A 72,089-nucleotide genomic window follows, 5' to 3' on the forward strand; every position below is an offset into this window, starting at 1 on the left:
GTCGATCAGACACAGCAGCGCTGATGGAATTTTTAAATACCGTGTCCAATCACTGTCCACTCTATTAGACACTCCTACCTAGTTGGTCCACCTTGTAGATGTCAGAGACGATCGCTCATCTGCAGCAGGGCGCTGTTGCCTGGATATTGTTAGTTGGTGGTTTATTCTCAGTCCAGCAGTGACAGTGAGGTATTAAAAAACTCCATCAGCATTGCGGTGTGTTATCCACTCATACCAGCACAACACACACTAACACACCACCACCATGTCAGTGTCACTGCAGTGCTGAGATCATCCACCACCAAAATAATACCTGCTCTGTGGGGGTCCTGACCATTGAAGAACAGCATGAAAGGGGGCTAACAAAGCATGCAGAGAAACAGATGAATAACAGTCAGTAATTGTAGAACTACAAATTGCTCCTATATGCTAAGCGGAGCTTATATGCTAAATGGACAGTGAGTGTAGAAACAAGGAGGTGGTTTTAATGTTATGGCCTTTCAGTGTATATATATATATACAGTGTATCACAAAAGTGAGTACACCCCTCACATTTCTGCAAATATTTCATTATATCTTTTCATGGGACAAAACTATAGACATGAAACTTGGATATAACTTAGAGTAGTCAGTGTACAGCTTGTATAGCAGTGTAGATTTACTGTCTTCTGAAAATAACTCAACACACAGCCATTAATGTCTAAATAGCTGGCAACATAAGTGAGTACACCCCACAGTGAACATGTCCAAATTGTGCCCAAATGTGTCGTTGTCCCTCCCTGGTGTCATGTGTCAAGGTCCCAGGTGTAAATGGGGAGCAGGGCTGTTAAATTTGGTGTTTTGGGTACAATTCTCTCATACTGGCCACTGGATATTCAACATGGCACCTCATGGCAAATAACTCTCTGAGGATGTGAGAAATAGAATTGTTGCTCTCCACAAAGATGGCCTGGGCTGTAAGAAGATTGCTAACACCCTGAAACTGAACTACAGCATGGTGGCCAAGGTCATACAGCGGTTTTCCAGGACAGGTTCCACTCGGAACAGGCTTCGCCAGGGTCGACCAAAGAAGTTGAGTCCACGTGTTCGGCGTCATATCCAGAGCTTGGCTTTAAAAAATAGACACGAGTGCTGCCAGCATTGCTGCAGAGGTTGAAGACGTGGGAGGTCAGCCTGTCAGTGCTCAGACCATACGCCGCACACTGCATCAACTCGGTCTGCATGGTCGTCATCCCAGAAGGAAGCTGACGCACAAGAAAGCCCGCAAACAGTTTGCTGAAGACAAGCAGTCCAAGAACATGGATTACTGGAATGCCCTGTGGTCTGACGAGACCAAGATAAACTTGTTTGGCTCAGATGGTGTCCAGCATGTGTGGCGGCGCCCTGGTGAGAAGTACCAAGACAACTGTATCTTGCCTACAGTCAAGCATGGTGGTGGTAGCATCATGGTCTTGGGCTGCATGAGTGTTGCTGGCACTGGGGAGCTGCAGTTCATTGAGGGAAACATGAATTCCAACATGTACTGTGACATTCTGAAACAGAGCATGATCCCCTCCCTTCGAAAACTGGGCCTCATGGCAGTTTTCCAACAGGATAACGACCCCGAACACAACCTCCAAGATGACAACTGCCTTGCTGAGGAAGCTGAAGGTAAAGGTGATGGACTAAACCCAATTGAGCACCTGTGGCGCATCCTCAAGTGGAAGGTGGAGGAGTTCAAGGTGTCTAACATCCACCAGCTCCGTGATGTCATCATGGAGGAGTGGAAGAGGATTCCAGTAGCAACCTGTGCAGCTCTGGTGAATTCCATGCCCAGGAGGGTTAGGGCAGTGCTGGATAATAATGGTGGTCACACAAAATATTGACACTTTGGGCACAATTTGGACATGTTCACTGTGGGGTGTACTCACTTATGTTGCCAGCTATTTAGACATTAATGGCTGTGTTTTGAGTTATTTTCAGAAGACAGTAAATCTACACTGCTATACAAGCTGTACACTGACTACTCTAAGTTATATCCAAGTTTTATTTCTATAGTGTTGTCCCATGAAAAGATCCAGTGGTGTTCAAAAAAATAGCAGTCCAATACCATTAACTTGATAAATCAAAGTTTTTAGTAGAAATGCTATTTCTACATAGCAAAAAATTTACTTGAAAGTGTAGTAGAGTATTGAAAACAAAACAAACCCAACAATTAGGACATGCATGCCGTTCATTCTGAGTAATCGAAGCATTGATTGAAAGGGGTTGTTCAAAATAATAGCAGTGAGGAGTTCAATTGGTGAAGTCATTCATTCTGCAGAAGAACGGGTGTAAATTTTGGCCCTTATTTAAGGTAGGAGGGTGGCAAATGTTGCACAGGTTGGTCAGAGCGCATTTCCTTCTGAAATACTGGGTAAAATGGGTTGTTCCAGGCATTGTTCTGATGAACAGCGTACTTTGATTAAAAAGTTGATTTTAGAGGGAAAAAACATACAGAGAAGTGCAGCAAATGATAGGCTGCTCAGCTAAAATAATCTCAAATGCCTTAAAGTGACAACCAAAACCTGAAAGACGCAGAAGGAAGCATGGAACTGCTGTTTGAATGGATCAAAGAATAGCCAGAATGGCAAATACTCAGCCAATGATCACCTCCAGAAAGATCAAGAAACATCTGAAGTTCCCAGTGAGTACAGAAGATGATTAAGTGAAGCCAATTTACCAGCAAGAACTCCTGCAAAGTCCCGTTGTTAAGAAAAAGACATGTCCTGAATGGGTTCAAATTTCCCAAAAAACACATTGACTGGTCCAAAGAGAAATGGCTCAACATTTTGTGGACTGGTAAAGGCAAAATTGTTCTTTTTGGGACTAGTGGCCATAGACAGTATGTCAGATGACCCTCGAGCACTGAATTCAAGCCAAAGTTCACTGTGAAGACAGTAAAGCATGGTGGTACAAAATGATGATATGAGGATGTTTTTCATACCATGGTGTTACGTCTATTTATCACATACGATGGATCATGGATCAGTTTAAATCAGAATACTTGAGGAGATCATGTTGCCCTATGTCGAAGAAGAAATGCCCTTAAAATAGGTGTTTTAACATGACAATGACCCAAAACATCTTGGTTACAGACAAACAAGATTGAGGTAATAGAGTGACCAGTTCAATCCCCTGACTTCAATCCCAGAGAGAACTTGTGGGCTGACGTCTGAAACGCGTTTTTTTGAGGCAAAACCCAAAATTGCAGAAGAACTGTGGAATGTAGTCTAATCATCCTGGACTGGAATACCTGTTCAGAGGTGCCAGAAGTTGGTCGACTCCATGCAACACAGATCTTGGAAACAATTGTTATGCCACTAAATATTAGTTCAGTAATTTAAAGTAAAGTGAAACCTCAAACATTTTCAGTTTATAGATAAATTTTTTGAGTTTTTAAAGAAAAATGCTGGCACTGCTATTTTTTTGAACAGCCTAATATTCATTTTTCTTAACTTTCTGTAAAGGATTAACACAAACTGGCTAAATGTTGTTAATGTTTTGATTTAGAATTAAAAGTGTAGTATTTTCAGTGCATTTGCATTTATGGAAATAAAAGTTATTATAATGATTTTGTGCTTTATTCACTTTTTTAAAAATCACTGCTATTTTTTTTAACACTACTGTATAATAAAATATTTGCAGAAATGTGAGGGGTGTATTCACTTTTGTGATACACTGTATATATATTGCACATAATTAGCAGTGGTGTTGTAATTGTTATTGCACAGTGTTTCTGTAAAAATGCCACCAGTGATGTAATAAATAAAATAAAATGCCTGGTGTTAAATACGTGAGTTATTGCACAGAATAAAAAAGTAGCAGCATGATGTAGGTAGACAGTTTAGACAGTCTGTAAGTGTGACCAGGTATGGTGTGTGTTTATTACAGGGAGTTGAGTAGTCTGGCAGTCCTGCATCGCGTGCTGCGGTAGCGTTTGCCGGAGGGCAAGAGGCTGAACAGTCCATAGGCCGGGTCTGTGGGGTCACTAACTATCTTGGTTGCATTGTGACTGGTAAAATTCAGGTCAGGTAATCTGTGAGATGCACCCCCAGAAACTTGGTGCTTTTGACTGACTCCACAGTGTTTCCATGGATTGTAAGCGGGGCATGTACCATGGGTTTTTCCTCCTGAAGTCAACAGTGATTTCCTTTGTTTTGTTCACATTCAGTGACAAGTTGTTATTATCACACCAGACAACGAATTGGTTCACTTCCTCTCTGTAGGCCGAGTCGTCGTCGTTGCTGATAAGGCCCACCACTGTTGTGCCGTCTGCGAACTTTGTGATGTGGTTCGAGTTGAATTTGGCACAGCAGTCATGTGTCATCAGGGTAAACAGCAGGGTAAACTGTTCTTATTCTCCAGATGGGCCAGGCTCAGGTGACCAAATACGAGTCCGAGTCTTTAGGCTAGAGTCCAAGTCAAGTCACAAGTCTTTAGGCTAGAGTCCGAGTCAAGTCATGAGTCTTTAGGCTAGAGTCCGAGTCAAGTCACGAGTCAATATAATATATTGGAAATGTAGCGTAGAAATAAAGAAATAAAATGTAAGTTCAGATAAAAAACAACAACAGATTAGCAAGCACCATGTCAGTGTGAGATGGTGTCACTGAGAATGATCCAGCACCTAAATAATACCTGCTCTGTATTGGGGCTAACAAAGCATGCAAGGGGGTTAACAAAGCATGCAGAGGAACAGATGGACTACAGTCAGTAGTTGTAGAACTACAAAGTGCTTCTATATGGTAAGTGGAGCTGATAAAATGGACAGTGAGTGTAGAAACAAGGAGGTGGTTTTAATGTTATGGCTGATATATATATATATATATATATATATATATATATATATATATATATATATATACAGTGTATCACAAAAGTGAGTACACCCCTCACATTTCTGCAGATATTTAAGTATATCTTTTCATGGGACAACACTGACAAAATGACACTTTGACACAATGAAAAGTAGTCTGTGTGCAGCTTATATAACAGTGTAAATTTATTCTTCCCTCAAAATAACTCAATATACAGCCATTAATGTCTAAACCACCGGCAACAAAAGTGAGTACACCCCTTAGTGAAAGTTCCTGAAGTGTCAATATTTTGTGTGGCCACCATTATTTCCCAGAACTGCCTTAACTCTCCTGGGCATGGAGTTTACCAGAGCTTCACAGGTTGCCACTGGAATGCTTTTTCACTCCTCCATGACGATATCACGGAGCTGGCGGATATTCGAGACTTTGCGCTCCTCCACCTTCCGCTTGAGGATGCCCCAAAGATGTTCTATTGGGTTTAGGTCTGGAGACATGCTTGGCCAGTCCATCACCTTTACCCTCAGCCTCTTCAATAAAGCAGTGGTCGTCTTAGAGGTGTGTTTGGAGTCATTATCATGCTGGAACACTGCCCTGCGACCCAGTTTCTGGAGGTAGGGGATCATGCTCTGCTCAGTATTTCACAGTACATATTGGAGTTCATGTGTCCCTCAATGAAATGTAACTCCCCAACACCTGCTGCACTCATGCATCCCCAGACCATGGCATTCCCACCACCATGCTTGACTGTAGGCATGACACACTTATCTTTGTACTCCTCACCTGATTGCCGCCACACATGCTTGAGACCATCTGAACCAAACAAATTAATCTTGGTCTCATCAGACCATAGTACATGGTTCCAGTAATCCATTCCAGTCCTTTGTTGACATGTCTTCAGCAAACTGTTTGCGGGCTTTCTTGTGTAGAGACTTCAGAAGAGGCTTCCTTCTGGGGTGACAGCCATGCAGACCAATTTGATGTAGTGTGCGGCGTATGGTCTGAGCACTGACAGGCTGACCCCCCACCTTTTCAATCTCTGCAGCAATGCTGACAGCACTCCTGCGCCTATCTTTCAAAGACAGCAGTTGGATGTGACGCTGAGCACGTGCACTCAGCTTCTTTGGACGACCAACGCGAGGTCTGTTCTGAGTGGACCCTGCTCTTTTAAAACGCTGGATGATCTTGGCCACTGTGCTGCAGCTCAGTTTCAGGGTGTTGGCAATCTTCTTGTAGCCTTGGCCATCTTCATGTAGCGCAACAATTCGTCTTTTAAGATCCTCAGAGAGTTCTTTGCCATGAGGTGCCATGTTGGAACTTTCAGTGACCAGTATGAGAGAGTGTGAGCGCTGTACTACTAAATTGAACACACCTGCTCCCTATGCACACCTGAGACCTAGTAACACTAACAAATCACATGACATTTTGGAGGGAAAATGACAAGCAGTGCTCAATTTGGACATTTAGGGGTGTAGTCTCTTAGGGGTGTACTCACTTTTGTTGCCGGTGGTTTAGACATTAATGGCTGTATATTGAGTTATTTTGAGGGAAGAATAAATTTACACTGTTATATAAGCTGCACACAGACTACTTTTCATTGTGTCAAAGTGTCATTTTGTCAGTGTTGTCCCATGAAAAGATATACTTAAATATCTGCAGAAATGTGAGGGGTGTACTCACTTTTGTGATACACTGTATATATATATATATATATATATAATTGTCACACATAACTAATGTTGCTGACTTTTGTTCTCCACAAGTCATTTTTTGCGAGTCACGAGTCGAGTCATTTGAAACAAGTTCGAGTCAAGTCTGAAGTCGCTGTGTGTGCGACTTACGTGCAATTTGGACCCCATCTCTGACTCCTAGAAAAGATGGTGGCGTTCCTGGATGTTGTTGATATATGGCTTCAGCATTTCCTACTCTTAACTTGCATTTATAAATGCAACGACTGGGTGAAGAAACACCTAAACTTAAAATGACTTTTAATCTTTACATGATCTTTTATGAACTATAAATTGCATTGCCAAATGTGGTGTGAATTCTGGCCACACTTGACCTAAACAGTCTTAACTTGCTTCCAGATTTGAACCTTACTGCCTTTGTTTCTCACTGTCTTAGTAGAGTCATCCTGTTTGCCAAAATTGCATCTCCTCTTGCTGGGTTATTCTGGCTCAGGCAAGACCTCATCCTGCATCACCATCACTGGCCAAGATCAACTTCAGACCTTGCAGACAACAAAAGAGCCAATTCTCTGCACCAAGACATTAGGCGGCAAGCTTCTCCTCCTCGTAGACACACCGGGATGGAATCTGAACTCGGTAGACCCAGCACCAGAGAACCTGGACAGCCAGAGCTCTACCGCAGCACTCATCAAGAACTTGTGTTATCCCGGCCTGCACGCCGTGCTGCTGGCCGTGCCTATAGGAGAGCCGTTCACCGAACGCCACAGTCGGGGCATCGTAGAGCGTCTTGAAGCAGCTGGGACAGACGTATGGAAATTCACTGTAGTGTTGTTCACCAGGGCAGACAAGCTCTGGGGAAACAGCGTGGAGGAGTTTATCACAGAGGAAGGAACTGCCCTCCAGAGGCTGGTGGAGAGGTGCAGGAACCGGTACCATGTTTTAAACAACACGTGCACAGACAACAGCTCTCAGGTTAGTGAACTGCTAGAAAAGGTGGAAGAGATGGTGCAGGACAATAAGGGATATTTCTTTGCAATCAATGACAGCATTCAGATATCCGTGTCCGAAAGGATTTCGCAAGGAAATAGGCCCAATGGAGGACTCACAGTCAATGTTGGGATGACTTCAGCAATGTTTCGATCACCCCCGAGAGGTGGGTTCATACAATTCTGACTTTTTTTATTAAGGGGTCGTCATTATGTTGTACCTACTCAGAAATAATTGTTAAATCACAGATAAACCACATAAAATGAAACACAACATAAGGAAACTGGGTGGCACAGTGGCTCGGTGGGTAGCACTGTCGCCTCACAGCAAGAGGGTCCTAGGTTTAATTCACAGGTGGAGCAGTCCGGGTCCTTTCTGTGTGGTGTTTGCATGTTCTTTCTGTGTCTGCGTGGGTTTCCTACCAGAGTTCAAAGACATGCAGTCAGGTTAATTGAAGATACTAAAATTGTCCTCTGTGTGTGTGTGTGTGTGTGTGTGTCTTTGCCCTGTAATGGACTGGCGACAGGGTGTTTCATACATTTCACTCAGTGAATCGGATAAAACAGACTATGAAGGAATGAATGAATATAAGGAAACTAGACTTACACTACATGACCAAAAGTATGTGAACACCTGACTATGAGCTTGTTGGACATCCCATTCCAAACCCCCCAAAAGCTCCTTGATTCATTCGTACACAGTCTGTGAGGCATCAAGAAGTAATTTATCTTGCCCTCACAACAGGTAGCACTGTCGCCTCACAGCAAGAGGGTCCTAGGTTTAATTCCTAGGTGAAGCAGTCCGGGTCCTTTTTGTGTGGAGTTTGCATGTTCTCCCCATGTCTGTGTGGGTTTCCTACCAGAGTCCAAATACATGCAGTCAAGTTAATTGAAGATACTAAAATTGTCCTGTGTGTGTGTGTGTGTGTGTGTGTTTGCGTTTGCCCTGTAATTGACTGGCAACAGGGTGTTTCACACATTTCACTCAGTGAATCGGATAAAACTTGACTTTGAGGTAATTACATCACAATTCAGGTGGCTCACAGCAAGAAGGTCCTGGGTTTAATTTCCAGGTGGAGCACTCCGGATCCTTTCTGTGTGGAGTTCGCATGTTCTCCTCGTGTCTGTGTGGGTTTCCTCCGGGAGCTCTGGTTTCCTCCCACAGCCCAAAGACATGATACAAAACTGTCCATGACTGTTTGACATTAAAAAGAGTTAAACTGGTGAATTTTGAGTAGTTTAACATAGCTAGTTAAACTACATGACCAAAAGTATGTGAACACCTGACTATGAGCTTGTTGGACATCCCATTCCAAACCCACCAAAAGCTCCTTGATGCATTTGTACCCAGTCTGTTAACATGAAATTGCCCCTAACCCGTCCACTACCAGTGGCATGATGGCTCAGTGGGTAGCACTGTCATCTCACAGCAAGAAGGTCCTGGGTTTGATTTCCAGGTGGAGCACTCCTGGTCCTTTCTGTGGAGTCCATGTGGGTTTTCGCCACAAGCTCTGGTTTCCCCCCACGGTCCAGATACATGCAGTCGGGTTAATTGAAGATACTAATTTACCCTAGGTGTGAATGTGTGTTTGTGTTTGCCCTGTAATGGACTGGTGACCTGCCTGGGGTGTTTTCCACCTATTGTCCGAAGAATGTTGAAAATTGATGTGCTGGTCCATACCAAAAGTGTTCAGTGGGTATGAGGTTGGGACTTTGTGCATGTTACTAATATTTTTATACAACACAGGGGCACAGTCATATAGGAACAGGGAAGAATCTTGCACAAAAAAGGTTAATTTATATAATTGGCTTTTAATTTGTGTGTCTAAAATAACTTAATAATTAGGGGGTGTCCAAACACTTTAGGTCATAATTTATTAATAGTGTACCAAAGGGATGTAACGATGCACCACAAGACAGTTAAAAATCGATTCACATGTGTAAAGATTCAAATCAGTTTACATGTATAATGAATCGATATTCACTTTAAACAGAGGGCACTGGCACTATTCACCTCACCTGGTTGACGTCACTACAGGGTTGCCAGGTTCAGAATTTTCCAGCCAGATTTATTTATGTGAGGATACTTTCTTTATTTGTATTATTTATTTATTTATTTAATGTGGGATTTGTTTTAAATTTCAGTTTTTCACACAAAAAAGGAAATGTGCAGCATTGTTTTGCATAGTTTGTACCTACCTCAGAAATAAAAGGACATTAATTATTTAGATAAATAAAAGATAAGCACAAATACAGTATTTTATTTTATTTTTTAAAGAGAAATAATGAAAGGAAACTTTGTCATAATTTGTCTTAAATTTCATTTTGTTTAAAAAATTGGGAAAAAATCGTATTGTGAACTCAGTATCGTGAATCGCATCGCATCGTTGGTAGAGTGTATCATTACATCCCTAGTGTACCATTATGCTTTCATTAGTTTTAACTATATTTCTCATCTTTTCTTTGTCTGGTTCTCTCAGAGCTGCGGATGTTATTAGTGGGATGGCAGGGTGCAGGTAAGAGTTCAGCAGGAAACATGATCCTGGGGGGGCGCAAATTCGAATCAAGCTGCCTCACGAAAACGTCCTCGCGGCGCCAAGCTCACGTGAGTGGGTGGCGCGTTACGGTTGTGGACACTCCGGGCTGGGACTGGTTCTCCGTCCGCCGCACGCCTTACTCCATTAAGAAGGAAATCAAACAAGGGGCGAAACTGCTTCATCCCGGCCCACACGTCCTGCTGTTGGTCATTCCTGTCATTTCAACACTATCATCCAGAAAGAGGCGGACTCTCGAAAACCACCTGAAGATGTTTGGGGAGGACGTGTATCTCCACACTATGGTGCTATTTTCCTGCGGCGACTGGCTGGGCTGTAAACCAATCGAGGACCAGATCCAAAAGGATGGCGGGCACTTGCTGAGTCTTGTGGAGCGCTGCTATAACTACTACCATGTGCTCGACAGCACCAAAGCAGGCAGAGGCCAGGAACAGGTGGCTGAACTTCTGCTTAAAGTGGAGGAAATGGTGGCACAAAATGAGGAAGAACCATTTTTACCTGTTAAATGTGAGTATTTCTGTATTCGTAACCAACACCTGGCTTATGCTTTTTTATTATTTTTTGCAAAGTTAAATATTACTAATAGATCTTAAAAGATCAAAGGTAAAAGGGGAAAAGTTTTAAAATTCACCCCCACCTATTGATTGGCTCATAGTTATGAGGCACTGTTATGTTAAATCAGTTCTCAATGGTCAGGACCACCACAGAGTAGTGTGGTGTGTTAGTGTGTGTTGTGCTGGTATGAGTGGATCAGACACAGCAGCGCTGCTGGAGTTTTTAAATACTGTGTCCACTCATTGTCCACTCTATTAGACACTCCTACCTAGTTGGTCCACCTTGTAGATGTAAAGTCAGAGACGATCACTCATCTATTGCTGCTGTTTGAGTTGGTCATCTTGTAGACCTTCATCAGTGGTCACAGGACGCTGCCTACGGGGTGCTGTTGGCTGGATATTTTTGGTTGGTGGACTATTCTCAGTTCAGCAGTGACAGTAAGGTGTTTAAAAACTCCATCAGCGCTGCTGTGTCTGATCAACTCATACCAGCACAACACACACTAACACACCACCACCATGTCAGTGTCACTGCATTGCAGAAAATGATCCACCACCTAAATAATACCTGCTCTGTAGTGGTCCTGGGAGAGTCCTGACCATTGAGGAATAGCATGAAAGGGGGCTAACAAAGCATGCAGAGAAACAGATAGACAGTCAGTAAATTGTAGAGCTACAAAGGTGATTGTAATCATAGTTTGGTACAAAAGCAGCATCCAGGAAAGGCTGAGTCTTTGATGAGCAAAGATGGCCAGAGAATCTCCAGTTTGTCAACAAATGCGTGAGAAAATGATTGAAATGTTTAAAAACAATGTACCTCAAAGAAAGATTGGAAGGGAAAAGACCCATCCAGACTGTTATCAGCAACAAGTCCAAAAGCCAGGGTCTGTCATGGTATGAGGCTGTGTCAGTGCCCTTGGCAAAGGTCATTAACACTTCTGTGATGGCAGCATTAATGCAGAAAAGTACACTGAGATCTTAGAGCAACATATGCTGCCTTCAAGGCGTCATCTTTTCCAGGGACATCCATGGCTGCGGAAGAAAAGGGTACGGCTACTGGACTGGCCTGCCTGCAGTCCTGACCTGTTCCTAAAAGAGAATGTGTGGACAATTTTGAAACGAGAAATGTGACAATGACGACCCCGTACTGTTGTATATCTTAAGACGTGTTTGCAGGAAGAATGAGACAAAATAAAAGCTAAAACACTAAATCACTTGATATCCTCAGTGCCAAAACGTCTTTTAAGTGTGGTGAAAAGAAATGGCAACATTTCAAAGTGGTGTTCCATTCCAAAGTTCTGTTTATTGGACAAACACTACAACCCCAAATTAGAAAAAGTTGAGACAGCATGGAAAATGCAAATAATAAAAAAACACAGAATTTCTTACATTAACTTTGACTTTTATTTAATTCTTTATTTCATATTTCATGTTTTGTTCGGTCAACTTAATTTCATTTATTAATAAACATCCATTCCTGCATTTCAGGCCTGCAACACATTCCAAAAAAAGTTGGGACAGTAAAGCATTTAGCACTTAATGTAATGTGTGCAGCATGTGGTTTTTCATTGTCTTGGAAAAGATGACATCTTGAAGGCAGCATATGTTGCTGTAAGATCTCAATGTACTTTTCTGCATTAATACTGCCATCGCAGAAGTGTTAATGACCTTTGCCAAGGGCACTGACACAGCCCCATACCATGACAGATCCTGGCTTTTAGACTTGTTGCTGATTACAGTCTGGATGGTTCTTCTCATCTTTGGTCAGAAGCACATGGTGTGCATTTTTTCCAAAAAAGACCTGGAATGCTGATTCATCTGATCACAATACACGTTTCCACTGTGTGATGGTCCATCCTAGATGCCTCCGAGCCCAGAGAAGTTGATGCCGCTTCTGGACATGGTTAACATAAGGCTTCGTTTTTGCACAGTAAAGTTTTAAGTGACATTTGTGCATGTAACTCTGTATTGTAGTGCTTGACAAAGGTTTGCCAAAGTAATCCCTCACCCATGTGGTTATATTAGCTATTGTTGAGTGGCGGTTCTTGATGCAGTGCCGTCTGAGGGATCAAAGATCACAAGCGTTTAGCTTAAGCTTGCGCCCTAGGCCTTTATGCACTGAAATTCCTCCAGATTCCTTGAATCGTTTAATGATATTATGCACTGTAGAGGGAGAAATATGCAAATCCCTTCTGATCTTTCATTGAGGTAAATTGTTTTTAAACAATGTAACACCTTCACTCACAAATGTGTAATGTTACCTTTGACTACTCATTACCGTTGCTTGAAGGAAGGCTAATAATCCTACCTATCTGTGGAATACTAATGTATTTAATGTACTAATGTATTTACTCTATACAAGAGTTTGATTTCAAACACATACCGCAATCATCGTAGTATTTGTCTTTATTTTTTTGCAGTGAATGAAGAGCAAGATGATGAAACATCATGTGAGCTCTGTGCTCTGCAGTGAAGAGTCCTCGCACAAACTTAAACCACTTGCACAATTATGAAGAAAACACTCAACAGTCTATATTCAGATTTTGGTTGCAGTTGTTTTACAGTATAAGCAGTTAGCATGACTAACATACTAGTGCCCAGTATTGCCGACATTTGGTGCAGTAATGCAAAGGAGAAAAAGTAAAACTACAGTTGTACCTTGTAAATCGACATCCCCTAAACTTGACATTTCTGAATCTCGACGCCTGTCTAGTGAAGAAATAAGGAAAGGGTCAATTTCATGTGTATGGACAGAGTCTGACAGAGCTTTAGAGCCAAAAAGGCACAAATGTATTGAATAATTACACTATTAAGTACAAATAATTCATCTTACATATTTCTTCTGCAAAATAATCTGGGTTTTTTGGGTTGGAAAGCTTTGTAGACCTTTGGAGACCAACATGGACTCTTTTTACTCTGTCAGAATTAGTTAGAAGCTAAAAATTTGGTATGGTGATTGTAAACAACAGGAAAAAATTGTAGGTAATAGAATATAGAATTATAATACGTACATATAATATAATGTTCTCATAATTAAATATATGCAGTTTCAGCCGCTCAGGTGGCGCAGCGGTAAAGTACGCTTGGGGTTTCGAATACATCGTATTGAATCTCAGCTCTGGCTTTCCGACTGGGCTGGGCGGCAGCATGAACAACGATTGGCTGTTGTTCAGGGTTAGAGGGTAAGAAAGTCGGATCATAGGTCATCATAACTGGTGCAACTGCGGCCCCTGCTGGCTGACTGATGGCGCCTGCACAGGGCTGAGGAATAATGCTGATGGGGGTGTGGCCCTCCATACACAGTGCCCGTCAAGTGTATGAACTCGACTTGTGCAGGTGAAAAATGCAGTCTGTATTGACTGTACGTGCCGGAGGGGGTGCCTCAGTCTGCGGTGAAGGGTTGAATCAGTATAGAGGACGCAATCAGGGTAATTGGACACGACTAGATTGGGGGGGGGGGGGGGGGGGGGAGAAATATATATATGCAGCTTCACGGGACCTTGGAACACATCCTTATTGGAAAAAATACCTTAAAACTCAACGCTTTTTAAACTCAACGCCACTCCCAGAACCAATTAACGTTGCATTTCAAGTTACCACTGTACTATAGTTGGATGGCTCATTAAGATACATGACACCAGAAGTATGTGGACACCAGACTGTGAGATTGTTGGCCCTCTGTTGGCTCTTTTTCAATCAAAAGAGCATTTGGAGTCAGAATCTGAGGTTAGATGAAAAGGCCTGTCTGTCAATCATAATTTCAATTTACCTTAAAGATGTTATTAAGTTTGAGGGCAAGGCTCAGTGCAGGCCACTGGAGTGCCTGTACATTTCAAACCACACCTTTAAGGACCTTACTTTAGGAACAGGGAACTGATACTGCAACACGAAAGACCCTTTTCCCAAATTATTGACACAACGCTGGATCGGTGGATGCTTGTCATAACTGATTTTATATAACCTATAGGCAAGCTGTAGCCTAGTGGTTAAGATACTGGACTAGTAATCAGAAGGTCGCTGTCCACATACAGTGGTGTTCAAAAAAATAGCAGTGATTTAAAAAAAGTGAATAAAGCACAAAATCATTATAATAACTTTTATTTCCATAAATGCAAATGCACTGAAAATACTACACTTTCAATTCTAATTCAAAACATTAACAAAATTTAGCCATTTTGTGTTAATCCTTTACAGAAAGTTAAGAAAAATTTATATTAGGTTGTTCAAAAAAATAGCAGTGTCAGCATTTTTCTTTAAAAACTCAAAAAATGTATCTATAAGCTGAAAAAAATGTTTAAGGTTTCACTTCACTTAAATGACTGAACTAATATTTAGTGGCAGAACAATTGTTTCCGAGATCTGTGTTGCATGGAATCGACCAACTTCTGGCACCTCTGAACAGGTATTCCAGTCCAGGATGATTAGACGACATACCACAGTTCTTCTGCAATTTTGGGTTTTGCCTCAAAAAAACACGCTTCAGATATCAGCCCACAAGTTCTCTATGGGATTGAAGTCAGGGAATTGGGCTGGCCACTCTATTACCTCAATCTTGTTTGTCTGTAACCAAGATGTTTTGGGTCATTGTCATGTTGAAACACCCATTTTAAGGACATTTCTTCTTCAACATAGGGCAACATGATCTCCTCAAGTATTCTGATATATTTAAACTGATCCATGATCCCTCGTATGTGATAAATAGACATAACACCATGGTATGAAAAACATCCTCATATCATCATTTTGTACCACCATGCTTTACTGTCTTCACAGTGTACTTTGGCTTAAATTCAGTGCTCAAGGGTCGTCTGACATACTGTCTACGGCCACTAGACCCAAAAAGAACAATTTTGCTTTCACCAGTCCACAAAATGTTGAGCCATTTCTCTTTGGACCAGTCAATGTGTTCCTTGGCAAATGTTAGCCCATTCAGGTCATGTCTTTTTCTTAACAACGGGACTTTGCAAGGAGTTCTTGCTGGTAAATTGGCTTCATTTAATCATCTTCTGTACTCACTGGTAACTTCAGATGTTCCTTGATCTTTCTGGAGGTGATCATTGACTGAGTATTTGCTATTTTGGCTATTCTTCGATCCAATTGAACAGCAGTTCCACACTTCCTTCCTCATCTTTCAGGTTTTGGTTGTCACTTTAAGGCATTTGAGATCATTTTAGCTGAGCAGCCAATAATTTGCTGCACTTCTCTGTATGTTTTTTCCCTCTACAATCAACTTTTTAAAGTACGCTGTTCATCAGATCAATGTCTGGAACAACCCATTTTACCCAGTATTTCAAAAGGAAATGTGCTATGACCAACCTGTGCAACATTTGCCCCCCTCCTACCTTAAATAAGGGCCAAAATTGACACCCGTTCTTCTGCAGAATGAATGACTTCACCAATTGAACTCCTCACTGCTATTATTTTGAACAACCCCCTTTCAATCAATGCTTCAATTACTCAGAATGAGCGGCATGCATGTGTTAATTGTTGGGTTTGTTTTGTTTTCATTACTCTTACTACACTTTCAAGTAAATTTTTTGCTATGTAGAAATAGCATTTCTACTAAAAACAGTGATTTATCAGGTTAATGGTGTTGGACTGCTATTTTTTTGAACACCACTGTACTTTTGCACTTGCACTTGTGGCTATACCGTGTATTAATAACAGATGGACTTAATTGTCTTAATGTCTGTCAAAATATTTATTTTCCTGGAGTTTAAGCATATAGAATATTAATACTTAAATACATTAAATATAACATACCTTCAAAACATGCATCTATGTTTAATAGTAATCTTAATTGCACAAATTTAAAAAGCTATACATTTTGTAGTGTTGATTTTAAAGCTGTCTTATAGCTAAGGGGAAAGACTGTTGTGACCTGTTAGCTAAACTCAATTTGACTATTAATTTCTTTTTGGAATGCTTTTTTTCAACAAAAGTATACACTGATCAACCATGACATTAAAACCACCTCCTTGTTTCTACACTCACTGTCCATTTTATCAGCTTCACTTACCATATAGAAGCTCTTTGTAGTTCTACAATTACTGGCTGTAGTCCATCTGTTTCTCTATATACTTTTTTTAGCCTGCTGGTACCCTGTTCTTCAATGGTCAGGACCCCCACAGGACCACCACAGAGCAGGTATTATTTAGGTGGTGGATCATTCTCAGCACTGCAGTGACAATGACATGGTGGTGGTTTGTTATTGTGTGTTGTGCTGGTACGAGTGGATCGGACGCTGCCCACGGGGTGCTGTTGGCTGCATATATTTTTGGTTTGGTTCTCAGTCCAGAATTCTCATGAAGGTGTTTAAAAACTTCATCATCTGTGGTGGTCCTGGGAGAGTCCTGACCATTGAGGAATAGCATGAAAAGGGGCTAACAACAGATGGAAACAGATGGACTACAGTCAGTAATTGTAGAACTACAAAGTTCTTCTATAAGTGAAGCCGATAAAATGGACAATGTGTGTATATTAGCCAGTCAAAAAAAACAAAACAAACAACAGATATACACGACATTTTTGCTACTGCACGTTTGCATGTTAAATATGAATGAGAATAACGTTTTCTGCACATTAAACAATTTTGTATTATATTCCTAAAGCTTGTCTGTAATGTAACTGTGCTCTTATTCACTGTCAGGCATTATTAGTTTTTAAAACAATGTTTTAAATGCGTTTTTCTATCTTTTGATTTGGTTAATTAACCTTCGCACCCACATTCAATTTGTTCAGTTCAAAACGATTGTACATCAAGATTTTGCCATCATCCTGATATCAGATGGAAATCTATTTGATATGGTTCCTCATTTCATTAGATTACACAATATTGCATGGGCAGCCCAGTGGCTAAGTGGGTAGCACTGTTGCCTCACAGCAAGAAGGTCCTGGGTTCAATCCCCAGGTGGGGTGGTCTGGGTCCTTTCTGTGTGAAGTTTGCATGCTCTCCCCATGTCTGCGTGGGTTTACTCCGGGTGTTCCCGTTTCCTCCCACGGTCCAAAGACGTGCAAGTGAGGGGAATTAGAGATACAAAATTGTCCATTGTCCTGCATTATCCTGCTGAAAGAAGCCACAGCTGTCAGGGAATATCGTTTCCACAAAAGGGTGTACATGGTCTGCAACAATGCTTAGGTAGGTGGTACATGTCAAAGTAACATCCACATGGATGGCAGGATCCAAAGGATCCCTCTGCCAGCTTGCCTTTTTCCTATAGTGCATTTTGGTGCCATGTGTTCCCCAGATAAGCAACACACACACACCCGGCCATCCACGTGATGTAAAAAAAACGTGATTTATCAGACCAGGCCACCTTCTTTCATTGCTCCGTGGTCCAGTTCCGGTGCTCACAAGCCCATTGTTGGCGCTTTCAGCATGGGCATCCTGGCTGGTCTGCGGCTATGCAGCCCCATACGCAACAAACCGTGATGCACTGTGTATTCTGACACCTTTCTATCAGAACCAGCATTAACTTCTTCAGCAATTTGAGCTACAGTAGCTTGTCTGTTGGATCGGACCACACGGGCCAGCCTTCGCTCCCCACGTGCATCAAGGAGCCTTGGCCGTCCATGACCCTGTCGCCGGTTTACCACTGTTCCTTCTTTGGACCACTGCAGACCGGGAACACCCCACAAGAGCTGCAGTTTTGTAGATGCTCTGAGCCAGTCGTCTAGCCATCACAATCCTTTGTCAAACTCACTCAAATCCTTATGCTTGCCCATTTTTCCTGCTTCTAACACATCAACTTTGAGAATAAAATGTTCACTTGCTGCCTAATATATCCCACCCACTAACAGGTGCCGAGATGAAGAGATAATCAGTGTTATTCACTTCACCTGTCAGTGATCGTTTGTTTGTTTATTAGGATTTTAACGTCATGTTTTACAGTTTGGCTACATTCATGACAGGAAACGGTAGTTACTCATTACACAAGGTTCATCAGTTCACAAGGTTATATCAAACACAGTCATGGACAATTTAGTATCTCCAATTTACCTCACTTGCATGTCTTTGGACTGTAGGAGGAAATCGGAGCATCCGGAGTAAACCCACGCAGACACGGGGAGAACATGCAAACTCCATACAGAATGGACCCGGACCGCCCCACCTGGGGATCGAACCCAGGACATCGAACCCAGGACCTTCTTGCTGTGAGGCGACAGTGCTACCCACTTAGCCAAAGTGCCACCCCCTGTCAGTGGTCGTAATGTTATGCCTAGTCAGTGTATATACATGTGTAGCCTGTACATTATGATGTCCATTGAAACAATAGAAATGTACAAGGTGGGCCATTTATATGGATACACCTGATATTAACTTCCTGTTTGTGGCACATTAGTATATGGGAGGGGGAAAACGTTTCAAGATGGGTGGTGACCATGGCGGCCATTTTGAAGTCGGCCATTTTGGATCCAACTTTAGTTTTTTCAATGGGAAGAGGGTCATGTGACACATCAAACTTATTGAGAATTTCACAAGAAAAACAATGGTGTGCTTGGTTTTAACGTAACTTTATTCTTTCATGAGTTATTTACAAGTTTCTGACCACTTATAAAATGTGTTCAAAGTGCTGCCCATTGTGTTGGATTGTCAATGCAACCCTCTTCTCCCACTCTTCACACACTGATAGCAACACCACAGAAGAAATGCTAGCACAGGCTTCCAGTATCCGTAGTTTCAGGTGCTGCACATCTCGTATCTTCACAGCATAGACAATTGCCTTCAGATGACCCCAAAGGTAAAAGTCTAAGGGGGTCAGATCGAGAGACCTTGGGGGCCATTCAACTGGCCCACGACGACCAATCCACTTTCCAGGAAACTGTTAATCTAGGAATGCTCGGACCTGACACCCATAATGTGGTGGTGCACCATCTTGCTGGAAAAACTCAGGGAACGTGCCAGCTTCAGTGCATAAAGAGGGAAACACATCATCATGTAGCAATTTCAAATTTTCAGTGGCTTTGAGGTTTCCATTGATGAAGAATGGCCCCACTATCTTTGTATCCCATATACCACACCATACCATAAATTTTTGTGTTCCAACAGTCTTGGAGGGATCTATCCAATGTGGGTTAGTGTCAGACCAATAGCGGTGGTTTTGTTTGTTAACTTCACCATTCACATAAAAGTTTGCCTCATCACTGAACAAAATGTTCTGTGTAAACTGAGGGTCCTGTTCCAATTTTTGTTTTGCCCATTCTGCAAATTCAGTGCGCCGATCTGGGTCATCCTCGATGAGATGCTGCAGCAGCTGGAGTTTGTAAGGGTGCCATTTGTGAGTAGCTAATATCCGCCGAAGGGATGTTCGACTGATGCCACTCCTCAGTGACATGCGGCGAGTGCTACGCTGTGGGCTCTTGCTGAATGAAGCTAGGACAGCCACTGATGTTTCTTCATTAGTGACAGTTTTCATGCGTCCACATTTTGGCAAATCCAACACTGAACCAGTTTCACGAAACTTGGCAAGCAGTTTGCTAACTGTAGCATGGGAGATGGGTGGTCTCGTAGGGTGTCTTGCATTGAAATCTGCTGCAATGACCCGGGTACTGCGTTCACCAGACATCAACACAATTTCTATCCGCTCCTCACGTGTTAACCTCTGCGACATGTCAATGGCTGTAAACAAAGAGAAGCTTGTAAATAACTCATGAAAGAATAAAGTTACGTTAAAACCAAGCACACCATTGTTTTTCTTGTGAAATTCTCAATAAGTTTGATGTGTCACATGACCCTCTTCCCATTGAAAAAACTAAAGTTGGATCCAAAATGGCCGACTTCAAAATGGCCGACTTCAAAATGGCCACCATGGTCACCACCCATCTTGAAAAGTTTTTCCCCTCCCATATACTAATGTGCCACAAACAGGAAGTTAATATCACCAACCATTCCCATTTTATTTAGGTGTATCCATATAAATGGCCCACCCTGTATATACGAAGCAAAAATATTTCTGTCAATTTCATATGTGTGTGTGCATTAGGGATGTTAATAATTAACCGTTTATAACTAATAACCGACAAAGAATTCACTGTTAAGTAAATGCTGTCAGGTAAAAATGTCATTTAAATTAATTTGCAACAGCTTACAATTAATTTAAGGCTATCTATGACTGAACCTTAGACTCACACTTACTATTACATGAATTAAAAAAAACTTGAACGCATTAATATCACAACCTCTAAACCTGTTAAGTGTCAATATGGAGTCTGAATGCATTTTAGACTCTGTACATGTGGATCTACAGTATTTAACTATTTGCTTATAAATCTGGATCAATTGCATCATGCCCTAGTCAAAAGGTCGAACTCCTCTTCAAATAACTATGCGTGTAAAATAAAAATGTGATAAAACTGTCCTGCATTTCATCTTTTGATTTAACACTGTAGGCTGATTGGTTTAAAATTTGCATCCCTAGTGTGCATAACAAGCCTATGGCATACATGTTTGTAATTTTAAATGTCAGAGACAATAATGAAATACAAGTAGTTTAGGCATCTTTTTATCCACTTATTTTATGCAACACATTCCATGATGACACAGTTTAAAGTGATGCGCAGAAGAGGTAAAGTGGCATCAAGTGAGGGGTTAAGGATCTGGGTTATGAGTACAGGTTTGTAAAAAACCACATCCAATGAATATACAAGACCAGAGAAGCATTAAAGCCAAGAGTCTACACATTTGTGTATTTTATTCTGCTCCTCAAGTAACTTTGACCTGCACAGTGGATTGTTTTTTGTGCTCCAACGTACTTAGATTTAACTTAACAGCTAAATAATTAAAAAAGGTTTAAATGTGCAGGGTAATGCTAATCGAGGACCAGGCTTGGAAAACACTGCCATAGGGAATCAGGCTAAGAAGCAAAACAGCATTTTCAGCAAACAGCAACTATTATTTAACACTGGATTTTGGGATGCCGTGTACAAAAGTGTGGTGCCCCGATAGTCGTCGTTTTTCTGGCTGACTGTACTCGTGGTCGGGCCCTGACATTGTCTTGCTCTGTCGGACCGCAGAGATGCGACGTTTTACATCGAGTTTGGGCTTCCTGCGAGCCCCTGTGTTAGGCTGGGCGGTGAGCGTAAGTCCCGAACACGGAGAGCCCCTGCGGATAGTTTTGGCCCTCTTCTTCATGAGCAGACAGCTGTAGCGGCCGAAGGCGTGCATGGCTGATGCCAGCTTTACTGGGTTGTGCTGGATCCTTTCGATTCCCTTTATGAAGTCTTGTGTCGCTGCCCACACGCTCGGCTCCCTCTCGACGATGTCGCACAATTCGGATAAGCATGTCTTTAACTTGTCCACAGGGTTCTCTTCCTCAGAAATCACTAAAAAAAAGAATTATATTGTTATATTTATTATAAAAATAAATAGTACAGGTGACATTTTTCAATGCTTACATATTTAAATGACAAAAAATATATACTTTTAAGTATAAATAATTAAGTTCAAAGTTCAAAATGTTCATTCTTTAAAACCATTATTTGAATTATTAATGAAATGCAAACCTTCTGTGGTGACGATCTCATGTCCCATCATTAATGCCTGTTCAGAGTGGTCGATCTCAGTCCAGGAGCTATTTGTGTCCTGGCTGGGAATAATGGAGGGTGATGGACTGGGTTCTCTAAGAGACTTGGAAACTTGGTGGTACAACCTGTATAGAAATTGCATTTTAAGCAATGAAGCTTTATTTTTGTATTAAACAAGTACAAGCATGCATTAATGTGTAATGGGTTTTCTAAATCAGGTATTTTCAAAACACCCTCTAGTGGAGGCTTTATGTTACATCTTGTATAGAGAGAGTAAGATGCATTGTGTTGCCTGAGTCGCATAAACAATTATGGACAAAATGTGGAAAACCCTGGTCTAAACAACAGGTTGATTTTCATAACACTGTGTATAGATATGAATGCAAATGTAAAAAGTTTAATAAATAAAATGCTAATAAAAAAAGAATGCAGTGTATTTATAATATAAAGTCAACAGCATCCTGTAATCAGAATGTGTCCCTAGATAAAATAAAATAATGCATCATTAGTAATTAAAATCCACAGTGTTTGGGATCATTGTCATTCTGGAAGACCCAGCCACGTTCCATCTTCAATGCTCTCACTGATGGAAGGAGGTTTTGGCTTAAAATCTCACGATACATGGCCCCGTTCATTCTTCCCTTAACACGGATCAGTCGTCCTGTCCCCTTTGCAGAAAAACAGCCCCAAAGCATGATGTTTCTACCCCCATGCTTCACAGTAGGTATGGTGTGCAACTCAGCATTCTTCTTCCTCCAAACACGACTAGTTGAGTTTTTACCAAAAAGTTCCATTTTGGTTTCATCTGACCACATGATATTATCCCAATCCTCTTCTGGATCATCCATATGCTCTCTGGCAAACTTCAGACGGGCCTGGACATGTACTGGCTTAAGCAGGGGGACACGCCTGGCACTGCAGGATTTGAGTCCCTCTCGGCGTAGTGTGTTACTGATGGTAGCCTTTGTTACTTTGGTCCCAGCTCTCTGCAGGTCATTCATCAGGTCCCTCCGTGTAGTTCTGGGATTTTTGCTCACCGTTCTCATGATCATTTTGACCCCACGGAATGAGCCCCAGATCGAGAGAGATAATCAATGGTCTTGTATGTCTTCCATTTTTTTACAATTGCTCCCACAGTTGATTTATTCACACCCATTGTAGATTCACTCTTCCCAGCCTGGTGCAGGTCTACAATTTTCTGACTGTTTGAGGCTGTGAACAGGTGTCTTTTATACAGATAAGGTCAAACAGGTGCCATTAATACAGGTAACGAGTGGAGGACAGAAGAGCTTCTTAAAGAAGAAGTTACAGGTCTGTGAGAGCCAGAAATCTTGCTTGTTTGTTATTGACCAAATACTTATTTTCCACCATAATTTACAAATAAATTCTTTAAAAATCCTACAATGTGATTTCCTGGAATTTTTTTTTCTCATTTTGTCTCTCATAGTTGAAGTGTACCTATGATGAAAATTACAGACCTCTCTCATCTTTCTAAGTAGGAGAACCTGCACAATCAGTGGCTGACTAAATACTTTTTGGCCCCACTGTAATTCACTCATACCAGAACACACAATGCCATGTTATCACCATGTTACTGTCATTGGAGTGCAGAGTAGGTCAAATTCACAATTTGCACATAGTTTTGCATACTGTATACATGCATATTCATTCACTAAACTCTTATTTGTACTTGTATAAGTTTCTCTTCCTTTGCCTGCTTAATCACTGGGGGCCAATAATTTCCATCGGGAAAAATAAACTATCCATCCATCCATCTAGCTATCGTGTTTATATAATTCATTATGTCATTTTAGATGTTAGAAGCCATAATAAAATAAACATTTTAGTTTTCTTTTCTAAACCCACTTATTTTTGCAACACATTCAAGACATCCATTGATAATACCACAGGGACTTTTAACATTTCAGAAAACCCTTGTCAGTAAACACGGTTTGTTTTTGCTTTTACAAATGTAAATTAAAAGGCAAAGCAGAAGCCACATCCCAACAACATTCTTAAATAATGCCAACTTCTCTGGGTTCAAGCTCATCTGAGATGGACTGATGAAAAGCAGATATATATTATTGTGTTTTCTGGCCCAAATACTAAAAGGAACAGAAGGAATCTGATATGGGGGTTTATTAGCACCATGACATGGGTAACTTGGGTAAATCCATTCATATTAGAGCTACATACTGTATGTTTCCACTAAGACAACATCTTTGTCTCTCTCACAGCAACAATTGGTGTTCTCATGACTAAACAATTAAAGAACACTGTTAAAAAAGGAAAAGTTATAACATAAAGCAAAATATGTCCCAGATTTTTATGGAATGATTAAAATGAGCATATATAACCTATTAATTAAACTAAACATAAACCCATTTTATACACATGACTGCAGTTTTTACTGACTGAAGTTTATATTTTGCTTCCCAGACTTTGTCACCCATCACTACCCCATTTATCAAATCATAAAGGACACCAGATATTCGACCAAATGTTATAAAGGTTATGGAACATTCTCAGCACTTGCAGTGGTAGTGTGTTCTCTACTGGTATATGTGTAGCATGTGCAGCAGTGTTGGGATTTTTATACAGCTCAATGTCAATACTAAAAGGAGAATAAAGCTTCAACCAAAAATAAAGTCAAGAGCGTCCTGTAATCACAGTGTCCACTGATAAAAGACAAGAAAGCATTATTAGTATTTAAAATCCCAACATATTAACTGCACCTGATACACTCATACCAGAACACGCAAAACATTATTACCATGTTAGTGGTAAAAAATTAAGGAGAGATTTCCATAATCCCTGGATATCAAGAATGTCTGATCACCCTATCTATTTAAGTCTGATTATTACCATGTTAGTGTAATTGGAGTGCAGAAAATAGCTTAACACCCAGAGCAACAGATGGGCTACAATCTGTTATTGTATAGACACAAAGTTCATCTATGTGGTAGATGAAGCTAAAATAACCAATGAATGGGACGTCCCAGACAGGTTCATTTCCAACTGTTTGTGGTCCTACAGGGAAGCCCAACAGAGTAGGAAATTATGTTAATTATTGTCTGTCGCCACCTTGTGGTTTGGAATTACATATTCTAATAACTAACTAATATTATTTATTTATTATTTATTAGGATTTTAACGTCATGTTTTACACACGTTGGTTACATTCATAACAGGACAGGTAATCACTGACCACACAAGCTTCATCAGTCCAAGTCCTTAATGTCAAACACTCACAGACAATTTTGTATATTCAATTGACCTCACTTGCATGCCTTTGGAGTGCGGGAGGAAACCGGAGCTCCTGGAGGTAACCCCCACAGACACGGGAAGAACATGCTAGTCCGACTAATTAATACATTCGATAACTGCATAATCACAGAAAACCAAGTGATCAAATAAAACAGAACTTGTCTATTTTAGTTAAGCGCCCTTACGATTAAAATAATAACAATAAGATTAATGCCTTTGTCTTATCGTGTTTGTTTTCTCCACTGCTTTGTCATCACTCACACATGCAAATGATATAGAGCAGTCCTACTTTTATTTGTTTTTCTTTACACTGCCTTCTGACTTCTCATTGTAGACTCTAATTAAAACAATAATACTAATACTCTGATAATTGTGCTAGTTGTGAATGACCTATAAACTTTCTCCTCTGTTTTTAAAATTATGTTGAAATTGGGCAAAGAATTCAAAAAGTAAAAAAGAATGAAGTTTAAGATGAGATTTGGGTATTATTAGGTTTGCTATTGTTATTAAAAGCCATTAAGTTGATCCTTATAAATAGTTAATTCTTATGGATAGTGTTTCTCCAGAACATTGTCATTGGTACATAATACTACAGTACAAAACTATTTTGCAGATATAATAACAATATAACACCATCAAGTAATAAGTATCCCTACTGATTTTCTTAACTTAAAAGTCTGGCTGGCCTTGTTTATTTTGCATGAGTCATTTCATTTTTTTATTTTCATGAACTGCTTCATTATGGTCAGGGTTGAGGCAAGTCAGGTTCAACTTGGGTGTAAGGCAGGAACACCCTGGACAGATCACTAATCCACTGCAGTTTTAAATGCATGCCAAAAATCAAGGAGAGGTTTCCATAATTTGAAAATCCCTGAAAATCAAGAACGTCTGATCACCCTATCTATTTAAGTCTAAACCATGTGTATGTAGAGCTGTCACTTATTTCAATAAGTACCAGACCACAATTACTTTCACTGATCTGACCATGATCACTGACATGTAACATAAAAATCACATATGTTTAAGCTGCATTACAAATAAATATTTAAAGCACATTACAATTTCTACCTCTTTAATCTGTCATGTAATAAAAAAATACATTATTGGTCTGACATTTGTCTTAGAGTGGGACTTTTTACTCACAGTTGCATCCATATTTTGACCTGTACCCTTTAAAAATACTTGCAAATATCAGGTTTATATATAACTGGACATAGATGGAAGTTTGTTATTAAGTGTTTTTTTTTTGGTTCCGATATACAATATACAGTGTATCACAAAAGTGAGTACACCCCTCACATTTCTGCAAATATTTTATTATATCTTTTCATGGGACAACACTATAGAAATAAAACTTGGATATAACTTAGAGTAGTCAGTGTACAACTTGTATAGCAGTGTAGATTTACTGTCTTCTGAAAATAACTCAACACACAGCCATTAATGTCTAAATAGCTGGCAACATAAGTGAGTACACCCCACAGTGAACATGTCCAAATTGTGCCCAAAGTGTCAATATTTTGTGTGACCACCATTATTATCCAGCACTGCCTTAACCCTCCTGGGCATGGAATTCACCAGAGCTGCACAGGTTGCTACTGGAATCCTCTTCCACTCCTCCATGATGACATCACGGAGCTGGTGGATGTTAGACACCTTGAACTCCTCCACCTTCCACTTGAGGATGCGCCACAGGTGCTCAATTGGGTTTAGTCCATCGCCTTTACCTTCAGCTTCCTCAGCAAGGCAGTTGTCATCTTGGAGGTTGTGTTTGGGGTCGTTATCCTGTTGAAAAACTGCCATGAGTTTTCGAAGGGAGGGGATCATGCTCTGTTTCAGAATGTCACAGTACATGTTGGAATTCATGTTTCCCTCAATGAACCGCAGCTCCCCAGTGCCAGCAACACTCATGCAGCCCAAGACCATGATGCTACCACCACCATGCTTGACTGTAGGCAAGATACAGTTGTCTTGGTACTTCTCACCAGGGCGCCGCCACACATGCTGGACACCATCTGAGCCAAACAAGTTTATCTTGGTCTCGTCAGACCACAGGGCATTCCAGTAATCCATGTTCTTGGACTGCTTGTCTTCAGCAAACTGTTTGCGGGCTTTCTTGTGCGTCAGCTTCCTTCTGGGATGACGACCATGCAGACCGAGTTGATGCAGTGTGCGGCGTATGGTCTGAGCACCGACAGGCTGACCTCCCACATCTTCAACCTCTGCAGCAATGCTGGCAGCACTCATGTGTCTATTTTTTAATGCCAACCTCTGGATATGACGCCGAACACGTGGACTCAACTTCTTTGGTCGACCCTGGCGAAGCCTGTTCCGAGTGGAACCTGTCCTGGAAAACCGCTGTATGACCTTGGCCACCATGCTGTAGCTCAGTTTCCGGGTGTTAGCAATCTTCTTATAGCCCAGGCCATCTTTGTGGAGAGCAACAATTCTATTTCTCACATCCTCAGAGAGTTCTTTGCCATGAGGTGCCATGTTGAATATCCAGTGGCCAGTATGAGAGAATTGTACCCAAAACACCAAATTTAACAGCCCTGCTCCCCATTTACACCTGGGACCTTGACACATGACACCATTTGGGCACAATTTGGACATGTTTACTGTGGGGTGTACTCACTTATGTTGCCAGCTATTTAGACATTAATGGCTGTGTGTTGAGTTATTTTCAGAAGACAGTAAATCTACACTGCTATACAAGCTGTACACTGACTACTCTAAGTTATATCCAAGTTTCATGTCTATAGTGTTGTCCCATGAAAAGATATAATGAAATATTTGCAGAAATGTGAGGGGTGTACTCACTTTTGTGATACACTGTACAATAAAAAGGGGCACTTAAGGGCACAATCACAACTAAATAAAACATGTTTACAAACAAATGTTTACCCAAAAACAATTTGTTTTGACCCTATTGTGAACACCATGTGATCCGACAGCTAACTGCTGATAATTGTTTATGTGTCTGCATTATTTAAAATGCTAAATACAATATCTGATTCTCTTGCTACATATTGGTGAGAAAGCTTAAAAAGGTAAGTGTTTAAGATGAATGCATTGCATTATGGGTGTTGTAGTGAATTTACCTGTAGCAAAACTGAATGTCTGGGCAAATGGATCGATCAGCTGAGGCATATGCATAGTCCTCTCCAAGTTCTAACTGGAGATCATATTTCAACACATCCAGAGCGGTAGACGGTGAATGACCAGCTTCAAAAAGCTTCTTCAGCTTCAGTATGGCATCCTGTCCGACATCCTTGTACCTCAAAGCATCTGGTACGTGTAGGTTGTGATTATGCTCGTTGGTGATGTGCACTATTGTTGGAAAGGCTGGCATGTGAGGATCTGTGCTCCTGAACACAAACAAAAATCAAGAACTGATGTTATTGACAAAACTATGCTTAGGAAACTGTCTCGAGAATAAAATGACATCGGGATTATCACTGAAACACACACCGACATTGTCTGCCATTGCTTCCCTGTGGTCGATGGAGAGTGATGCTCATCTTTGCAGGGCAGTTTGTGTTTTTGGTCCGTCTCCCCGATGCTTCCACTGCGTTTCTTGGTTTTGTGTTGTGATGGCATCGGTAGTCCACCTAAATTTGATGTCAGCAGTGGAAAACAGTTACATAACTATACTCAATGTTACAGACATGCATATTTTACATTGTACAGTAGAAAACCACAATGGGTCCCACTCTTGTCAGTTAAGAAACTTTGGACTACAAAGCAGACTTGACAGTTGATGATGGGGAGTTGCCTGGACTGAAATCCAGCAGTGGGAACACATTTTGTCTTGCCTCTTAAAAAAGTAGCTGGCTGAAAAAGTGGCTGTCATTGGTGAATGAAGTAGCATATATAGTGTGATAGCAAGGCGCTTAGTTATAACAAAGTTATATAATAACTGAAGAAACCAAAATGAAACAAGTGTCTGGTTCGTATTACTATAACAATAATTAATCAATTAGATCAATGCAGCAAATTAACCAGGGTAGCTTTAAACCTGACTGCACAACATGGCCAGCACATGTAAATCAGAAACAGCTAAAAAAGCAGTGTCCAAAATGTCCAGTAACATTTTTTTAAATATTGTTATTGGTGCAATAAGCCAGTCAGGCATTTAGGAATACAAGACCATCAAGAAACACACAAACAGACTACAGAACAGTTTCTTTCTTAGAGCTGTAACCCCCATTACACCCCCCACATAAAGACACTCACTCTCTCACACTCACACACATCCATAGCTGCTGAAGACAGCAAACCAAACTGTCTTGTACATCGCCCTCCCCAAGTCGCTTTTAAATGAACAGATCACTTTACATTATGTACATAAAATCAATACAGTTTGTGCAATAATTATTATTATTATTTCGCTACTGTTATACCGGTTATGCTGTTCTGTTGTGCACTATTCAAAATCTGTGCATATATCCATAATCACCATGTCAATACTCTATATTTCATATTAATATACATATCTGTATATTGCGTGTATATAATCTTATAGTTTGTATAATTGTGTTTTTGTGTTTAATGTATACATTGCTTGTACACTGTATTATTACTAGAGAGATACCATCAGCCGGAAACAAATTCCTTGTGTGTATCCACATACTTGGCCAATAAATCTGATTCTGATTGATTAATTTAGCTAATTTTGTGTTGTACCGAGTCATATATTGATATTAATATATTTTACCTTATTTTTATTATATTATTGATGCTGGTCTTACTGGGAGCTACTAAACAAAGTTTTGTTGTATAACAAGTGACACTAAAGTCTATCTTGTCTTATGAAGACATGTTTAGGTTTGTCTAAATCTCTGACAGCCTGCAATGATTTGGTGCCTTGTACAGGAGATTCCTGCACTGTGCCCAGTGTTTCCCTTTAAAACCGAACTTGTCATGACCCTACCTAGAATAAAGCAGTTGATGAAAATGAAATAAAACTCTAACTGCAACATAATAGCAATATGGTTATCGTTTAGCCATTACAGTGCAACCTAAATGTAAACCGAAATGTAAGTTTCACACACCTTAAAGATAACTCTTTGCCCTTTAGGTGGTCTGGTTCTATCAATTCTCCAGGTGATGGATGAACTTTTCACCCACTGCTGAACTTCCTCAACAGAAGATATGGTCATTCTCAATGTGGCGGAAAAATCAACGTGGTCCTGTGTCTGTCGTATGGTCTTGTAGTCACACACATGATATTCATGATTACATGGAAGCCAGTCCTAATAGGGAAAAGTGCTGTTAGTCACATTACCAACCTCTCTAGCAGCTAAGAAACATTATAAACCACTTATATAAACAGTGCTACAGAGTGAACTAACCTTTAAAGCTGGATACAGAGGAAGGTTAATATCTGGATTGACACAATGAAAGCGCTCCTTATTAGATATTCTGGGTTTCAGTTTGCCTGAAAACTGGCGTTCCATCCTGTGAGGAATACATGTAAAACACACAAATATTACATCACTTTAGTGAACTAGTGTTGTGACTATTTTATAATGGAAGGAAATTATTTTAATAGAAGGAAAAGCTACAAATGGCAATTTTATAGCTTTATATTCTACTAATAAGGCTGCATTTTGGAAATAAAGCAGTCACTAGTTTGGGGTGGCTACTTTGGACAGGACTTGGTATTTGCTTCAGATTTTGTGAAACAATAACACAAATGACTCTTTAATGCATATCAATAAAGAATATGCAAAGACCTAAGAAGTGTCCTGCATTATTAGCTACATAACAAATTGGTCCGAAACTTTATCATATCGTGTAACGTGTAAATGTCGTACGGAACACCGTGAGGTTAATCTAGCCATCACAACAGCTGATCTGAGCACTGAGGCATGACCAGGGCGTCCAATTTTAGTGCAAGATACACAGCCCTAGATTAGGAAGAAAACTTAGATTAAGTTGTAATCAAGGTAAAAAGAAAGGAGGTTTGAAACAATTGTATAACAATGCGCTGTTTTGAGTTCAAAAACGCGGGCTTAAATAGCTAGCCATGTAGCTAACTTAATGACTTAAAGTTGCAAATTCCACACTTTGCAGAATAACTAATGAATATGTTAATATACAACAATATCTGATAAAACACCTGAAATTAGGGAAAATTCTAAGACACAAAAATGACACATTTAACCATTTACAAGCAAAAGAGCTAAATAGCTAGCACCGGTGCTATTCTTAGGCCTAATGCTAGCTAACTGCTTGGATAGTTGGTGTCAATAAAACTATTAATTCACCAACCTAATTCCACACAGTAGAACGTAATAAAGTGAGTATTAAAGTAGAATTTTCACACAATATGATATACTTACACCATGTTGGTGTACATTTAGAAAGCCTGTATAATCCCTTAATACAGTGAGTTGAACTTGTTTGTTGTTAGCTATTAATGCTACACGCTCACGCTGCCATTTCCCTTCAGAGAAGAAAGGGGGCGGAGATACGCAATGACGTCACATATGTTCAAATGTTCGTTACAAAATTCCATCTTCTGTGAAGATGAGTTAAAGAGAGGCTTTATTGTCATTTCAGCTGTCTACAAGTACATATTGAAACGAAACATCGTTCCTCCAGGACCAGGGTGCAACATAGAACAAAAAGTGCAAGACAATACAATGCACAGTGCATATAAACAACAGTACAATAAATACAAAAGACATTACTAATCTAATTAAGTAATTAAGAGAGACAAGACTACAGACAAGTGTAGTGTTGGCCAGTACATGGTACTGAGTAAATGATAGGTGAGGTAAAAAAAAAATGCAGTATTGTGCAAATTGCAATTGTGCAAAGATGCAAGTAATGCTTTTTAAAGTAAGATAACAAATACATTTTGGTCTGACTTGCAAGATCACCAATTAAAGTTATTAATTTCTGGAAGCTTAAAGATATAATATGCTACTATAATAACAATTCCAATAAACAAACAGAAAATATTCTATTTTATTTTATTTTATGCCAATTATTTTATTTATAAAGTTTTTAGGCTCCCAATTAAATAAATAAATAAATAAATATAAATTCAAATTCCATTTGGAAAAAAATGGTTTATTATAGTCATTTTTGTTCATGTAAAAAAAAGTTTATTGTACAATTTACATTTTAGATTCCACTAATATAAAATTAAAATTCAGACAAATCGAATCGAACAATTCACTGTGTGATGTCCCATCCCGGATGCCTTCAAGCCCAGAGAATGTGTTTTATTTTTCTAATCTTAAAAGTAGTTTGATAAGTGACAAATATGCAAAAATAAAAAAAAAAGTGGGAAGGGGCAGATACTTAAATGCATTCTTTATCTTACAATGCTACAAATTCAAACCCTGTTTTCGAAAAAGTTGGGACATGTTGTAAATGCAATAGAGACAAGAATCTGTGATTTGTTAATTCCCCTGAACCTTTATTTAACTGACAAATGTACTGTACAAAAAATAGGTACAAAATAAGATTGAAAAGTTTATAGCTGATACAAGCTATACTGGTATAGCTAATATATATTTTACATATAGCTAAAGAATTCTGCTATAAGCAGGTGAATTAGTAATAGGTCAGTGTATTATGATCGGGTATAAAAGGAGGATTCACCAAATCACCAAATTTGTCATGCAAAACAAATTTCTCCATCAACTGTACATAATATTGTGGAAAGATTTTGAAAATCCTGAAAAATCTCAGTTTGTGTAGGGTTAGGCTAAAAACCACTATTGAATGTGCATGGTTGTCAATCCCTAATATGTAAGGCCCTACCTAATTCACGGTTGTGAAAATCATGTCACAGACCATGAAATGAGGCGTTTCCAGTGAAATATGCAATTTGTTGTAAAATTCTAAATTTTCAAAATTGTTTTCAAATCCGCGTGGAGTATGAAATATGAGGCGCAATATGCAATATGAGGCGATTGTAGCAATCATACGGCAATTAATTTAGTGTAACAGACTTTTCTGTGCTGTAGTGTGCTGACAATGTTTGATGTATGTGTTTATGTATTGGGTGCATTTTGTACCTTTGGGGATTCCATAAAATGTGCTTCTCTACACAAATGATCATCTCTCTGCAGTTTGCTCAAAAGAACAAGCCAACGGTTGGTTACATTAGCAATCGGTTAGACAAATTGTCCAATTCTGTGGACACGGGATGGGGGGTTGGGGTGGGGGGTGGTTATGTGGAAAGACAGACGGGTATTTTTGTCTTTCAACTATTAAGGGAGGCTGTGCTGTATATTGTAACTTCCATTTATTCCATCATTTAATTTATGTACAGTATGTATGAAACCGCAGTCATTCAGCGGTTAAGGTACTGGACTAGTAATCAGAAGGTTGCAGGTTTAAGCCTCACTACTGCCAGGTTGCAAGGCCCTTAACCCTCAGTTGCTCAAACTGTATTCAATCATAATTGTAAATTGCTTTGGATAAAAACATCTGCTAAATGCTGTGTGTTATTTAATGACTGCTGTGAAATGTAGCCCTCCACTACATCAAGGAATGCAACCTGAAACTCTATTATAAGAGAAAGACAGTAGAAACATGTGCTCTGGTTTGATCAGGCAACGTTTTAGCTTGTTTTCAGGAGAATTGGACGCAGGTTCTCCATGCCAAATCATCCGGACATGTTATCAGTGAAAGGTCGAAGGCCAACATCTCTCATGGCATGTTTAATTGTGTATGTGTGAAGGTACCATTGACACAGAGACATAGTCTGCAATCAGGGCAACATCTTTTCCCTATAAGCCCAGGGTTATTTTAGCAACTCAGCAACTTCATGCTATGCTTCATTATACATATGCTGCAACAGCTTTCATATCATTAAACAGTGTAATTAATGGGAAAGATGACGTAACACAGTGGTAAACTGTCTAACAGTGTCTGTGTGTAAGTAAATTCTTAATTTGTTTATAGTTATTAAATACAATTATGTTCATCTGTGAAACAACGGTGGCACAGTGGCTCGGGGGGTAGCACTGTCACCTCACAGTGAGAGGGTCCTGGGTTCGGTTCCTAGATGGAGTGGTTTGGGTTCTTTCTGTGTGGAGTTTGTACTCTCTCCCTGTGTTTGTGTGGGTTTACTTCCACAGTCGAAAGACATGAAGTTAGGTTAATCGGAGATACTAAAATTGCCCTCAGATGTGTGTGTGTGTATCTGCCCCGAGATGGACTGGTACCCTGTCCATAGTGTTTCTGGGTACCTTACAGCCATTGAGAGCTGGAATAGGCTCCAGCATCCCCCGCAACCCTGATTAGGATAAGCTGTATAGAAAGTGAGAGAGTGATTCTTGGTTTAATTGCATTTTGCAAAATGTCCCAACTTTTCTGGAAATGGGGTTTTTACATAATAATAACACATTATTATAAACATCATCTTTATTTGAACGCATTTTAAAAGTACTAAAATAATTTTTGTCACACCCAAAATGTGTTGAATGTTATGTACTATTATAAAAGGTAATTTAGCCATACAGAGACCACAACCAAACAAAACAGGAATGCTATAAACATCAGGCCTTTAGTGACACCATGCTAGGACAGTAGTAGCCTAGTGGGTAGAGCTTTGGACTATTAACTGAAAGGTTGAGAGTTTAAATCCCAGCTCTGCCATGCAGCCACTATTGGGCCCTTGAGCAAGGCACTTAACCCTTCTGCTCCAGGGGCGCCGTACAATGGCTGACCCTGCGCTCTGAATCCAAGCTGGAAAATGCGAAGAAGGAATTTTGTTGTACTCTACTCCGATATACACCGACCAGGCATAACATTATGACCACTGACAGGTGAAGTGAATTACACTGATTATCTCTTCATCACGGCACCTGTTAGTGGGTGGGATATAGTAGGCAGCAACTGAACATTTTATCCTCAAAGTTGATGTTGTTAGAAGAAGGAAAAATGAGCAAGTGTAAGGATTTGAGCGAGTTTACCAAGGGCCAAATTGTGATGGATAGATGACTGGGTCAGAGCATCTCCAAAACTGCAGCTCTTGTGGGGTATTCCCGGTCTGCAGTTGTCAATATCTGTCAAAAGTTGGTCCAAGGAAGGAACAGTGGTAAACCGGCGACAGGGTCATGGGCAGCCAAGGCTCATTGATGCACATGGGGAGCGAAGGCTGGCCCGTGTGGTCCGATCCAACAGACAAGCTACTGTAGCTCAAATTGCTGAAGACGTTAATGCTGGTTCTGATAGCAAGGTGTTACTTTGACACGTACAACCTACCTAAGCATTGTTGCAGACCATGTACACCCTTTCATGGAAACGGTATTCCCTGATGACTGTGGCCTCCTTCAGCAGGATAATTTAAATAATTTAAATAGTATTTATATTTATATTTATTATGTCTGCACTACTGTTTTTTTAGAGCTAAATATATATTCTGTGCAATATTCTCTTAAGCTACTCAGGGCATGTGCAATACCCCACTGCTACCTCACTGCTGTAAACAATGTCTTTTGTCCTTTTTAATAATTATAGTTTAGTATTTATTCTTTATATTTAAGATTTTTAGGCATACACACATGTATTGTGTATATGTATATAATTTTTGCTTCTATTTTTTTACTTATTGTGTGCGTAAGCACCGTCGGATTGCTACTCAATTTCGTTGTACACTGTGCAATGACAATAAAGGCATCTTATCTTATCTTATAATGCGCCCTGCCACAAAGCAAAAATGGTTCAGGAATGGTTTGAGGAGCACAATGACTTTGACGTGTTGACTTGGCCTCCAAATACCCAGATCTCAATCCAAACGAGCATCTGTGGGATGTGCTGTGCAAATAAGTCCGATCCATGGAGGCCCCACCTCACAACTTACAGGAGTTAAAGGATCTGCTGCTGACATCTTGGTGCCAGATACCAGAGCACACCTTCAGGGGTCTAGTAGAGTCCATGCCTTGACGGTTCAGGGCTGTTTTGGCAGAAGAGGGGGACCAATACAATATTAGTAAGGTGGTCATAATGTTATGCCTAATCAGTGTATGTGATGTGATTGTAAGAAAATGAAAAAGGTGTTTTATAATAATGTTTATTTGTCTAACAGCAAGGACAAAAGTTTATATTTTCATATATAACTCAGTATACAATATTACATATAAAAATTAAAAACAAATATCTTTAGACTTAAAATGCTCAAATCTTAAACCCAGAAAAATGTTAAACCCTAGATTGCTGCCTTTTATAAGAACGTAATAAGGAATCCAATACAACTTTGACATATTTCAAAGAAAAAATACAGCTTAAAACACAAAAACAGAAAGATACACAATAAAATGTGCTAATAAAGTACAGTGAAGTACGGAAATATCACTCTGATCATAAGGTACTGCAATTTTTTGTAATTTTAGCAAAATGTTCCAGTAAAAAACATGAAAATTACAAGATAACAGATAGATGAACATAGTACTGGTTTTGTAACTGAAATATATAAGCAGATAAATAATTAAACCACAGTTGCTGACTCCTTTCTAGATGTATGTTTGTGTATGAAGGTTAACTTGCAATTACCACTTTAAATTTCATTGGGAGGTTAAATTCCATTAGTAGTGCTAGTATTTATAAAATATTTAATTCTTATTCAGTAAATTCAACCAGTTAGCACTGGCTGGTTTTTTATTTTTTATTTTATATATATATATATATATATATATATATACTGTATATACAGTATATATATATATATATATATATATATTGTGTTGATGCATTTTCTCCCCCCTTTTCTCCCGAATTTAGCGCGTCCAATTGCCCGATTGCGTCAGGGTTCGTCTTTACAAATGTGAACCCCGGGTCTGACTGAGGAGGACAAAGCTAACCCACGCCCCCTCCGACACGTGGGCAGCAACCGTATGCATCTTATCACCTACACTTGACGAGTGCAATGCGGATCAGCACTGTGTGCGGAGAGACACACCCTGATCAGCGCACTCTTTCCTCGTCTCTGTGCAGGCACCATCAATCAGCCAGCAGAGGTCGTAATTGCATCAGTCATGGGAGAGAGACCCCATCCGGCTTAATATCCCGCCCCTATATGAACAACAGGCCAATCGTTGTTCATGGCCTCTCAGCCTTAGCCGGTAGCCAGAGCTGAGATTTGATACAATGTATTCAAGATCCCAGCTCTGGTGTTCTAGCAAGTGTTTTACCACTGCGCCACCTGAGCGGCCCTGTCTAGTCTGTTTTAGCACTGATATGGCAACAGTTGAAGAATACGTTTATTTGACCTTCAGGGCTTTCAGTAATGTGACCAAAAACAAACAAGTAATTCCAGCATTAAAGTGCCATTTCAGCCTTAATGTAATGTATCTACTGTTTGTACAGACCCAATTCCAAATCGGTGATTTGAAAATATTATTTTATAGAAATTTAATTAAAAACGAATCTTTTTAGCTAATCTTAATGAACTAAACTTAATTTATTATTTGAAGCCTGCAACACATCCCAAAATAATTTGGAAAGGGGTAAATTAAGAGCAGTAACAATGTAAAATGGTTAAAAAAAATGGGTATACAAGTTTTAATAAAACACTCAGTTGATAACAGGAAAGGATAGGTTAAGGGTTACCACTTGTGTGATCAAGTTTAAGAACAAACGTTACTCCATGTACAATTGCACAAAATAAAATAAAGAATTTCACCCTCTACAGTCCATAACATTACTGAAAGGTTCAGAGACTCTAGAAAAGTACGCAAAACAATAAATCATCTTTGTAATGTTGTCATTGTGTGCAGGTCAAAAAAGCTTCTGCAAAACAGCTTCGTTGTTGTCTGTTTGCATTTGCATTTTCCCCTGTCCTAACTTGTGAATTAGGGTTGTAAATAATACATCACTAAAACATTTTTTTTTGTCTTATCTTAGACTGTAAATATAATGTGTAAAGAATATGTTGTTTTATGAGATACTGTTACCAGTACTGAAAAACCTCAATTTTGGTTTATTAATTGGCTAGTAACACAATACATAATCAACTGGGACAGTATTGTTCATCATTTATCACGTCATAACAGTAAGTTTAGTTGTTTGTAAACCGAACAGGCATAACATTATGACCACCTTCCTAATATTGTGTTAGTCCCCCTTTTGCTGCCTAAACAGCCTTACAATTGCGATGCACTGTGTAATCTGACACCTTTCTACCAGAACCAGCTCCTACAGTAGCTCGTCTGTTGGATCGCTCCCCATGTGCGTCATTGAGCCGTGGCCGCCCATGACCCTGTCGCCGATTTACCACTGTTCCTTCCTTGGACCATTTTTGATAGATACTATCCACTGCAGACCGGGAACACCCCACAAGAGCTGCAGTTTTGGAAATGCTCTAATCTAGTCGTCTAGCCATCACAATTTTTCTACTTCTAATATATCAACTTTGAGGATAAAATGTTCACTTGCTGCCTTATATATCCCACCCACTAACAGGTGCTGTGATGAAGAGATAATCAGTGTTATTCACTTCACCTGTCAGTGGTCATAATGTTATTCCTAGTCGGTGTATATTCTTAGTCGTAACATTTCCATTTTTGTCATTTTAATCAGAAACTATTTAAGTTATGAGATCCCAAAGGAAAAGAATAATCAATCAAAACTGATTGATTGATTGAAACTGTGTTTTACTGTGTTTACGTGTGTTTATTGCAAGACCATATTTGTGCAATAGAAGTCAAATTATCTATATTAATTTTTTTTTTTTTTTCTCAAATTATCAAATTTACAATAACTGCTTCCTCTGTAGATTTAACATGATGGGCTGGAATTGTCCAACTAATGATAAACTTATTGCATAAAATACTAAATTAAAAACTATTTAGTATATTTGAACATAGAAAATATTCATTGGTAATAACCCTTTATCCACTGATAATAAAATCCTAGATGAAAGGGGTAGAGCGATTTCTTTTTAATATAAATAAAACATATACTATTTGTAAAAATTTTATTACTCATGCTATTACCAATTACATTTAAAAATCAACATTTAACGGCCGCTCAGGTGGCAAAGCGGTAAACCACGCTAGCACACCAGAGCTGGGATTTCAAATACATCCTATCGAATCTCAGCTCTGCCATCCGGCTGGGCTAAGCGACTACATGAACAATGATTGGCTGTTGTTCACAGAGTGGGACAAGCCGGTTCCTCATAACTGATGCAATTACAACCTCTGCTGGCTAATTGATGGTGCCTGCACATCAATACGCTAGCACAACAGAGCTGGGATTTCGAATACATCGTATCGAATCTCAGCTCTGCCATCCGGCTGGGCTAAGTGGCCCAGGGTGTTCACAGGGTGGGTAAGCCGGACCAGGGTTCTTCATAACTGGTGCAATTACGACCTCTGCTGGTTGATTGATGGTGCCTGCACTGATCAGGGTGTGACTCTCCATGCACAAGGCTGATCCACATGTGAACTCGCCTCGAACAGGTGAAAAAATGCAGTGGGTACTGCGCACGTGTCGGAGGGGGCATGTGTCAGGTGTGAAGCTCCTCAGTCAGCATTGGAGGGTTGTAGCATGTAGGTGAAGCATAACGTAATCAGGGTAATTGGATACAACTAGATTAAGGGAGAAAATTGGGGGGAAAATTGGAGAAAAAAAAATAAATAAACATTTTACACAATAATCAAACACTTAATAGAAGATATACATCTTATTATATATTGTGGACTAAAATGACACTCGTCTCATTAAGTGACCCAAATACCAAATCTTTTAATCTTTAATCTATTTTAAGCATAATTTAGATTTAGGGCAGCACAGTGGCAGCAAAAACCTCCAGGGTGATTTTCTGGAATTAATCCAGCATTCATAAATGATTGCTTAGTTTTATAAACATATAGAAATGCATGTGTAAGTAAATTTATTCAGGGTGCAAAGAGTCTGTAAAGCATTCAGTCTGCTGTGCTTTGGTTTCCACTGCAAGTATCAGAGCCAGGAAACAGGTCTGGATTTTCTGCTAGCGTCGCCCGGATCTTCTTCTTCTCTTTAAACCTGCCAGAATTTGAGACTTTTACGTGGCGTCCTTTTGTGGCATTTTTGTCCACGATGCGCTCAAGGCGGGCGTTGAACTGGGCATCGTCTGGCGTTCCAGTCGTTGTACTGGTGGTTTCCGGTGTCGTCTCTGTGTTGTTAGTGAACTCCGGCGGTATTTCGTACAACACCTTGCCGTCTGATTTCTTTTTGCGGAGGAAGGTCAGTTTCCACCAGGCAGAGGCAGGCTCTGTCGTAGCCATGACTGAAGAGAGAGAATTCCTTGTGGAGGGAAAAGAAAAAGAGAGTCAGAGCCATTTCTGTTTATAAAATGAGTAAGCTCATTAAACACTGGTTAAACACTGTAAAAGAGTGCATACACTTCCTGTGAGGGGAGACAAGTATTAAATCTGGTTTTACACGATTCCAGTGTACACACTATGTCTTTTGACTTTGTACCTACAGTCAAGTGAAAAAGTTAGAACACCCCATGAGAACCTTTGTCTTTTTGAACATATTTTAACATATGAACATTTGAGCTTTATTTGAACAGTATTGAGAGATGGAGCTTATATCACTAAACAAATAAAACTGAAAAAAATACTTTTAAACACAAGTTGTGAAATGTAATGAACAAAAATGGAAATTTCTTGTGGAGAAAAAGTTAGGACACCCTATGTCCTAATAGCCGGTATTTCCCCCTTTGGCTGAAATAACCTCAATTAGACGTTTCCTATAACCATCTACCAGTCTCAGCCATCGACTGGGAGAAAGTTCTCCCATTCCTCCATGCAGAATGTCTTCAGCTGTGGGAGGTTTGAGGGGTTTCTTGCATGCACAGCCCGTTTCAAATCACCCCACAGCATCTCAATAGGATTAAGACCAGGGCTTTGACTTGGTCATTCCCGAACTCTCCATTTCTTTTTTTTGAGCCATTCCTTGGTGGATTTACTGGAATGTTTTGGGTCGTTGTTATGTTGCATGGTCCACCTCTGCTTCAGCTTCAGTTTTTGGACAGATGGTCTTACACCCTCTGATACAGTGAAGAATTCATCGTGGATTCTATAATGGAGAGCTTGCCAGGCCCTGCTGCAGCCCCAAACCATGAGATGACATGGTATGAGGTTCTTGTGCTCAAATGCTGTGTTGGGTCTTCTATTACTGTGCCCAAATAATTCAACTTTGGATTCATCTGTCCATAGCACATTGTTCCTGAAGTCCTGCTCTTTGTCTAGGTGTTCTCTGGCAAACCTAAGTCTTGCCCTGCTGTTATTTTTTTTTTGACAGCAAGGGTTTCCTTCTTCCACACCTCCCATGAAAATCAAACTTGTGCAGTCTCTTTCTGATAGTAGATACATGTACCTTGACATCAACTGAGGCAAGAGCTACCTGTAGGTCCCGTGATAACATTGTGGGATTATTGGAGACATCTTTACGCATCTTGCGGTCTGCTCTTGGGCTGAACTTGCTAGGACGGCCTGACCTGACCATGTTGGCAGTTGTTTTAAATGTTCTCCACTTGTAAATTATTTTCCGGACAGTGGAATGGCTGATTTATAGTTGTTTTGAGATCCTTTTAAATCCATTTCCATATGCATCTTCTTTCTGAAGGCCTCAGAGAGCTCTTTAGATCTCACTATGGTGATAACACTCATATCAACAATCGAGCAAACCAAACTAATGTCTGAGGTTTAAATAAAACTAACAGTGTCTTCTAACGATGGTCTAATCATTGCAGCTGATGTGGTGCACCTGATTCTTATTTTAGGTATTTTAGGTAGTAATAAATGTAGGGATGTTCTAACTTTTTCCTCACAATAAATTTCCATTTTTGTTCATTACATTTTACAACTTGTGTTTAAAAGTAATTTTTAAAAAATTTTTCTCTCAGTACTGTTCAAATGTACATATGTTTAAATATGTTCAAAAAGACAAAGGTTTTTATGGGGTGTCCTAACTTTTTCACATGACTGTATATGTACAAACACCATTTATTTTACAATAAACAACATGTAAAAAAAATCTACATTTATAAGGGAAAGGTATTCAGTCACTATGTTAAAATATACATTATATGGCCACATGTATGTCGGCAACCAATCTTATTATTGAGTTTAGGTGTTTCAGCCACACCCTTTGCTAACAGTTGTTGAAATGAGTTATATACTGTCGAATAAATTCTCTTTCAACATGACTGTACTAGTTCACAATGCGAGGTTCACTAAGACAAAGGTTGATGGGTTTGCAATTTCAAGTGCAAGCAATGTCTTCTTCTCCAACATCACTGCCTGACCAACAAATGCTTTTTAAGACTCAGCTTGTTAAAATTCCCACAAACACGAAACAAAATCTTGTGGAAAGCATTTCCAGAATTGTGGAGGCTATAATAGCTTAAAAGGGGGGCAAGTCCATATTAAGGTCTGTAGTTTCATAATGGGTTGTGCAACAAGTTTATGGTAAGTTGTCTACATATTTTTGGCCTTAAAGGTTTTATCAAAATTAATCAAAATTGCCAGCTAAATATTTATGCCGTTGCTAAAAAAATGTTTTTGAAGTCTGCAACACACTCCAAAAATCTGGGACAGACCTGAACTGCTTAATAAATAATAATAATAATAAATAATAATAAAAACGTTTAAAATGTTCTTTACCCTGCAAATATGCTCGAACAACGTACAGTACAAACAAGAGTTTTTCAATCATTATGCAATAAGAAAAGTGTTTACTATTGATGCACGTGATAGTGTTACAGAGCGGGCCGTGCCTCCCAAGTAAAGCACTAGGTGAGGCCCTGCACCTGCAGCCGCAGGATGTTTGACCAAGGTTGAACAAACCTGTGGCTAATAAGTCATCAACAAAAATGGGATAGTCACAAATAAATAAGATAACAAATTAAAGACACAAAAACATCCATAGCCCAAACTGGCTGTCACACTGGCCCAGAACATTGCCACACCAGGCAAGCCGTAGCCTAGTGGTTAAGGCACAGAACTAGTAATCCAAAGGTTGCTGGTTCAAGCCCCACCACTGCTAGGTTGCTGCTGTTGGGCCCTTGAGCAAGGCCCTTAACCCTCAGTTGCTCAGACTGTATACTGTACCTGTAATGTAAGTCGCTTTGGATAAAGGCGTCTGCTAAATGCCGTAAATGTAAATGTAATGTCCCAAAACGAAATAAGTGTGCATTGCACCTCAGCAGTGGTGGATAAAGTACCTGAAAGCCATACTTGAGTAAAAGTCATCTCTTAGAATAATACTTGAGTAAGTCTTAAAGTATCTGATGTTTAAAGTATCAAAAGTATTTTTTTCATATTAAATGTACTAAAGTATTAAAAGTAATTGCTGTTGTTCTTTTAAGCCTGTAGACCACCTTAACAATGGAGCCTAACCTACACCGAGGTCTTCACATCATAAGAACATCATTGTTTATTTTATTTTTTTTTACCTCATTACTAGCCCTAAATTGAAATGTGTTATAGGCCTAACATGCATGTACATGTGTATTAACAGTTGAAATGAAGTTGACCAGATGTCAGTATAAATGTAAGAAACACTTTGTCTTTTATTTGCATTTTCTATACTGTCCCAATTTTTTTTTTGATTTGGGTTGTACATTCAAGTCATACAACCCCTGGCAAAAATTATGGAATCACCACTCTTGGAAGATGTTCTTTCAATTGTTTAATTTTGTAGAAAAAAAATAAATCACAGACATGCCACAAAACTATCATTTCTCAAACTGTCAACCCTCTGGCATTAAGAAACAATAAAAAAAGAAACAAATATAATAGTTGTGGTCAGTCACAATTGCTTTTTTTTAGATCAAGTAGAGGAAAAAAATATGGAATCACTCAAATCTGAGGAAAAAATTATGGAATCATTAGAAAACACTGCACCATTATTACTTTGTTGCACCACCTCTGGCTTTTATAATGGTTTAAACTCTCTGAGGCATGGAGTTAACTAATGACAAACAGTATTCTTCATCAATCTGCCTTCAACTGTCTCTTGCTGTTGCCAGATCAGCTTTGCAGGTTGGAACCTTGTCATTGACCATTTTCTTCAATTTCCACCAGAGATTTTCAAATGGATTGAGATCCGGACTATTTGCAGGCCATGCCATTGACATTATATGTTTTCTTGAAGGAAAGTTTTCACGTCCTTTGCCCTATGGCAAGATGCATTATCATCTTGAAAAATGAAGTCATCATCACCAAACATCCTTTCAACTGATGGAATAAGAAAAGCGTCCAAAATTTCAATGTGGACTTTGGCATTTATTGAAGACCATCTCCCCTGTGCCTTTACTCGACATGCAGGCCCATATCATCAACAACTGTGGAAATTAACATGTTTTCTTTAGGCAGTTATCTTCATAAATTTCATTGGACAGACACCAAACAAAAGTTCCAGCATCATCACCTTGCCCAATGCAGATTCGCGATTCATCACTGAAGATCACTTTTATCCAGTCACCCACAGTCCACGATTGCTTTTCTTTAGCCTACTTTAACCTTGTTCTTTTCTTTTTAGGTGTTAATGATGGCTTTTGTTTGGCTTTTCTGTATGTAAATCCCATTTCTTTTAGGTGATTTCTTACAGTTCAGTCACAGACATTGACTCCACTTTCCGGCCACTTGTTTCTCATTTGTTTTGTTGTGCATTTTCTGTTTTCAAGACATATTGCTTTAAGTTTTCTATCTTGATTTTTTGATGTCTTACTTGGTCTACCAGTATGCTTCCCTTTTACAACCTTCCCATTTTGTTTGTACTTGGTCCAGATTTTAAACACAGCTTACTGGGAACAACCAACATCTTTTGCGACATTCCACAATGATTTATCTCCTTGAAGGAGTTTTATAATCCTCTCATTTGTTTCAACTGACATATCTTGTGTTGGAACCATGATTCATGACAATCTGCTTTGTGCAACAGCTCGCCGAGGTGTAAGCACTCTTTTTAAACTGAAGAATAATTAGCAAATCTAATCTGCTGCAGATGTTTTGTTTTTAAACTGCAAATTACAGAGTGATTCCATAATTTTTTCCTCAGATTTGAGTGATTCCATATTTTTTTCCTCTACTTGATCTAAAAAAAGCAATTGTGACTGACCACAACTATTATATTTGTTTCTTTTTTTTATTGTTTCTTAATGCCAGAAGGTTGACATTTTGAAAAATGATAGTTTTGTGGCATGTCTGTGATTAATTTTTTTTCTACAAAATTAAACAATTGACAGAACATCTTCCAAGAGTGGTGATTCCATAATTTTTGCCAGGGGTTGTAGATATATCCCAATAACTACTGAATTTTGAAGCAAAACTCAGGAGAGTTTAACAAAATGTATTGCGCTTTTAGGGCGGCAGGTAGCACTGTCGCCTCACAGCAAGAAGGTCCTGGTTCGATCCCCAGGCGGGGCGGTCCGGGTCCTTTCTGTGCGAAGTTTGCATGTTCTCCCCGTGTCTGCATCGGTTTCCTCCCACAGTCCAAAAACATGCAGTTACATTAATTGGAGACACTAAATTGTCCTATAGATGAATGGGTGTGTGTATGTGTGTTTCTACACTCACTGTCCATTTTATCAGCTCCACTTACCATATAGAAGCACTTTGAAGTTCTACAATTATTGACTGTAGTCCATTTGTTTTTCTACATACAGTTCGATCTGCGCTTGTAAGTTAGATCAATGGTTAAGCATATTAATGCGCAGGTGCAAACAAGTTCTCTAAAAGCAATGGATACAGCCTGTACCCATCGCTTCGGGACAGTATGCTGACCAGTAAAAGTTAGCTGACCAGAGCTGACATTTCAAACTTGGCTGTTGTTCAGGGGCAGGGTGCCCAATGGGACCTCATAACTGATGCAATTACGACCTTTGCTGGCTGATTGGTGGTGCCTGCACAGAGTTGAGGGATAATGTGATCAGGGTGTGTCTCTCCAAACACAAAGCTGATCCGATATGAACTCGCCTTGTGCAGGTGAAAAGATGCAGTCGGGTACTGCACACGTGTCGGAGGGGGGTCTGATAGTCCACCAACCAAAAATATCCAGCCAACAGCGCCCCTGGGCAGCATCCTGTGACCACTGGTGAAGGTCTAGAAGATGACCAACTCAAACAGCAGCAATAGATGAGCGATCGTCTCTGACTTTACATCTACAAGGTGGAACAACTAGGTAGGAGTGTCTAAGTGAGTGAGTGGACACTGTATTTAAAAACTCCAGCAGCGCTGCTGTGTCTGATCCACTCATACCAGCACAACACACACTAACACACCATCACCATGTCATTGTCACTGCAGTGCTGAGAATGATCCACCACCCAAATAATGCCGGCTCGGGAGCAACTCGGCGTTCGCTCGGCGATCGAAACTCGGCTCTCAATCTCATAATACACCAGCACACACACACACAAGCTTTACAGTATTTCTGACCTTATCAATCTCTACAAAACACCAACGTTGCATTGCAAAAATATTTATTAACCTCCAACTCACTATAGAACAATCCAAGCAAAATCCACTAAGATTAATTTATTTTTTTCTCTTTGTTTTTACGTGCACAAACTTTGATCGCTCGCTACTTGTTGACGTGCATTTTTGGACGTGGTATCATTAAACCCCTCGTCACTTCTTGCGTTTGTTTTCGTGACAAAACGATATTTGGAAGAGCAGAGAAGCTCACCTGTGATTCCAGTTGGTGATAGATCGTGTAGTGTGAAACCCCCTATCGCCGATCAGTCGTGTAGTGTGAAATACACACTGACTTAAAAGACTCCCGAGTGCAAGAGATTCAGTGTAGCGTGAACTGTACAGCGACCCGGCAAATCAGAAAGTCATGTAGTGTGAACTTGGAATAAGGCGCAGGCGTCCTGTTGGAGCAACGGGATATTCCGCTAGCACTACAGTGCTGTGATTCTGATTTCTAAGAGTTTGGAGAATCAGAATTTCAGCTCTACTACCGGTCGGCTGGGCGCCCCCTAACAGGTACAGTTGGCAGTGCCTGCAGCAGACAAAATTGGCTACTAGTCTGCTGGGTGGAAAAAATAGACCAGATTAAAAAAGGGGGTGGGGTCTTCAAGGCTGTGTAAGAACCCTGGTTAGTAGCCAAGGTTAGTAGGCCAGAGATTTTTTTCAAATTTTTTATTTATTGATTTTTATGTTGTGTTTATGCATTTTCTCCTTTTTTTCTCCCGACTTTTTAGCGCGTCCAATTGCCCGACTGCGTCATGCTTCCTCTCCACTAATGCCGACCCCCGCTCTGATTTGAGGAAAACGAAGCTAACCCACGCCCCCTCCGACATGTGGGCAGCAGCCGTATGCATTTCGTCACCCACACTAGGCGAGTGCATATATGCAAATCAGCCTTGTGTATGGAGAGACACACCCTGATCAACGCACTCTTTCCCCACCTCTGTGCAGGCGCCATTAATCAGCCAGCAGAGGTCGTAGTTGCATCAGTTACGAGGAGTCCCTATCCGGCTTAATATCCCACCCCTATATGAACAACAGGCCAATCGTTGTTCATGTGGCCGCTCAGCCCAGCCGGATGGCAGAGCTGAGATTCGATACGATGTATTCGAGATCCCAGCTCTGGTGTGCTAGTGTGTGTTTTTACCGCTGCTCCACCTGAGCGGACTGAGGAACGCGGAGATTGGCAAGTGAAAATGCATAAATAAAATAAATAGTAAAAAAAGTGAGGCATCATCTGTGCCTCCTCTGTCCGCCAAAATAGCAATGCAGCAGGACACAACTTTTAACACCTCTCCTAATTTCACAATGGATACATAAAACATGTGTAGACTTTATTTTATCATTAATCAACCACAGTATGTCATAATAATTGGCACCTTATAAATAAAATATATATCTTATCTTATAAATAAAATGAACATGAAGCCAGTTCCTATTTAAGTTGTACATGGAAATTCATAAACTCATAAAAGTTGCATTCATGACTTACTGTTTATTTAAGATAGAAATATGAGGTGATACAAGCCATATTTCTTAATTATTTACATTTACAGCATTTAGCAGATGCTTTTATCCAAAGCGACTTACATTATACAGTCTAAGCAATTGAGGGTTAAGGGCCTTGCTCAAAGGCCCAACAGTGGCAACCTGGCAGTGGTAGGCTTTGAACCAGCAACCTTCTGCTTACTAGTCCAGTACCTTAACCGCTAGGCTACAACTGCACTTAATAACAACCAGAGCTGTAAAGAATCTACCAAGAAGAAACTGCAAACTTATGCACATTAAGAATAAGGGCTATAGTTGTAAACTTGCAGAAGCTGGTAGAATTTGGGACACAAGTTTTTTAAGTGGATAAACCTGTAATTACAATTACCTCTGTAATTTACAGAGACATGCAGGAAGAAAACCTTTTCTTTTATATAGACACAAAGTACTTAAATGCTAGAATGCTACTGTACCTGGATTCAACAGATAGAAGAAAAAAAAAGTAGATTTTGGCACCAAAAACTGAAAGTGGGTTTGGCAAAAAGATTAGGTTTAAAAACAAAAACAACCCATTGTATGGTGTAGAATCTGAAATGTGTGGGATAGTCGTCTATCCACTCTGTGTTTGGATAGCCTCCCAAAGTAGATTTTACATGAAAATATGACCTTTTCTATGATAAAAATATAGACCATGCAAGATGGTTTGATATCTACAGACAAAAGCTTTTGCTCAGGACATCCTATCCCCTTACTAAAAAAACCATGTGGAAAGTCAATAGAACATGACCTAGGAGTCATTAGCAGTAAAATTTAGCAGTTTTGTAGATTATGCTTTGGGCTATCAATCGGAACATTGTTGGTTCAAATTCAGGCTCTGCTATGCAGCCACTGTTGGGCCCTTGAGCAAGGTCCTTAACTCTATCTGCTCCATTTGGGCAGTACAATTGCTGACCCTGCACTCTGAACTTTAAAATATAAAATCTATTCTATATAACTGAGTGTGGTCTAAACACATGAACCACGTTTGGCTGTACGGTATTTTATCTCACATCAGTGGGTAGCAATGTCACATCACAGCAAGAAGGTCCTGGGTTCAATCCCTAGGTTGGGCGGTCCAGGTCCTTTCTGTGTGGAGTTCTCCCCATGTTTGTGAGGGTTTCCTCTGGGAGCTCTGGTTTCCTCCCACAGTCCAAAGACATGCAAGTGAGGTGAACTGGAGATACAAAATTGGCCATGATTGTGTTTGACATTAAACTTGTGAATTAATGAATCTTGTGTAATGAGTAACTACCGTTTCTTTTATGAGAGTAAACAAAGTGTGTAAATATGACGTTAAAATCCTAATAAATAAATAAATATTAAGACAATAATAAATGTATTGACTGTTTTGAAATAAGGAAACATATATTTAGTGCCACTGAGTTTGAAAAAAAAAAAACAATAGAAAATTACTCTAATTTCTTTGAGATAAAAAAGGGAGGTGTATGGAAAAAAGTAAGTAAAAGTTAAAATAATTCTGTGCCCTTCTGAGAAACTAATCTGCTCTATTCAGGCTAAAATGCATTAAAAGAAAAGTGTTAAAATTCATGAAACGTTGGCAATTTTAAAAGTACAAAGAAAGAAGTTATTCCTGTTAATGGAGTATCTTTCATTACAGTTCAGAAGGGGGTGGGTGAGTATGTTGTATATTACAGTAGCAGCAGAATTCGGATATGTAAGAGAGGCATGTGTGTTGCAGCACCCTTGGTGTAGCTTTGTAGACAGAAAATGCCATTAGAACATCGTCAACTTTTCTTCATACCTCTATTCATTTTATGTACCCATCAATACATTTAAAGAAAAAATAAATCTGTAAAATGTGAAAACTGTAACAAGGTAAACTGGAAATGCACAGAATGCTGCTAAAGCTAATGCTAAGATCTGGGTCTATGGGGTAGATGTGCTGCTAAATTTTTCATTGCAACTCAATCGGTGCCATATGGCAGAGCAATGCTATCTGCAGATCTACAGTTACAGGCTTCAAATTTCATAGCTACATGCTTACACGCTAAACAGATTAATGTAATGTGCTAGTTGGTAGTAAATAAGCAGTAGATGACCTAAGGTGTAACCTGTATTACTGTAGCCTGTATCTTATTAACAAAGCAGATAGTCTGGCAGTCATTTATAAATGATTTAAATCTAATGTTAAGGGAATGTTCCCGTCATTTTAAAGTGAACACAGGGAAATTAAGAAAAATTAGGAACAATAACCATAAAAAGACACAGTGACACAGCAGGTATTGCTTCAGTGAGAGTTCAGTGTACAGTGTGTGTGGCTAGACTCTGACTCATTCAGTCCTTTGGAGTCAGCCTTGTTATCTGAATAGGTTTCACCGAACATGGGCCAGGCTTTAGTGGTTAATCATGTTACGAGCAGAAAGACCTTGTTGCTGGGGAGTTGTATGGCTACAATAAAAGCATAGAAAAAGCAAACACACCTTCTCTCTCACACAGAGATAATGCTACTGCATTATGTTGTGTCTATTGAATGAAAAGGAGTGGACTTGGTAGGCCAGGTTGCGCAGCAACAGGGAGGTGATTTCCATACTGTATGCTAATATCTATGCTCCTTTTGAAGGGTTGGACTTTTGGCCTTTCATGTTTGTATGCAAACCCAGAAATCCTGTGCAGTTTCAAAACAGCAGTAAGCTTCATTTTCTTTCCTTTACTGCCAACATCATACATTAGCAAATAAAAACCTAATAATTATAAAAAAATAATCTTTATCTTATATTTACCTTTGACATATATAAAAATGTATTTTAAAAATAATATTAAATTGAAACTTTTAGACTATGATTACTTTTACATTATGATTATTTTTGACTATTATTTGCATGACCAGAATACATTTTGGAAATCAGTGTATTATTTTTAATACTAACCTGTCTGTGTTGTGATTTTATTTAGTAAATAACATCAGCTAGATTGGTGCACTTACAGTGTGCACACGGGCACATAAATGTAGCTTTTTGACACCTGAATTTCAGAACAGTGATTCTATAAATATTAGCCAGTTCCACTTTTTATTGAGCACTTTATTTGATTCATGTTATTATAGACATTTTGTTCAAATGTGCATTGGTCTTTTGTTGTTATTTATAACATTACAAGTATGCTAAAATATTTGATTAAAGACAGTGTATCAGGTACTGTTGCTCTGAGAAAATACCTTTTACATCTACCAATCAGCCAACATTAGGATCACCACCAAAATATAAGCATGTCATGGTCGGGGATACATATGGCAATAAATATTGGCCTGACTCATAGTTACTCATAGTGCAAGTGTTGAGTGCAGCACATACTGGTTAAAGTGTCTCTAAATTAGAGGACGTGAGTGCCCACTGACAGTGGGACAAGCTACGAACCGCCGAGAGGCCAAGTATCATTGACGCCAAAAGAAAATGACAGCACAGGGTGGTGATTGCCTTGTAACTGAGGCACCTGGTGTAACCCTGCACTTGAGGTGGTTGAGCCCACATCGAAACTTGGCTCTCGATTGCTATGTGTGAACTGTTCAACGACTCGATCTGAGCGGCTTGCCGAGCGCTTTGCGACTCAAGAAAAATATCTAGCATGTTAAATATCTGGACCTGTCACCATCTTAAAATTGCGTATTGTGAAAGGCATTGCAAGCAGGTTGCGAGTGGCAGCGAGTACTATGTGGAACTACAGCCAATGAGAACGCAGGATACGGGGTGAGCGGAAACCCGGGGGAGGAGTGTAAAAATGTGGGAAAGGGGCATATGATTTCTATCACAATACATCAGCACACACACAAGCTTTACAGTAATTGTGATCTTATTGTCCACGCCAAACCACAATACCAACACTGCATTGCAAAAAATATTTATTAACCTCCAAGTCACTACAGAACCGACAATCCCTGCTGGTCAAGTTGTGTAGTGTGAAGGATGAACCCAATTGCAGATTCCTTTTCAACACTCATACAGTCTCCAGTAGATGTTTCCTCTGGTTCAGTTAAATAATGCAAAGACTTTAGTTACCTTTTCAGCATAAATGGACTCTATCTATCTTCAGCTATCCCCTTACTTAAGTTTATCATTACCTCTGATATCACCCGGTCCCACTCATGCTTCACTTCTGAGTTAATTAAAAAATCCAATCCAACATTTTGCCAGTTGGATCCTTTGCCTACCTTCCTTGTTATGGATTGCATGACAGAAATAGCCATCACTATTACACACCTTATTATTAACTGTTTCACAACCTGATGTATCCCTGTAATCTCTAAAATGTTATTACGCCTGCTCTGAAAAAGCCAGGTCTAGACTTAAATAGTTACCAGCCAATCTCTAATTTTCCATCTATAGCTAAGCTGCTGGAAAGGATAGTTGATTCACAATGGCAGTACAGAGGATAGTACAGAGACTGTACTAATGTAGCTGATTCAGGATGCTTCTTGATCTTAGCTCTGTTTTGATACCATATCCCATGATCTATTACTCTCTAGTATGTGCAGCATTGGTAATACTGGAGCCACTCTTTCTGGTTTTCCTCTTATCTTAGTGATAAATGGCAATATGTAGCTATTCAGAACCATATATCCTCTTCTTTGCACATTACTAAGGGTGTTCCTCAAGGCTCAGGTTTAGGTCCGCTACTCTTTACCATTTATTTGCCTCTTGGCCATATAATATAATATAATGGTTTAAACCTTTATTGTTATGCAGATGACATTCAGATCTATGTCAGCTTCAGCCCTGCTCAGACTCCTCCACCACCTGCCTTATCTAACTGTTAAATAGTTGCATTGAACTGGCTCAAAGACCCTAATATCTAGGCACAGTGGTAGCTTAGTGGTTATCGTATTGGCCGAGTAATCTGAAGGTTGCTGTTTTAAGCCCTAGCATCAACTGTTGCCAATGTTGGGCCCCTGAGCAAGGTATTTAACTCCAATTTTGTACTTAGTCTTAATTGTAAGCCTTGAATGTAAATGTAGTTCATCTGTTCTTGGCATCAATATGGATGGAATCCTGGTTAATACCTTCTTCCCATGTCCGCAATCTAGAAGTGGTTTTTGACCCCACACTCTCCTTTAACATTCAAATCAATACTGTAGTTAATGTAGAAGCTAAAGTAGCAAATGTAGAAGCACTTGTACATGCATTGGTGACCTTGCTGTAAGTTCTACTGTAATGTCCATCTATCTGGTCTCCCTATTAAAGCCCTCTGTAGGTTACAACTATTGCATTTCATATTCAATACAAGGTTCTTGTGAAACACTGCATGGTCTGGCTCTTCATTACCTGGTCTGAGCTTCTACATCTATACGTCCCATCTTGTATCTTACAATCGCAAACTTTAAGCCTTTCTGATGGGTCAAGATTTAAACTGACCACTGTTTGTGGTCAAACGTTTAGTGCGGTAGCTCCCAACTTGTAGAATATCCTTCCTTCTTTTTGTGATGCCTCCTTTCTTTCTTTATTTTAATCTCTGTTAAGTACTTACTTGTTTTCATCGATTTACATGTTTTACATGTACTTGAATGTTAAACCTGTAATGTCCTTTTGTTGTGTACTTCTGTTCAAAGTGTTTATGTTTTTGGTTGTAAAAATCATCCTTAATAATGGAAAATACACTATATAAATAAAAGATGATGACGATGATGGAAAACATGGAAAACACAGGGACAGACATGAAGAAACCAAAGATTACTTAGGTGCAACTTCAGCATCCCAAGTGCATCCCAAACGCTTGCCACAAGAACCAGATGGGAAAACAGGTAGCAGCAAAACAACTAGAAAGTCGAAAGCTAAGTCCCAGGTACTGCTTTGAAATGTAGTTTAAAGAGAACTACTTTCTGGACAGTCCTCCAGTGAGCCACAACACAATTGCTCTATAGGTAACCAAAACAGAATGCTAGAAAACTGGCAGTGGTCAAAAACTCAAGAACAGAAGGGTACCCATGGCAGCTACAAAACCAGAATGCTACTACAGTTGATTGACTGAGTTTGTTGAAACAAAAGCTTGAAACTGCTTGCAAGAGAGCTATCAAAACTCATAGCTGAGTCTCAGCTACACTTGTAAAGTGTTACTCTCAGGTTTAGCAGGTTATATTTAATAAGAAACAGTGATTGCTTTGAAGTATAGTTCAAAGAGAACTACACTTTCTGTCCAAATGAGCCTCCTACCTGCCAGGCCAAACTAAGCATGGCAGATTGGAAAGGTACAGCAACTGTGGCTAAAACTGTAGATAGCTTTAAAACTGGTGATGTGATGAGGAAATGTGTCACAACATACTGTATAGTGCATCAAATACTCTTATGTATTGGGTTATGTAGTCGCAGGTCAGTCAAAGTGTCCATTTTAACTCTTGTCCGCCATTGAAAGCATCTACAATGAGTACACAGGCATCAAAACTGGACATCAGAGCATCGAAAGACTGGTTAGACGAATCATGTTTTCTCCATTAACATGTTAACAGCTAGACATGGGCATCATTTATTCATGGAAAATATAGCACCAGAATGCACTGGAGGATGATCCACCTAGCAATGTACAGAATTTGGCTTCTAAAAAGGCTTCCTGTGATAAAATGCTACTACTGGTTTTTGTATCTTTTTTTATTTACAGTACATTGAAAATATATTGGTCCCTGATTTCCTTACTTTTGCATATAATGTATATCACACTTTATTGTAGGTCTTAACTACATTTTAAATAAGACAAAGACAACCTGAGCAAACACAAATGGTCTGTCTTAAAACCTAGTGAGTTACATAGATAGCATTTTACATCATCCTAGGCGTGCTGCAGAGAAGAAGGCTGTCTAGGTTCTTAGATGCCTTAAAACTACTGAGATGTCTTATTCTGACCGATATTCTAACCGAATAACGAAGAAGTTTACACCTGTAACGGCAATCCCAGCATTCAGTGCAGTACGAATTTTCTCACAAAAAAATCTAATATGGCAGACGGAATTGGAGCAGTGAGCGGAGTTATTTTCAAATGCAAGTAATTCTCATTAACTCTTAATTTTTATAAATGTTTATTTGGAGTTTTGGTTTGAATGGCCTGAGGCAAACTCTGTTAGCTTAGTAAGCTAACATTGGCGGTAGGCAGGGACAGTCGATGCCGTAATCACTGTCTAAGTAGTGCATCTAAATAATCTGCCTTTTAAGGTTCTGTGTCAGTTAGAATGCTTATTTACCCCACCGACGCAGATCCGGCTCCGTTCCGGTTCACAAACTTGATTTTGAACCGGTTTCACATGTTTTCACTGAAAAAAAGAGGTTCCAGACAGCGAACTTGTGTTCTAATCTGGCACCCCAGAATACTAGGTTTTTCAGTGCGAACTGTGATGTCATCTGTGGGCGTGTCACAGTGTAGAGGTTTGGGTGCTTTCATATGAGAAGCTGCTAAACATCTTTGGTGCTAAACTTTCATCTTTTAAAGTTCACCTGATTAAATTTTGAGCCAGTTTGCCATGGATATTTTTAAAGAGATGAACTGTGTGATATTATGTAGTAAAAGTGACCCGGACAGTACGAAAAACGCTTAACGTGAAAAATAAAGCGCAAAGTGGCTTGTGGAATTTGGGCAGTACAGAGCACTTATAACCAGTAATAACAGAGAGAAGTTTAGTGTTCCTATGTCCTACTTTTAGTACATTCAGCCACGTTACGCTTTTTTACGTGAAGCTTTTTCGACTCTCCCGAGAAGCGGATTCAGAACCCCGAGCTGCAGAAGAACCACACGTGCAGTAAATACAGCTGAACACAGATACATGTGGAGCTTTTGGAGTGGATTTGATGGTTATTTCAAACAACTGTTTGTTCATGTCGTGGAACTTTAAGGATGTTTTATTGCTTTAGGGTCGCGGTAAGAGCAATGCGCAAACTGCTTTTCACGTCAATGAACTAAAGAAAACAACAACTGCGACAAACACATCTGTCTCATCATCACCAATAGCTAATCGATGCTTTTTTCATAAAAACGAACATCTGTAACAACAGCACAAATGCTCGCACATAATCTACACGCTTCGCCATCATGTTACTACTCTTTACTTTCATTGTGTAATGCCCAATGTTGTTGAGGCATGCTTGGTTCCCAAAAACTGGTGGAAACACGGGTCAGTTGTCTACAAAACACCAAGTTTCGAAGAAACCTGAACAAAACCGGTTCAAGAACCAGAGTTTTTTTGGTGGAAAAGCGCTGAGGGAAATATTAGCTGGCATGCTAGTGGGTTGTGTCACCTGAGGCAAACTCTGCCTAACTCTGTTAGCTTAGTAAGCTAACACTGAGGCGGTAGGCAGGGACAGCTGATGATGTAATCACTGTCTAAGTAGTGTGCCTAAATAATCTTATTGTGGAATGCTGTGGTAACATTTGTACTAGATGTAATGGGACTTCTCAGGATGTCATTCAAATAGTTCCACTTTTTACGAATGAGTACACAAATCCTTAAAAACTTGGGGGTCAAGGAAGTAAAGTTTTTGGGAAATGTGTTAGCAGTGGTTTTTACCCTGCAACCCTTCTATCTTTTTAGGAGTAAAATCATAAAATGTGGCTTTTTTGAGACCTGTTCTAAAAGTATTACTGAAAAGTATTTTTTTTTGTTTTTACAGGGCCAGCAGTAAACAAGTTAAACTCATTGATCAATTAATTTCAGTTTTGCCTTTTCCATACTTTCAGTTTGTGTTGGAAAGCTTTCACACAATAAAGCTAAACTGTGCAATCTGAAACAGTTAAATCATTCGTATTGATTCATGAAACACAAAGGCTGTGAGTACAATACAGAGAAGGTCCACACCCTACACCTGACTTGGTTTCATTCAAACCCTGAGGCTGTGTATTTCTTCTTAAAAAAAAAAGAATGGAAATGTTTAAACAAACAAATGGACACATGTAACATTTAAATTATTACGTAGAAGAAATCCTAATTTTTTAATCAAAACGATGTGATTTTGTATGTATTCACAATGGATATTTTGTAATATTCACACACAAGGTTTTGCCATTTTAAAGTGGCACATTAAATAATTTTTCCCAGGTCGCACAAAACACTATTTTTATTGACAGTTTATGTATCACTACACAGCCTATCTTCCATAGTTTCCTTTTTTTTTTTTAATGAAATAGGCAACAACCTCAGTATATGATAGTAAAAATAGCAATCTAGGGCCCAGGTGGCACAGCAGGAAATTCCACTAGCACACCAGCGCTGAGATTCTGAACTCCTCCGTTCGAAACTCGGTGTTGCCACCAGTTGGCTGGGTGCCATCTAGCAGGCATAATTGCCAGTGCCTGCAGTAGACACGGATCTGCTAGGGCAGGATGACTGGACTATGTGGGTGGGGTCTTCAAAAGCTGTGTAAGGACCCTGATTGGCAAATAGAAAGATGCCTGTGGGGAAAATATATAATCACTATGTATCACATGACAAAATACAGTGGTACCTTGAAACTCAATGTCAGTTGGTTCTGGAAGTGGCGTTAAGTTTAAAGGGCATTGAGTTTAAAGGTATTTTTCCCATAAGGATGTATGTGAAACCTGTTAATGCGTTCCATGGTCCCATGGACTTGCATATATTTTAGGCTTATGTAAAATAATGTGGTTGTTTTTGACACGTATACACTGAAAATAACACAAATATAATCTAAAACACACTGAAATAAAAGCTGATTCTTACAATTTCTTAGAACCCTGAGCTGTAACACAAGTAAAAAAGTGAAACACAGAGGAAAATGTGTAGCTTTCAGAGTGGATTTGACGGTTTTTCCACACAAATGCAGATTCGTCTCATATTCACAATGCTTTGTTTAGTGCTTGGCTTGAGTGGTACAGTAAAACGTTATCAAAGTGTGCATATGAGACGAATCTGCATTTGTGTGGAATAACCATCAAATTTACTCTGAAGAACGACATAGGAACACTAAACTTCTCTTAATTATTACTGCTCATAAGTTCTCTCCACTAATGAAATTCCTCGCTCGTTGTTTTAGTACAATAAGTCACGAAAGCTTTGTGCACCACCACACTCCATAGGAAATAACGGAACAGCCAGCTCAAATGTGGTTTTGCTGCTTCTCATGTGAATAACTGAACTCGCTAAGGAATATAGTATTTCAAGATCAAGCATCTCTACGATTAAGAAGCATAAGGACACAATGAAATAAAATTAAGGTGCAGATTTTATTGTATTTGTATATTATGTTTAAATGGTGTTTCAATTGTATTTCAGTGTTTTTCATATTGTTCTTCTAACAGGTTTCACATACATCCTTACAGAAAAAAATACCTTAAACCCAACGCCTTTACAACTCAACGCCAGTCCCAGAACCAACTGATGTTGAGTTTCAAGGTACCACTGTACCAGTGGCGATTTCTCTAAGACTGCAAGGGAAGCTCAGCTTCCCCTAAAATGTCAAAAATTAAATGGTCAAATATGTACAGTGTTAAAATTTCATCTCGACAAAACACGTTCATCTCGAAGACGAGTTCGTTCAGAATCAGCTACTTATCATACTTTCCCTTAGTGTCAATGCATTTGCCCGCAGAAGCTGAGCGTCTCTTCACTTCTATGGGGCTGCATGGGTTTTTTTTTTTCATTGCTTCGAAACTCACCGGTCATTGGATAAATGCCGTGATTTTGTCCCGCCCCCGGACGCTGAGCGTCTCTGGGGGTGAATGGAGCTGTGGGCGGGTCTGGACACTGAGCTTCTGCAAGATGATTGGAGGATCAGTCGAAAGGCTGAATCCCGTTTTGATTGACAGCTATCACTGGGAGCTTCAGTCCCATCGCGGATTTTGCGAGTGAAGTCCAAAGACAAACTGCATCCCATTTCAGGACATTTTCTTGAAAAGGAACGGAGGGCAGAATTTATGTATAAATAAATTGACAAATTTTACAATGTAAGCCGACAATGAGCTTCCCCTCTTTGAAAGACCAGCAGCCGCCACTGCACTGTACTGGCACTTTTTACCTTAAGCTTGTGTAAAGCATGTGTGAGCATCTGCAAAATGTAAACCACAGGGAAATTGTGATTCCACTCAATTGATCTGTTAAAAGACACATTAGGACAAGGGACAACTGCTTCCGTGGACCAGTATCGATAGCATTATTTATCTAATCATATTTTCCCATCTAGCTAATCATGCAAATTCAATAGGACAGGTCTGGTTGGGCCAAGCAGCCGCTCTGAATTACTCTCTGAACTTTACAAACAAGAATAATATGTAACTACAGCATGTATACTTAATGTGGCTTTGGGAATCTTTGTTCCACTCGCTTTGAAGTAATGACTGGATGAGGTGCTTTTGTTTTTCTAAGCTTTTTCTATAATAGACTTGAATAAGGCATGAGTCAATGTTGAGCTGACAGGTACAAACGTATGTGAATATGTGCAAGTGGTTAATTAGATTAGTGTCACACTGAGATATAAATGTTATAATACTGACATGTTATTTGTAACCTGAAACTGAAGGTAATTTACTCTAAATAAAATGAGTGTTCCCAGTGAATACCAACTGTATTAGGTTAATGTAATGGGTCTGTAACATTGGGGCTGGTTCTATTCCTCAAAGACTTTGGAATATACACAGATCAGCCATAAATTTAAAACCACCTCCTCGTTTCTACACTCACTGTCCATTTTATCAGCTTTACTTACCATATAAACACACTTTGTAGTTCTACAATTACTGACTGTAGTCCATCTGTTTCTCTACATGCTTTGTTAGCCCCCTATTATTCTGTTCTTCAGTGGTCAGGACCCCCACAGGACCACTACAGAATAGGTATTATTTGGGTGGTGGATCATTCTCAGCACTGCAGTGACACTGACATGGTGGTGGTGTGTTCGTGTGTGTGGTGCTGGTATGAGTGGATAAGACACAGCAGCACTGCTGGAGTTTTTAAACACCTCACTGTCACTGCTGGACTGAGAATAGTCCACCAACCAAAAATATCCAGTCAACAGCACCCCGTGGGCAACGTCCTGTGACCACTGATGAAGGTCTAGAAGATGACCATCTCAAACAGCAGCAATAGATGAGCGATCGTCTCTGACTTTACATCTACAAAGTGAACCAACTAGGTAGGAGTGTCTAATAGAGTGGACAGTATTTAAAATCTCTAGCAGCGCTGCTGTGTCTGATCCACTCACACTAGCACAACACATACTAACACACCACCACCATGTCAGTGTCACTGCAGTGCTGAGAATGATCCACCACCTAAATAATACCTGCCCTGTAGTGGTCTTGTAGGGGTCCTGACCATTTAAGATCAGAGTGAAAACAGGCTAAAAAGATATGTAGAGAAACAGATGGACTACAGTCAGTAATTGTAGAACTTCAAAGTGCTTCTATATGGTAAGTGGAGCTGATAAAATGGACAGTGAGTATAGAAACAAGGAGGTGGTTTTAATGTTATGGCTGATCGGTGTATAAGGAGGATTGTTCCCAGTGAATACCAACTTGCTGCTCACACCTCCTCTGGAACTCTTTTTCACCCATGCATTTTGCACAGGCGCCTCTTTATCTGCCAATCAGGGTCCTTACACAGCGTTTGAAGACCCCATCCACATAGTCCAGTCATCCCACTCGCATAGTCCAGTCATCCCACCCTAGCAGAAACCGAGGAGTTCAGAATCTCGGCGCTGGTGTGCTAGCAGAATACCCTGCTGCGCCACCTGGGCGCTACATACACATTTTCAATCAGAGTCAGATCTGGACTGTAAAGCAGGGAAGCACAAGTACTCTTTGTGTACAAAAACCACTCTGGTGTGCAGAAAGAGTCCTGGAATCGTCTTGCTGAAATAACTATGGACTTCCCAGGAAATTACTTTGTCTTGATGGGAGGATAGGTCTCTCTAAAATCTTAATATACGCCTCAATATATGCCTCTGTGTTACTGGTAATTTTACACAAATTAAAGTTACACATGCCATGGGCATTGATGCGCCTCTGTACAAAGACAAATGTTGGCTTTTGCACCTTTCACTAATAACAGTCTGGATGGCTTTTTTCTTTTTTGCCAAAAATTACCTGACATCTGTTTTTTTTTCTTCTTTTTTTTCAAAAACAAGTTAAAACACAGACTCATCTGACTAAAGCACACATTTCCATTGTGTTTTGGTCCATTTCATAAACTTGGCGGTGTTTCGTCATAGAATTGATGTATAACTTAGTCTCTGCATAATACAGCCTCAGATCATGTTAAGTGACAATGGTTTTCCAAAGTAGTCCTGAGCCTATGTGGCTACATTTATCACAGTAGCATGAGAGATTCTCATGCAGTGCTGTCTGTGGGTTTGACAGTCATGCTTATTCAATATTAGTATTCTCCTTGCCCTACATGGCATTCATAAGAGTTTTCCCTGAATCTTTTAACAACATTATTTGCGGTAGCTGGTGAAACCTTAATCTCTTACAGTCTTGTATTGAGAAATGTTCTTGTTGAAGTGATTGACAGTTTCTTTTAAGAGCTTTGTCACAAAGTGGTGAGCCATGACTTATCTTTGCTCTCAAAGTCAGAGACTTTAGTGGATCCTTCATTCAAACCAAATCATAATACTTTAATAATACTATGATACTAATTAACTTTTCACTCTTACATTACCTTTATTTTGCCTCTGACCTATCTTAAGTGTGTTGCAGAAATCAAAATTTCTATTAAAAAATTATCAAAAAATAAAAAAAGTTTTTAGGGTTACAATATACAATAAAGACATTAATAGTTATTTATTTGTACTTTTGTCAGTTAAATAAAGGTTTAGGAGTCTAAACAATTTACATATTCTTGTTTTATTGCATTTTATAATACCGCCCATGACCTTGTCGCCGGTTTACTGTTCCTTCCTTGGACCACTTTTGATAGATACTGACCACTGCAGACCGGGAACACCCCACAGTGTCTGATCAGTGTCTGATCCAGTCGTCTAGCCATCACAATTTGGCCCTTCTCAAACTCGTTTAAATCCTTACGCTTGCCCATTTTTCCTGCTTCTAACACATCAACTTTGAGGATAAATTGTTCACTTGCTGCCCAATATATTCCACCCACTAACAGATGCCGTGATGAGATAATCAGTGTTATTCACTTCACCTGTCAGTGGTCATAATGTTATGCCTGTCGGTGTATTATTAGTGTGTGGACGAGCTATTTAACCATACAGAATTTTCTACATGAACTTCATAAAACAATAATTCTGGTTCTGATTGTATCCAATCAATCGCATGAGAAAACCCAACCTGATCTGAATGTGTTGCTTTTAAGAAGTTAGAGCATTAGGAAAGGCGTTGTACAAATGCAGCCTTTCTTCCGCTCTCTGCATGTCTTATCTCCAGCGATAGAGCCTGTGCACAGTAAATATTTACTAAAAGTTGGGCTGGAGAAAGAGGCTGCATAAGAAGGGTAACGTACCATTTAAAACAGAACAGTCGAAACCAATCTTAACCTGTAAAGTCGCAGAGATGATTTACCTCTTATTTGAATATAAATCTTTGGCCAGGTTGTTCTGGATGCAGCTGAAACTGTGGTGTATAGCATAGAGGTGTCATTTTTAGCTAAACATTTCTGACAATCTGGGCCATCTACAAGGTTCTTACAATCACAAAATACTGTATGTGACTACAGAAAGGATTTTTAAGGACGATAAAATTATAGGGTAGGCTGCACCTCAAACTGCTAACTATTATACTAAATGTTTATGCCAATTAATGTTAATTCCACTAATTATTGGTATTGTTTTTAAATGATATTTAGTACATGGTATGTGATTTGAAATATAGCATGTGTAACATGCTGGATAGCATAAGTTTAAAAAGTGTTTTAATGTTTGGTATTGTAATATTCACTGATCAGCCATAACATTAAAACCACCTCCTTGTTTCTACACTCACTGTCCATTTTATCAGCTCCACCATATAGAAGCACTTTGTAGTTCTACAATTACTGACTATAGTCCATCTGTTTCTCTGCATACCTTTTTAGCCTGCTTTCACCTTGTTCTTCAATGGTCAGGACCCCCACAGGATCACCACAGAGCAGGTATTATTTAGGTGGTGGATCATTCTCAGCACTGCAGTGACACTGACATGGTGGTGGTGTGTTAGTGTGTGTTGTGCTGGTATGAGTGGAACAGACACAGCAGCACTGCTGGAGTTTTTAAATACTGTGTCCACTCACTGTCCACTCTATTAGACACTCCTACCTAGTTGGTCCAACTTGTAGATGTAAAGTCAGAGACGATCGAAGGAAAATGCTGTGCAGCCCTACCTGACCCTATGTGAAAATGTAACTACTAAATAAACCAGTTAACAATTAGGTTCATTTTCACTAGCCAAACCCACACCCACACATGATTACTGCCAGACCTGTTGAATCTAAACATCACTTAAATAGAACCTGTCTGGCAATATGAAACAGGCAGGAAGGTTTTAAGAAGCAGCACATGATTCCATATGCTAAAGAGATTCATATACAGTGGTACCTTGTAACTCAACGTCCCCTAAACTCAAAATCTTTAAAACTCGATGCCCTTCGTTGAGAAATTTGTACCCCTAAACTTAACGTCTACCTTAAACTCAGCGTACCAGTTTTTTTTTATACGAGACGAATCTGCAGTTGTGTGGACTAACTGTCAAATTACCCTGAAAGCATCCACATGTATCTGTGTTTATCTGGATTTTCCTCCTGTTTCACTTTTAAACTTGTGTTAGAGCTCGATGTTCTGAGAAATTGTAAGTCAGCTTTTTTTCGAGAGAGTCTAAAATGATTATCGTTACAAAAAAGCTTAACGTGACTTAAGGTATTAAAAGAATGACACAGGAACCCTAAACCTCTCTTAATTATTACTGCTCATAAGTTCTCTTCACTAATGAAATTCCTCACTTGTTTTAGTACAATGTCACGTTAAGCTTTGTGCACCGGCACAGTCAGCGCAAAAGCTTTTGTCACTTCTCACATGAATGTGCCTTTACTGAATGGAATAAGGTATTCCAAGATCAAGCATCTCCACGATTAAAAAGCATAAGGAAACAATAAAAAAGGTAAAGCGCAGGTTTTATTGTGGTTAACTTTTTTTCCAATAATATTTAAGTGTTTTTATATTATAGTTGGGGTATTTTCAGTGTATAAGTGTCAAAAACAACCCCGTTATTTTACATTAGCCTAAAATATATGCAGTTCCACGGGACCATGGAATGCATTAACAGGTTTCCCATACATCCTTATGGAAAAAATACCTTAAAACTCAACGCCTTTAAAACTCAACGCCACTCCCAGAACCAATTGACATTGAGTTTCAAGGTACCACTGCATATATGCAAAGACATTTGGGGTAAATTCTGTGCACCAATGAGTCAAAGTTCGAACTTTATTGAAGACGTGTTCCATTACATCTACAGTACTATAAAGCTAACATTGAATTCCACCTTAAGAACATCATTCCAGCAAACATGGTGGTGGTAGTGTGATAGTCTGGGGCTGCTTTGCTTCTTTAGGTCCTGGAAAACCATCATATTGATGGAACCATGAATTTTGCTCTCTATCAGAAAATCCTGAAAAGAAATGTCCACCTGCTGTCAACATAGATGTTCTGACAAGATCTTAAAAAAGCAGTTTATGCTTGAAAACTCACAAAAAAAGCCCTTTCACATCATTTCCGGTGACAGGAGATGGAGTAAACGTTAGCATTCCACAAAATGGGTGGATTCGTGACTCAAAAAAGTTTACCTGTGATTAATGGTATGCAAATTAGGAGCAAAAGGATGTGACGATTACCAATAGCAACTGAGCAATATGCACATAATCTCTGTCACTGTGAAACAGTGCGCTCTGTTTTGGTTCCTAGATAATAGTTCCTTATATAAATGGAAAATAATCACATTGTCACTGCGTCAATTTTCCATAAAGAGACGGCATTAATCGCTAAGGACAATCAAAGTTTTCTTGTCATGTTTATTGCACAGTGATGCATTACGCAGGGAAGAAATGTACAGACGAGCGATTTCCCTCCAGGATTTTGTAGCCAGTAAAGTATGCTGTACTAAAATTTGCTTTTTTTGCTTGACGTCAGTTAAACCATGGCATCCAAACGCCCACAGGAGATGATGATGCTGCCAGTGTAAACACAGGGCAATAAGCGTTCAGCGATTTGGGCGACAAGAGGCAAGAAATCTCTGCCGGTCTGAATGTAGTGTGTATTTTGACTTGACATTGGTTTACCCTTTTATTTAGTAATCAGTGCAAGGAAGCAGTCAGCAACATGATTGACAAGGGGCTTATTTACACCTGGTTTTAAGATGCATTTTACGAGATCTAATCATAAGCGTCCAGAAGAAACTTGGCATTCTTGCATATCTAAAAACACTCAAATTATATTATTAATGACCTCATATTATGTTATACACTGATCAGCCATAACATTAAAACCACCTCCTTGTTTCTACACTCACTGTCCATTTCATCAGCTCCACTTACAACCTGCTGTCATCCTGTCCTTCAATGGTCAGGACCCCCACATGACCACCACAGAGCAGGTATTATTTAGGTGGTGGATCATTCTCAGCACTGCAGTGACACTGACATGGTGGTGGTGTGTTAGTGTGTGTTGTGCTGGTATGAGTGGATCAGACACAGCAGCGCTGCTGGAGTTTTTAAATACTGTGTCCACTCACTGTCCACTCTATTAGACACTCCTACCTAGTTGGTCCACCTTGTAGATTTAAAGTCAGAGATGATCGCTCATCTATTGCTGCTGTTTGAGTTGGTCATCTTCTAGACCTTCATCAGTGGTCACCACTGATGGTCTGTAACGCGTTACTCTAATCTGACCACATTTTTCAGTAACGAGTAATCTAACGCGTTACTATTTCCAATCCAGTAATCAGATTAAAGTTACTTATCCAAGTTACTGTGCGTTACTATTTTTGTCATTTTCCTTAGTGAAAAGATATTTTTGCTTTCTTCTTGGCAGGGGCGGAGCCAGGGGGTGGCCAGTGGTTGCCATGGCCACCATAAAGTAATCTTCGGCCACCCCTCTGGCCCCCCCACCACCGCTTTGCCGGCAATTTTTTTGCGGAAGCATTTCTGCACGCAGGAGCAGCGCACCTCAGATGAGTAGTTCTTCACCAAAACAGTGCAGTAATACACTCAACATAAACGTCAACCACCAACACAATTACAGAAGTAGTACTATTTAGTAGTATTCGTGGCGCACTACGAGTAAAAGCGCCAGCTGGCTCTGCGCATTCCAGTGTTGCCAGATTGGGCGATTATCCGCCAAATTGGGCGGATTTTGTTGGAAAACAATTTAATAGCAGGTAAATAACACTTCTATTTAAAAGAAAATCTTCCGTTTTAAGAAGCTCCAGCATTGTAGAAGGCTATTAAAAGTAAAGTAAATTTTCAATGCTGATTTAGCGTAATAGTGTTGGTCAGTCTGTATCATATTCTTGAAAGAAAATTAAAATTTGTTTTCCATGCATTCACACTAGCATGTTCTGGGATTCAATTGAGTCTCATCAGTACACACAAGTTGGCAGCCAAATTATAAAGTATTGCAAAGGAATATCTTTGAAATATTCTGCATTATATAACTAATAAAGTAACTTGTAATCTAACTTAGTTACTTTTAAAATCAAGTAATCCATAAAGTAACTAAGTTACTTTTTAAAGGAGTAATCAGTAATCAGTAATCAGATTACTTTTTCAAGGTAACTATGCCATCACTGGTGGTCACAGGACCGGGGCGCTGTTGGCTGGATATGTTTGGTTGGTGGACTATTCTTAGTACAGCAGGGACAGTGAGGTGTTTAAAAACTCCATCAGCACTGCTGTGTCTGATCCACTTATACCAGCACAACACACGCTAACACACCACCACCATGTCAGTGTCACTGCAGTGCTGAGAATGATCCACCACCCAAATAATACCTGCTCTGTAGTGGTTCTGGGAGAGTCCTGACCATTGAAGAACAGGGTGAAAGGGGGCTAACAAAGCATTCAGAGAAACAGATAGACTACAGACAATAATTGTAGGACTACAAAGTGCTTCTATATGGTAAGTGGAGCTGATAACATGGACAGTGTGTGTAGGAACAAAGAGGCGGTTTTAATGTTATGGCTGATCGGTGTATATGACCACATAACTTTTGTAATGAATTTCAGGACTGCCTTATCATCAGCGTTTTCTTACTCGCCAGCCTTTATTTTACAATTTTTGTGTTATGTGAAAGTTAAGTTATATGAAATAAAGTGTAAAATGTATCCATTCACATAGAAATACTGCTTTAAATATAATATTTCAATGCATAAGAGAGCAATACAGTACAATACAGTGGCGCACAAACAAGTTTCAATACTTCAAAGACTTAAAAAGTCAGTGTAGACCAGATAAGTCTAAATTAATAACATTTTGCACTGTGATAATCTCTGAGCCTTGTGGAGGGGGGCTTTTTCTTTTCTTTTAAACTGACAAAGCCCCCATCATGTACTGTCTGATCGCCCAACGTTTAATTTGTCAGTACTGTGAAACAGCTGGGATTGGGCTGTTTTAGTTTCATCTACGTAGAATGAACAGTGGACTGCTTTTGAAAGATGTGGCAACCCCAATAAACGCGAAATTCGATCATAAGTGATCATTGGAGCCACATTGAGACACTAAAAATGTCAGGTGACACTGATGTTAACATCAAGTCCAAATTGTTCATAGTTAATTGTTGGTAATTTCTATTTAGGACTATTATTAGGACTAAAACGATCACTAAGTGGTTTCTTCAAAAGAACACTAAAATAGAAGCCAATCCTGACTTGACACCACTTCAGCACATTCAGTCCTATAATTTCCAAGTGAAGACTTCTTTTGAGCTGTACTAATAATTTTGGGCTAAAGACGTACTCTAGAGCATTGACAGGTCATCCTAAGAATAGAATCCGAACCATTGTCTTGTATTATATATTATTTATTTATTACACACCTGACAACCGTTCATAATTGATACATTTAATGTCATATTTAGTGCTAACAATAAAAAGGTAAAATTTTTATTGTATATTGGCAGTGAGGCTGGTATTTTTCAGTGGATGCTTACGAAGTTTATCTCACCTTTCTGACTGGAAGTGCGTCACACAGGCTCTCGTTGCTCTCTTCCCTTCAAAAGTGACTGACCTTTAGTTTAGTCCTCCTAGTGCTGGTCCGGTCAAGGAGATCATTGCCTTGTGCTGATGACCCAACACTTTTTCGAGCTTTTTGTCCCCTCTTTCTCAGTATCACTCACTCTTGCTTGATGTACTTTTCTGGTTTTGACAACCAGGTGCAGCTTAACAGGTGCACTCTCCTCCCACAGTATCAAACACGCACACACACACACTCTTTTGCACACAAATGTGCACATGATCACAGGCAGCGAGAGGCCCCACCTCTTCTTTAAGCTTGAGTAAACAGGGCCATAGTGACGGCAAATGAAGGTAAAACCATTGGACTGATTGTGTGGACAATATAATGGAAACCTCACATTAAAATTATTAAATTAAAATGATTAACACAGCTGTACAGGCCTGTCATGTTGGGTTGGTGATCAACTAATAGAATTAAAAATGCATCAGTCAAAAATAAGACTTTCAATAGTCATGTCAGTGTACAAATCCCATTTCCGAAAAGTTGGGACATTGTGTAAAATGCAGTAAAATTAAAACTGTGATTTGTTAATTTTTTAAAATCTTTATTTAACTGACAAGTGTAGAAAGAAAAGATTACCAACGTTTTAACTGAGCAATGTCATTCTATCTATTTCCTCAGCTGCTCCCGTTAGGGGTCGCCTGCGGATCGTCATCTGCATTATTGATTTGGCACAGTTTGCCAGATGCCCTTCCTGACACAACCCTCCCTATTTATCCGGGCTCGGGACCAGCACTACAATGCACTGGTTTATTCATCCTAGCGGCTAGGTACCTATAGGACAATTAAGTGTCTCCAATTAGCCTGGCCGCATAACCCGGGGAGAACATGCATGGGGAGAACATGCATGCTACCCACTTAACCACTGTGCCGCCCAACTGAGCGATGTCATTGTACTTTGTAAATACTGTATAAACAAATTTAGAATTTAATGCCTCCAACACACTACAAAAAAGTTGGGACAGGGGCAAAATAAGAGTGAAAAGTTTATAGGATATTCAAGTTACAGTGTTCCACAATAAGCAGTTGAACCGGTGAGGGAATCATGATTGGTATATAAGAAGGATCCACCAAAGGATCAGTATTTACAAGCAATGAAGGGTCATAGCTTACAACATTTGTGCCAGACTTTGTAAGAGAATTGTCAGCTGTAAAAAACATGCTAGCACACCAGAGCTGACATCTTAAACTCATTTTTTTTAATCCCAGCTCTGCTATCGGCAGGCTGGGCGCCTACATGGACAATGATTAGCTCGTCTGTCAGGTAAGGAGGGGATTCCTCACAACTAATGCAAATACACTCAGGCACAGCCTGGTTTGTCCCAACACATCATAACTGGGCCAGCAACTGGGACAGAACAACTGGGATGAGAGCACCAGACTGCCCACACACCCAGGACCAGAGTCACAACTCCCTAGTTTGGAAATACCAAAAGCATGAATAATTAAACATTTGATGTTGCACACCTTAAGACGTGTTTGCAGTAAGAATGGGACAAAATAACACCTGAAAAAGTAAATCGCTTGGTATCCTTAGTGCGAAAATGTCTAATGCCTAGTTCACACTACACGATTTTTGCCCTGATTTTCGCTCACCGACTAGATGTGGCAGCTTGGGAGCAACTCGGCATTTGCTCGGGGATCGAAACTAGGCTCTCGAGTTCAAGAACTCGATTCGAGCGCTCGTAGACTGAAGTAAAATATCTAGCATGCCAGATATCTGGATCAGTCGGCTGACTGGCAGTGCGGTGTCGGAACTACAGATAATGATAACGCAAGATACGGAGTTTGGAAACCCTGGGGAGGAGTGTAAAAATGTGAGACGGGGCATAATATAGTTTCTATCAGAATACATCGGCATACACTCAAGCTTTACGGTATTTGTAACCTTATCGTCCACGCCAAACCATAATACCAACGCTGCATTGCAAAAAAATGTTTATTAACCTCCAGCTCACCATAGAACAGACAATCCCTGCTGGTCATGTTGCCAAATCCACTAAGATTCATTTATTTTTCCTCTTTCCTTTTACGCTACACATCAGCGCACAAACAACTTTGATCGCTCGATTATTGTTGATGTGTATTTTTGGACACGGTTTAATTAAACACCTCGTCACTTCTCATGTTTATTTTCGTAACAAAATGTAGTTTGGAAGACCAGACCGACTCATCCTGGTGGTAGGTTGTATAGTATGAAACCCCCTATCGCCGATCAGTCATGTAGTGTGAAATACACAACAACTTAAAAGATTCCCGAGTGCAAGAGATCCAGTTGTGTAGTGTGAACTGTACAGAGACCCGTCAACTCCGAAAGTCGTGTAGTGTAAACTTGGCATAAGGAGGAGGATAGATGTATGTTAACAAATAAAATGAAGCTGACCAGACAAAACATGAAATATATCAGGTTCATCCTGTCTGCAATGAAATAAAAGTCAAAGTAAATCTAAGAAACACTGTTTTATATTTGCATTTTCCATACTGTCCCAACATTTTTCATTTGAGGTTGTATTTTGTAATTAATGCAGAATTTTAACTGGCTGTCAGTGCAGAAATAGCAGAATATGACCAACTTTCTAGTTCTGGTTAGCATTCAAACTGCTGCATTTTGAGCGGGGATCGGGATTGGTGGAGAGGAAGTATGACGCAATCGGGCAATTGGACGCGCTAAAAGGCAGAAAAAGGGGAGAAAATGCATAAATAAAAAAATATAAAAAGAAATTTCAAACATTTGTCAGTGTAAGAAACAGCAGCCTGAACAGATACAGTATCTATATCAGTCTACACATCAGTCTACACATCAGTCCCTCTAAACACAGTCTATTAATGCTAGCATATACAACACATGAGGCTCAGCTTTACTGTGTGTGTGTGTGTGTGTTACATACATTCATTTGATGCATGTATGCTCTGTCTGTCTGTCTGTCTGTTTCTCTCTCTGTCTGTATCACTATGTCTGTATGTCTGTCTGTCTCTCTCTGACTGCCTGCCTTCCTGTCTGTTTTTTTCTGTCTGTCTGTTTTTTTTCCTGTCTGTCTGTCTGTCTGTCTGTCTGTCTGTCTGTCTGTCTGTCTCTCTCTCTCTCTCTGTCTGTCTGTTTTTATCTGTCTGTTTCTCTCTCTGTATCAGTATGTCTCACTGTATGTCTGTCTCTCTCTCTCTGACTGCCTGCCTTCCTGTCTGTCTCTGCCTGTCTGTCTGTTTTTTTCTGTCTGTCTGTCTGTTTCTCTCTCTGTCTGTCTCTGACTGTCTGTCTGTTTTTATATATCTGTCTGTCTGTCTGTCTCTGCCTGTCTGTCTGTTTCTCTCTGTCTGTATCAGTATTTCTCTCTGTATGTATGTCTGTCTCTCTCTCTGACTGCCCGCCTTCCTGTCTGTTTTTTCTGTCTGTTTGTCTGTTTTTTTCTGTCTGTCTGTTTCTCTCTCTGTCTGTCTCTGACTGTCTGTCTGTTTTTATCTATCTGTCTGTCTGTCTGTTTTTACCTACTTATCTGTCTGTCTCTGCCTGTTTGTCTGTTTTTATCTATCTATCTGTCTGTCTCTGCCTGTTTCTCTCTC

General features: G+C 39.7%; 3 protein-coding genes across 3 annotated transcripts; 1 reads left to right on the forward strand and 2 right to left on the reverse strand.

Moving 5' to 3' along the window:
- Window positions 1-4,386: 4,386 nt before the first annotated feature.
- Window positions 4,387-13,088, forward strand: si:dkey-110g7.8 (GTPase IMAP family member 8). The gene is made up of 4 exons (XM_062985048.1): window positions 4,387-4,429; window positions 6,957-7,673; window positions 9,987-10,568; window positions 13,036-13,088. The coding sequence occupies exons 1-4, from the start codon at window positions 4,387-4,389 to the stop codon at window positions 13,086-13,088; spliced, it is 1,395 nt and encodes a 464-aa protein (XP_062841118.1).
- Window positions 13,089-21,101: 8,013 nt separating this feature from the next.
- On the reverse strand, window positions 21,102-31,851 carry si:dkey-75a21.2 (uncharacterized protein LOC794385 homolog). Its single transcript, XM_063018697.1, has 7 exons — window positions 31,753-31,851; window positions 30,760-30,865; window positions 30,460-30,660; window positions 28,877-29,016; window positions 28,507-28,773; window positions 22,118-22,263; window positions 21,102-21,937 (listed from the first exon to the last, which is right to left on the reverse strand). Exons 1-7 carry the CDS (start codon window positions 31,767-31,769, stop codon window positions 21,507-21,509), a joined length of 1,308 nt encoding a protein of 435 aa, XP_062874767.1. The 5' UTR covers window positions 31,770-31,851; the 3' UTR covers window positions 21,102-21,506.
- Window positions 31,852-40,302: 8,451 nt separating this feature from the next.
- Window positions 40,303-40,644, reverse strand: prr15la (proline rich 15 like a). Its single transcript, XM_062984866.1, has one exon. It carries the CDS (start codon window positions 40,642-40,644, stop codon window positions 40,303-40,305), a length of 342 nt encoding a protein of 113 aa, XP_062840936.1.
- Between the last annotated feature and the right edge of the window lie 31,445 nt (window positions 40,645-72,089).

Source organism: Trichomycterus rosablanca, chromosome 22 (assembly GCF_030014385.1).
Source record: "Trichomycterus rosablanca isolate fTriRos1 chromosome 22, fTriRos1.hap1, whole genome shotgun sequence".
NCBI classification, from domain to species: Eukaryota; Metazoa; Chordata; class Actinopteri; order Siluriformes; family Trichomycteridae; genus Trichomycterus; species Trichomycterus rosablanca.

Coding starts and splice junctions, on each gene's coding strand:
- si:dkey-110g7.8 (XM_062985048.1), top strand. CDS start 4,387: ATGGGCCAGGCTCAGGTGACCAAATACGAGTCCGAGTCTTTAG. Junction 4,430..6,956: donor ATACGAGTCCGAGTCTTTAG/GCTAGAGTCCAA, acceptor TCACTGTCTTAG/TAGAGTCATCCTGTTTGCCA. Junction 10,569..13,035: donor ACCATTTTTACCTGTTAAAT/GTGAGTATTTCT, acceptor ATTTTTTTGCAG/TGAATGAAGAGCAAGATGAT.
- si:dkey-75a21.2 (XM_063018697.1), bottom strand. Junction 29,017..30,459: donor GGCAAAGAGTTATCTTTAAG/GTGTGTGAAACT, acceptor CATCAAATTTAG/GTGGACTACCGATGCCATCA. Junction 21,938..22,117: donor TGAGATCGTCACCACAGAAG/GTTTGCATTTCA, acceptor TCTTTTTTTTAG/TGATTTCTGAGGAAGAGAAC.
- prr15la (XM_062984866.1), bottom strand. CDS start 40,644: ATGGCTACGACAGAGCCTGCCTCTGCCTGGTGGAAACTGACCTTCCTC.